General features: G+C 38.8%; 1 pseudogene; it reads right to left on the bottom strand.

Moving 5' to 3' along the window:
* Positions 1-40,815: 40,815 nt before the first annotated feature.
* On the bottom strand, positions 40,816-40,915 carry LOC127109055 (uncharacterized; annotated as a pseudogene).
* Between the last annotated feature and the right edge of the window lie 31,174 nt (positions 40,916-72,089).

Below are 72,089 nucleotides of genomic sequence, written 5' to 3'. Positions count from 1 at the left end.
CAAAAACCACACGTGCACAATTTCAATAAAAATAACCAAAAAATAGTAGAGATTACAAGGATCATGGCACAAAAAATTTCAGTCAATTTGGACTAATGGTTATGAAGTTATGAATTATTGAATGAGGAAAAAAATTAAAAAAATACAATGAAACAAGCATGTGAACTCATGAAGCATATGAAGAAAAAATGGAAAAAGCCAAAAGAGAATTGTCCTAGTGGAGAATCGAAGCATGTAGGTATTTAAAAAACGCGCGCGCTACAGTGCTAACACCACCGGCCAGGCAAAAACGTGAACATGAAGATCAAACATCAAATTCTGGAAACTTTTCAACATTCATACGCGTGTTCTTCCATGTTCATCACTTCAAGAACAAATGTTCACCAAATCACACAAACCTTATATCAATGGAAAGGTCTCACAACGTACATCAACAATATCACATTCATTAAGCCTAATTCATCCTAATTTAAGAGAATCGAATCAAAACATATTTGAGCACAAAACTTCAAATCAACATAACTTGTTCGTTTCTCAACCAAATTTAATGGAACAAAGTGCAGAATGATCTACTAAGAAAGATCTACAAGAAGCATCAAACAATTTCATGAATAGTTAAAGTCGAAATCTGACCTTCTTTGGATGACAATTGTTGAATCGTGCGTTTTACACCTTGTAATGTGAAAACAGAACTTCTATGATGATGTGGAAGATGAATGGAACAAGGTTTGTTGCTCAATTACGCACGATCTAGCTCAAATCTTGAATTGCCATTGATGACCTTCACTTTAACAGTCCACGATTTGGCTTGCAAATGATGATTCCTTGCTTCAATTAGCTTCCAAAATGCATGTAGATGATGAATTGATCGAAGGCAAGGCAAAAAGAATGAAGAAAATTGATGAAGAATGTTGAGAGAAAAATGAAAAAGTTTGAGATCTAGATCTAGAATTCACAATTCTGTTATGGTTAATTAGAAAACAGTTAGGATTATGTTTATATATGTGATGTCAAACATGTTTCTAATCCTAATTAGTGCTAATGCAAGTGATTAGTGAAAATCAAGTTTTCATGCTAAATGCCAATTGACCAATCCACCCTTACTTGTGCAATGCAATGTAACAGTAAAAATTCTGGTTTGAGCAAGTTTTAAAACATGTTTGTGAGCTAATGCAAATGGAATGGAGTGAAAACAATGAATATTTTTCAAAAACACCTTTTTCCCTCCAAAATTCAAATTAAGTCCACTTGAAAAATGGACTTTTTATGTGATGATTTTTCATGAAATGTAATGCTTGTTTTGGATAGAGGGGATCAAAAGAACTTTGCTCAAAAAAAGTCTCACTCCATTTGGCCTTGTGAATCAAAAGTTATGCAACTTTGAAATTCAACTTTTCTTGACAATGATCAATCCATAACTTGCCAACCACAAATGATAAATTCATGTTCTTGGACTTTTTGGAAAGGTGAGAGCAAGATCTACAACTTTAATGTTGAACAAAATTTCATTTGAAGCATTTTTGGACATGTAATTTTGAGGTGAAAACCTTTCCATTTTTGGCAATTTTCAATTACAAGTCACTTTCTATTTTTGGAAAGTTTTCATCTGACTTTATTTTCTTCATTCTTGATGTTTGAAATGTCAAATGAAACTTGTTTGGACATGAATGAAGTGTCTCTAACCCTCTCCCACCTCCAAATCCATCAGTTGACCTTTGGTTGACTTTTTCTGATTGATAGATGAATTGGCTGTGCATTGATCAACTTGAGCTTCAAACTCCTGATGAAATGGCTCAATCATGAAACCCTAGCTTCCATAAGCTCAATATAACCATAAAATGATCCTCATATCCACATAGACCCCATCTCCTTGACAAACCCTGATTGGCACAATACAGATGATTAGGGTTGACCAGAGGTCAAAACCCTAATCCCAAGGTATCTGATCAAGCATTATGAACCTCTTGGTGATGACAAGACCATGATGATGATGATGTACCATTTCAACCAAGATGGAGCTTAATCCCCTTGAGAATCAAGAAACCCTAATTTGAAGCACAAACCCTCAGATGGTTAATGATCAATCCAATGAAACCCTCGGGCTTGAATCTCAACCTTTTTATCTTCTGATCAAGACTTAGGAGGATGACTTGCTCAATTTCCACATGATATGCAAATATGCAATGACTAATGACCTAAGAAAGGAAATGCAAAATGCAAAGCTAGTCCCAAGAGAGGAGGGCAAATTTTGAGGTGTTACAGCTGCCCCTATTCAATCCACTGTGAACCTGTCGATATGAACAACCTCGGCTTTCAGATGATCAGGATGAAGAGTGATTGAATACCAAGAACAGACGAACAATTTGCACTCTGATGGGAGAATAATTAACAATGCCTGTCAGAATCGGCAAAGAAACAATCTTGAAGACAAATCCGTCTGGTACAGAGAAAGTCGGCCTGATCACCGAAATAGAATGTCGACCTGGATACCAAAATAAATGGTAACGCAGGGATAACCATGGCCTGAACACCACATATCCGCTGGGGATTACCATCTCTTTTTAATGCTTTTTCTTGAACCCCGAAAATTTTCTCCTTTTTTTGTTTTCTTGCACCCCGAAATTTTCCTTCGCGCAAATGATCCCGGATCACTGCATTTGAACCCCGACATCTTGTTCGCCAAAATAATGAACCCCATTCTCCATTTGAACCCCAGTCGCCTGACGATAACTTGTGATCGCCCTTGTGAACCCCGTTCTCCAGAAAACACCTTGTGTCTCCTTTTCTCCATTTGAACCCCGCTCTCCAGAAAATGCCTCAACATTTCCCTTTCTCCATTTGAACCCCGTTCTCCACTCTCTCGTGATAATTCCGCTGGCAACGTCGGAAATAACACCAAAACGCCACTCTGATAGTGACATATCAGAAGACACTCGACCAGACATTGACTGATGACTGGGAAGAAACTCGACGTTTACTGGACATCGAACAATGATGTTTACTGACACCAAAGGAAAACTCGACCAGACATTAACTGATGACTGGGAGGAAACTCGACGTTTACTGGACATCGAACAATGATGTTTACCTGACACCAAAGAAAACTCGACCCGACATTAACCAATGACTAGGAGGAACTCGACGTTTACTGGACATCGAACAATGATGTTTACTTGACACCAAAGAAAACTCGACCAGACATTAACTGATGACTGGGAGGAAACTCGACGTTTACTGGACATCGAACAATGATGTTTACTTGACACCAAAGAAAAACTCGACCAGACATTAACTGATGACTGGGAGGAAACTCGACGTTTACTGGACATCGAACAATGATGTTTACTTGACACCAAAGAAGACTCGACCAGACATTAACTGATGACTGGGAGGAAACTCGACGTTTACTGGACATCGAACAATGATGTTTACTTGACACCAAAGAAAAACTCGACCAAACATTAACTGATGACTGGGAGGAAACTCGACGTTTACTGGACATCGAACAATGATGTTTACTTGACACCAAAGAAGACTCGACCAGACATTAACTGATGACTGGGAGGAAACTCGACGTTTACTGGACATCGAACAATGATGTTTACTTGACACCAAAGAAAAACTCGACCAGACATTAACTGATGACTGGGAGGAAACTCGACGTTTACTGGACATCGAACAATGATGTTTACTTGACACCAAAGAAGACTCGACCCGACATTAACCAATGACTAGGAGGAACTCGACATTTACTGGACATCGAACAATGATGTTTACTTGACACCAAAGAAAACTCGACCAGACGAGGATCGACACGACACTTACTGGTATCACAAGGATGACATCCCCATATGTCAAAACCAGGCAGACGCTTGCCGGGGACTAACTGGGAAATATTGTTGCTCCAAAATCACGATGCTGAACTCCTCGGAGTGACACCTTCACCATCCGGCGAAACCAAATCTCAAGCGGTAACCACGACTTGAATCGCGCTGATCGCGTCATGATGTTAAACTTATCCGAGTAACATCTTCACCATCCGGTGAAACCAAATCTCAAGCGGTAACCACGGCTTGAATCGCGTTGATCGCGTCATGATGTTAAACTCATCCGAGTAACATCTTCACCATCCGGTGAAACCAAATCTCAAGCGGTAACCACGGCTTGAATAACTGATACTTGCAATGCTGTTGATCTTCCAACTAACGAAACCACTTCTCAAACGGTAACCACGGCTTGAGTAGCATCTTCACCCACTGGAAAAACCATATCTCAAACGGTAACCACGGCTCGAGACTAGCTTAAGCTTGCAACTATGATGCATGACTTTTTTTTCAGTGTAATGCTCCATAATCATGGAAATGCTACGGGATTTATTATGCAGTATGCTATGCTTATCTACATGATGAATGCATAAAAGTATCCCCCTCAAGGGACTCTTCTGAGAAGCGCGAGGCGCTCTGCTGAGGAACTCGCCGTTGCTTCAACCTCCACCCTGCTGGGGAATAGTGCTGCTGCTGGGAAAAGGCAACCCTTGCTGGGGAAACCCTCCTTTGCACCCGATCCGCTTGGGGGATTGCTGGGGATAGAACCACCAACGCACTCTGTGGGGATACAACAGTCTTTGACTTGCTGGGGATACAACACTCCAGACTCTGCTCGAGGAACCACCGCACACAGATACTTCCGCTGGGGAAATTGCAACCTTCAGGCCTGGCGACTGGGGAAGCATTGATCCAAAACCTGCTGGGGATAACCATCCTGACCCTGCTAGGGAAGCCACAGACCTTGGATCTGCTGGGGAATTAGTCCTCACGACTCTGCTTGGGAAGTTGAGGAAAACCTGGTACTGAACACCCATCGACTCGTCGAACCATGGCATTCACCATCCAAACCCCAATGTCAGCTTTCCACTTTTGAGAACTCCCAGACTCGTCTGGACCTTTTCTGCTCCATCATCTTGTATTCCAAACCGCTTCGTACTCGACGGAGAACGAACTCCTGGGATTTACACATACTTTTCAATCTTCAGACTTTGAAGAGTCTTCTTGATTAACTCTCAAGGATCGTCGTACGTCTCGTCGTCGTCTCTATCCATTCGTCCCTGATTGGACTCCATGGGGACTGTTTTGTCAACAGCTTCCACATCACAACCTGCAAGTGAGTGAAAATACCTAACAGTACCTGCAAAAGAGATCGTTAGATAAAACCATGCCCAAGCGTGTCAAGATTTCAACACTTGGGTCGCTCAACCTTCCGAATAAGATTTCAAATTTTCAATCTTATAAGCATGCATTGGAAGGGACCTGTATGTCTTAAAATGCAAGATTCTTTATCACAATAATTGGATGTTTTTGCAATCAAAGCGGTAATGAAAAACAAAAACAAAATTATTTGACTGAATAGGCATTTTATTGATTGAAAAAGTGTGGCTCAAATTGAGCAATACAAAGGAAGCAATTCCTGAAAAGAGGTAATTGCGCGCAAAAGGAAAAATCTATCCTAATGGCAATGTGAAACCCGTGATCTCATCGAGTTCCAACTCGGTTACACCCCATATGTCCTCAGACTCTCCGTGCTTTCTGCCTTCTGAACAAGACGATTCCAATTGATCCCTACCGGGTATTATCCATGATGCCTTAACCAAAGCGCAAACGATCATGCCAGACGCAGTTGTTCGTTTCAATCCCTCTTTTGCCTGGACCGCCCTTTCGGGTTTTCAGTCCACCGGGATACCCTTTTTTGCCCAAGTCGCCTTTTCAGGTTTTCGACTCGCCGGGTGTACAGTTTTTTCTTTTTATCCCTAATTTTTGCCCGAACCTTTTCTTTCTGTTTTTTGGTTCGCCGGGGTGCCCATTTTTGCCTGGACTATTTTATTCTTTTCGTCCAGCGGGTCTCTTTACACGAAGTATTTTTTAACTGCGTTCGCATTCACAGGGGATGGAAAATCCTCGCCATCCATGGTCGTTAGCAACAAGGCTCCGCCAGAGAAAACCTTCTTGACCACGAATGGACCTTCATAATTGGGTGTCCATTTGCCCCTTCGATCGTTTTGAGGAGGAAGGATCCTTTTCAGCACCATATCACCTACGTGATATACCCGAGGTCGTACCTTTCTGTCAAAAGCACGCTTCATCCGTTGTTGGTACAACTGCCCATGACAGATGGCTGCCAGCCTCTTTTCCTCTATCAGGCTCAACTCTTCATACCGAGTCCTTACCCATTCAGCCTCTTGCAATTTCACGTCCATCAGGACTCTCAAAGAGGGAATCTGAACCTCAACCGATAGCACGACTTCCATTCCATATACCAATGAGAAAGGCGTTGCCCCAGTAGATGTACGCACCGATGTTCGATACCCATGCAATGCAAACGGCAACATCTCATGCCAGTCTTTGTAGGTCACAACCATTTTCTGCACAATCTTCTTTATATTCTTATTGGCTGCCTCAACTGCCCCATTCATCTTCGGACGATAGGGAGAAGAATTGTGATGTTCAATCTTGAATTCCCGGCACAGCTCTGCCATCATCTTGTTATTCAAATTAGAACCATTATCAGTAATGATCCTCTCGGGAACCCCATATCGACAAATGATGTCTCTCTTGAGACACCTAGCAACGACCTGCTTTGTCACATTCGTATAAGAGGCTGCTTCCACCCACTTGGTGAAGTAATCAATAGCCACTAATATGAACCGATGCCCATTCGAAGCCGTAGGCTCAATCTTTCCGATCATATCAATGCCCCACATAGCAAACGGCCATGGGGACGACATCAAACTCAACGGATTTGGAGGCACGTGCACCTTGTCAGCATAAATCTGGCATTTATGACACTTCCGCACGAAATTGAAACATTGGGCCTCCATTATCATCCAGTAATAACCTGCTCTCAGCAGCTTCTTTACCATCGCATTCCCACTGACATGGGTACCGAACGATCCTTCATGAACCTCTTTCATCAATTGGCTTGCTTCTCTATCATCAACGCATCTGAGCAAGACCCAATCAAAATTCCGCTTGTACAAAACCCCATCCTTATTCAAGTAGAACACCATGGCCAACCTCCGCAGAGTCTTTCGGTCCTTCTTAGATGCTCCCTCGGGATATTCTTGAGTCTCTAGATAGCGCTTGATATCATAATACCACGGCTTCTCATCATCAGGCACTGTATCAACAGCAAACACATAAGCCGGTCTATCCAGACGTCCCACCTCAACATTGGGGAACTGATTCCACCATTGTACCTTAATCAAGGCGGCCAGAGTAGCCAAGGCATCTGCCAAAGGGTTCTCCTCTCTAGGCACATGATGCATCTTCACCTTGGTGAAAAACGTCAACAATCTCCTCGTATAGTCCCGGTATGGAATTAAGTGAGACTGATGCGTATACCATTTTCCGTTAACCTGATTTACAACCAGAGCTGAATCTCCATATATGACAAGGTTCTTGATCCTCAGATCAATCGCCTCTTCAATCCCCAATATGCATGCTTCGTATTCAGCCACGTTGTTGGTGCACTCAAATGTTAACCGGGCAGCAAAAGGAATGTGGGATCCTTTCGGCGTAACTAAAACAGCACCAACACCGCTTCCATTCACGTTAACGGCCCCATCAAACATCAGAATCCATTCGGATTCAGGGTCAGGCCCCTCCTCCGGGATCGGTTCCTCGCAATCTTTCGATTTGAGAAACATGATGTCCTCATCAGGGAATTCAAACTTCATCGGTTGATAATCCTCAATGGGTTGCTGAGCGAGGTAATCAGACAATACACTCCCCTTGATTGCTTTCTGAGAGGTATACTGGATGTCATATTCAGTCAAAATCATTTGCCACCTCGCAACCCGTCCGGTCAATGCTGGCTTCTCAAAAATGTACTTGATTGGATCCATCTTGGAAATCAATAAAGTGGTATGAACCAGCATATACTGTCTCAGTCGGCGAGCAGCCCAGACCAAAGCACAACAAGTTTTCTCGAGCAGTGAATATCTTGTTTCACAGTCGGTAAACTTTTTGCTAAGGTAGTATATGGCATGCTCTTTTCGACCAGACTCGTCATGCTGCCCCAATACACACCCCATAGACCCCTCGAGGACCGTCAGGTACAGGATTAACGGTCTTCCCTCCACAGGAGGCATCAGAATCGGAGGCTCCTGCAAATACTCTTTTATCTTTTCAAATGCCGCTTGGCAATCATTATTCCACCTGACCGTTTGATCTTTTCTCAATAACTTGAATATTGGTTCACACGTGGCTGTTAGATGAGATATGAACCGTGAAATGTAGTTCAATCTACCTAAGAAACCACGAACCTCCTTCTCTGTTCTCGGTTCAGGCATTTCTCTTATTGCTTTTACTTTAGCAGGATCAACCTCGATTCCTTTCTCACTTACAATGAACCCCAGCAATTTACCGGACCGCACTCCGAAAGTGCACTTATTCGGATTCAACCTCAGTCTGAACTGTCTCAGCCGGTCGAACAACTTGGCCAGATCTACCAAATTCCCCTCTTCTGTTTGGGACTTTGCTATCATGTCATCAACATAGCATTCAATTTCATGATGAATCATATCATGAAACAAAGTCACCATAGCTCTCTGATAAGTTGCACCGGCGTTCTTGAGACCGAATGGCATCACCTTGTAACAAAAGGTGCCCCACGGTGTAATGAACGTTGTTTTCTCCATATCATCTGGCGACATTTTGATTTGATTATAGCCAGAAAAGCCATCCATGAAGGAAAACACCGAGAATTGAGCTGTATTATCTACCAACACGTCAATGTGAGGTAGCGGAAAATCATCTTTCGGACTAGCTCTATTCAGATCTCGGTAGTCCACACACATTCTCGCTTTACCATCCTTCTTCGGGACTGGCACGATGTTCGCGACCCATGGCGGATAATTAGTGACAGCAAGGAAACCAGCATCCCACTGCTTCTGCACTTCCTCTTTGATTTTCATCGCCATGTCAGGTCGAGTTCTGCGCAACTTCTGCTTTACTGAAGGACAATCTGCTCTTAACGGTAGCTTGTGCATAACAATATCGGTATCCAACCCTGGCATATCTTGATAAGACCAGGCAAAGATGTCGACATACTCTTTCAACAATGCCACCATTCTGCTTTTGACACTTTCCTCCAAAGCAACCCCGATTTTCACTTCTTTCTTGACCTCGTCGGTACCCAGATTCACTATTTCAATCTGCTCTTCATGCGGCTGAATCACCTTCTCCTCTTGTTTTAACAACCTGGCTAATTCCCCTGGCAGTTCACAATCTTCTTCGCCTTCTTCTTCGGCTTGATAGATCGGATTGTCGAAGTCATACGAGGGTGTAACAGGATTGTTATCAATGAGATCCGGAGAATGATCGCATCTGCATGAATGTGGATTCATGCATTGCTTTAGAACCGGAACGAGACAAATTGAAAAGAAAAATGAAAACATTGCCATTTTTATTTTGTTTTTATTTTTAAACTGCAAAAATAAATGAAAAACAAAGAACACCGCTTTTAATTGAAAAACATCCTTTATTGATGATGCAAGAAATTGCAAATTTTAAACATGAGGTGGCCCTTACAATGAACCATTACGTGTCGGGCAACACGTAAGGCTTTCATGCATATAAAATCAAAAACAGAAAAATATTACTCTTCGAGCAGAGTGACCGTGATGATCTTTTCAGCCTTCCAGTTCTGGATTCCTATCCCTGGTGCGCACGGCTTTATCCACCGGTCAATTTCACAGTCGCCGTCAGTTTCATCACCCATCATGCAGATGTGATCCGGATCCAGCATTCCGGCACTAGTGAATGTGACTGACGTACGGCGTCCTCTGCCTTGTCCTGACGAGCCTCTGTTCGGCTGATACCCCACTCCGAAGCGGTCTTTCTTGGCGGAGATATCCATCATCCTACCCCAACCAGGAGCCTCTCCATTCTTCACCACCTCAACGGCCTGCTTGTACGAAGATATGGACGGTTTTTCCTCTTCTTTTGCAAACAGAGCATTCTCTACCTTAACGGTTTCGAATGCCTGACTCGGCGTCTCCCATATTTCGCCGTCCATCTCAACGTACTTGAAAGATGAAAGGTGGTTGACAAAGATGTCTTCTTCTCCGCAGACGGTGACAACCTGTCCTTCCCAGATATACTTCAACTTCTGGTGCAAAGTCGAGGTCACTGCCCCAGCAGCATGGATCCATGGTCGACCCAACAGGCAACTGTATGCCGGTTGAATATCCATGACGTAGAAAACAGACTTAAACACCTCTGGGCCTATCTTCACCGGAAGCTCGACCTCTCCGAATACATCCCGCTTTGACCCATCAAAGGCCCTCACTATCATATCAGTGGGAGTTAGGATCAACCCTTCACAATTCAGCTTTGCCAGAGCTTTCTTCGGCAACACATTCAATGAGGAGCCTATATCAACTAGCACATGCGAAAGCACAACCCCTTTACATTCCATTGCAATGTGTAAAGCCCGGTTGTGATTCCTCCCATCCACAGTCAAATCCATGTCGGTAAAACCCAGCCCATGGCTGGCATGCACATTAGACACTACCGTCTCCAACTGGTTGATTGTTATCTCTTGAGGAACGTAGGCCTTCTTCAGAATTTTCATCAAAGCCTCTCTATGCCCCTCAGAGCTTAACAGCAAAGATAAAATGGATATTTTGGAGGGAGTCTGCTGCAAATGGTCCACAAGCTTGTACTCAGACTTCTTGATGATTCTTAAGAATTCTTCTGCATCATCATCAAGTTTTTCTTCCGACCCCACAGGCGCCGGTGTCACCACTGGAGTACCATCACTAATCACTTGTTTTCCTTTCGCCCTGGCTAAAGCCTCGGCCTTTTCTTTTTTCTCTTTTTCTCCTTCTTCTCTCCTCAACGCATCAGGAGCAAACAGCCTTCCACTGCGAGTGAAACCACTGGTACCGGCATTATCCACCTTTGAAACGGTGGTTTCATCCGCAGTCTGCTCCTCCACTTTCTCCCCGTTGCAATATACCTCCCCACCATAATGCCATGGCACGGCATCATCTTTGTCATACGGAATTGGTCCAGGTACCGTGATGGTAACTGGAGCCGCTTCAGCTAGAGTTGACAAATCCACCGGATCAAAGTAAATTGTTATGGTGGAGACCTCATCTTCACCCATACCAGCCTTCTCAACCCGAATACTTCCATCGTCCATCAGCCTTTGGACATTTTCCCTCAAAAATTCACACCCATTAACAACAATAGTGCACGCAGCACAATCATCATCACAGCCCGGATAAACCCCATGCAACAACAACTGTCGTTTAACCTCAGCCAACGGAGTCTTCAACTGATTAACAGACAACAACCCCACTCTGTTCTCCTCAGAGATAGCATTCACCCCCCTTTGACCATGCGCGGGCATGGGATTAGCATTCACGTTGGGAGACGGAGCGAAGTTGATAGCTTTCGAATCCACCAGGTCTTGAACCACGTGCTTAAAAGCTTTGCAGTTCTCTATGTTATGTCCGGGTGCACCTGAGTGAAATTCACACTTTGCATTCTCATCATAATTGGCTGGCCTTTGATCAGGTCTCAAAGGTGCCAGAGTTCTTAGCTGTACCAACTCCAGGTCTGTTAACTTCTTTAACAAAAAGGAGTAAGTCACAGGTGGCCTGTCGAACTGTCGGTCGTTCATTCTTCCCCTGACCTGGTAGCCAGCCCTCTGAGGCCTCTGCTGAAACGGTTGACGCTGTTGTTGAGGTTGTTGCTGCTGTTGTGCAGGCTGACTGTCAGCAGGAATAGTTACCGCAGCAGTGTGCTGGAAGTAACGATCCCTACTGGGTTCTCTCTGAGCATAGACCGCACTGGTATCACCCTCTTTTTTCCTCTGGCCATTACCGAAGGGCTTCTTCGATCCTGAAGACGAAGCATTACCCTGAATCTTTCCGAGCTTCATCCAGCTCTCTATCCTCTCTCCAGCTACCACAATGTCTGCAAAGTTTGTGACCGGACAGCCCACCATTCTTTCAGCAAACGCCCCTTGCAGGGTACCCATAAAGAGATCAGACATCTCCCTGTCCTCCAATGGAGGTTGCACTCTGGCCGCCAACTCCCTCCATCTTTGAGCGTATTCTTTAAATCCTTCGTTATTCTTCTGAGACATACCCTGCAGCTGGGTACGACTCGGAGCCATATCAGCGTTGAACTGATACTATTTAAAGAATGCGTCACCAAGATCCTGCCAGCTCTTTATATCGGAGGACTTAAGCTTGGTGTACCACTCCAAGGAGCCTCCGAACAGACTGTCCTGGAAGAAGTACATCCACAGCTTTTGGTCCATAGTGTATGCAGAGATCTTGGGAACAAATGCTTGTAGATGAGTTTCCGGGCAGGAACTCCCATTGTATTTATCAAAAGCGGGCGCTTTGAACTTCTGCGGGATCACAATCCCCTCAACTAGCCCCATATTTGACATGTTTACAACCCCGGGAGTGGCATAACTCTCCAAAGCTCTGATCTTTTCAGCCAGCAGCTGAATCTCTTTGTTCTGTGGTTGGGCACCATACTGGCCGAACGGCTCGTTATGCATAGAGAACTGATCAGCTTCTCGGTCTTCCTCTCTGTCATCATCAACCCCAAAGAATGGGGGAAACAGGCTATCCTTCAGATTAGGACCCATCGGACCAGGTTGACCCCCTGTAGCAGCACCAAAGCCGGCAGCATTATTTACTATACCCACGGTCGTTCTTTTTCCACCATCTCTGGAACCACCCAGCCCCTGGTTGGAGACACCATCCAGGTTTACACCACTATTGGGAGCCGAAGCCCGCTCGAGCTTCTCAACCTTGTCAGCCAACGCCTTCTGACCAACTGCAAACCCTTGCATGATGTTGATCAGTTCGCTCATCTTATCTTTCAGCTCGAGGATGTCTGAATTAGGGAGATCCATCAGTCTGGGAGTGTTGCGTCTGGTGAAGTATCTGTGCGGACGTGTTGTGTGCAAAGGTACAACTCTGCGTGCTCGAGCAATGATTCCTGAAACAATCAAGTACGTTAAAACCCGACACCTGCAAAACAACAAACAGGTTAATATGCATGAATGCAACATCTATCCATACGAGGAAGCTTCTATCTTTCGATCCTGGTTTCATCGAGACAGATAAAATTTCGATAATAACATTCTGACATCAGGATGTCTCTCAACCAGAATCTCAATCGAGAATGTATCCTGAGTATGGATAGACGTGAGTTAGATGCCGATGAATGCAAAATGTGGATGATGCTGATGCGTGAATGCAATGCACTGTGCCATCCTCCAAATCATCTGATCATCTGTTGCACTGAAGTCGGACCTCTGAGCTGATCACAACCACCTGAAGGAAGATGTAACCACAAATCCGACTTGGGGTTCCGAAATAAACGGAACTGAAAAGTACATCACCATCATCATCAGACAATCTCTGAACAGATATCCACAACAATCTCTGAATCGGCCCGGGGAATCCTGAAATAAACGGATCCCCACTGATAAATAACACGGACAGCACTCCGGCGTCTCGGAAATAAACCCATAAATCCAACTTATAAATAGGACTCTGATCAACGGAACCAATAGTCACCATCAAATTCACCAACAGAACATGCATCTGTAAGAATCACCCTCCCCTCACAGGTAAACTCTAATCAGGTCATCCTAAGGCGGATAATAGTCTCGACAATCGGGCAAAGATACTCAACGGGTTTGCCCTTTCGGGTGTGCCATTGTAGCTCCCTTAAGATCGTCTAAACCAAAGATCCGGGAAATGATCGGTCACCAGAGTCAATAGCTCAGATGAGGTGACTCAACCAGAGTGGAGTACCCCACAAAGGAAGAGCACCCTCAAAAGAACCTCGTCCGGCTTGTGGTACATCACGTTGCCAAACACATGTTGACCTAACATGAAAGAGGCAACATGAGACCACACTAATCCTAGGTGTATACTCGGGCCTGGGTTTTAGCCCCACTCAGAACACCCATCCCAAATCATAAGAACCACCTGTACAGAGGACAGCAACAATGATAGTATGATGCATGCAAATATTTATGCAAATATATACACAACAGAATAATAAATGCAATAAATAGAACAACACAAGCAACCTAACTATCCTAGAGCGCTAGGAGAGACTCGCTTAGGGAAGATGGACCAGCAATAGGTCAACTTCTTGTTTCCCCAGCAGAGTCGCCAGCTGTCGCATCCGCGAAAAACAACCGGCGGGCTAAAACAAAAACAAACAGAGCCGCCACCGTGCATTATTTATCCCAAAAGAGGGAAAGGAAGTGCTCGAAGTAAACCTGGAAAAAGCATGGTCTCGCGACCAAAGAGAATGGGATCGGGAGTCGGTTATGCGAAGGGAAGGTATTAGCACCCCTACGCATCCGTCGTACTCGACGGGATCCACGCTCAAAAAGATAGAAAAGGTTGCTAAAACAAAACATCACACACACACACCACAGGTGGGAGAAGAGGGGAGAGGGCTCGCTAGGATATCGCATCCTATGCCTACGTATCTCGTCTGGAACGAGAATCAGAGCTACCGTAGTTCGGCTCACGCACGCCAAACAAAACAAAACACAAAAAGGCAAACATGGAACCCGAACGCCAATCGATGGACTTACATCAGCTTCCGAACCAAACAAACCCACACTGGAAACCAGATGCCACTTGACGGACTTATACCGGACTCCAAGCACACAACAAGAGGATACAGAATGCCAATGGCTGGGCTTACATCCGTCTCCTAACACACACAAGAAGAAACAAGCAACAAGTTACTAAGAAGTCGGGAACTTGAGCCTAGCAACTGTCAAGCAAACACACACAAAAGAAAAAGGGTGCCCGGAGAGATCTCGTGCGACCTCCTACCTACGTACCTCATCTGGTATGAGGATCAGGGCAACGTAGTTCCCCTGAACGGGAAAGAAATTCTAACCAGATACAAAGGGAGACACACTACTAGGGAGCTGGACTCGAGCCTAGATGTTATCATGCATATCATCCCTAAGTTATGGTTTCTATCCTAACTTGCACAGGCAGCAAGCTAATCCTAAACAGGTAAAGCAAAGCATACAAGCATAATCAAAACAAAGCAAACATTCACAATTAGCACACACTATATCCAGACAAAGTGGGCTCAAACAAAGGGTTAGGCTGCAAAAGCAAACCAACTGTATCAGGTGATGTTTAGCTCTTAACCCTAACATTGAGAGTTAGGGTGAAGCCAGATGAAATGGAAGTGAAGATAAGACTTCACAGCTCTTATCCCTGGCCAGGGAGAGCTTCAGACAAAGGAAGTGTGGGTCCAGAAAGTGGGAACCCTTCTACACTTATGACACTGACTCAACTGTACAACTGTACCAGGATCTTGGGTTAGTATCCGCAAGGCATCCACATGTAATGTGAGCCAAGGGAAGACACACAGAATAGCAGGAGGTGGACTACACACCTCTTGTGTCTGCCAATTGCCTTAACAAAGGTCTTTTCCTGCTTGGGGACAAAAATAAACAAGCACAAGCATCGCCTCTTAAGGAGGACTTCAGACAGGTGCCTGGCCAAGTAACAGGCCAGGTCTTCCAGACTACATGGAGTTAGTGATTCTACCTCAATTGGTTTACACAACCAAGCAACAGCAACAGCAAGTTCACAATGAACTATAGCAACTAAGGTACCTGAAATCAATCCAACATAATCAGTATACCAGACAAACAAAAGTCAAACAGAAAATTACAAGTCCACAGCACAAACAGATAACAAGCATCAATGCACAAAGGTGCAAGCCACAAGGCCTAAGCATAAGTCTCAATGCCTACAAAACAAACTCAAGTTAGTCATAAACAAGCAATAAACCAATCCCAATTGAGTGCACATCATCAAGTATAAGCAATTGTGCTCTTTGACCTGAAACAAAGCTCAAATGTGAGAACACAAACCACTAGTACAAGACTAGGGTCAAAATAGGATCAATAAGTCAAAACAGAACATGAAACTTATCCAAAATCAAGATCAATCAATTAATAATCAAATCCAATTGGTCTCATGTTCATATCATCAACCATTATCATTTCATGAGGCAAAGAGTACAAAGCATGTAATTTAGAACCTCATAGGACCAAACAGAAAGATCCAATTCAAATCAACTCACAAACAATTCAATAAATTCCCAAAAAATTCATGGTCAAACAGCATTCACAACATGATCTACAAACCAAATTTCAGGCCATTTGGACAAAGGGAAGCAAGTCAATTAAATCCATCAAGTCAAAGCATACTCAAACAAGCTCATACAAGGCATTAAATCATGTATCCACTTCAAGCAAGCATAAAACAGAAACTACACATGATAAATGAACCAAATCAAAGCCATGACAAACTTCCAGATGTCTACAATACACATGCCAAATTTCAAGTCCATCCAATAAACCACAAGAATTTCACAAATCATATGAAATCATGACTCACAAAAGGTCCACAATTAGTCAAACAGAGAGGAAATTCTCAAACAAATAGGAAATGCACTCAAAAATTCCAGAAAAATTCACAAGTGAACCTAACATCCAGGAGTATCAACATGCAAAAATTCAGACCATTTTGAGTTCATCTGGCATGGTAACAAAAATCATGAAGTTGGACATGAAATGGTGTGACACAAATTGTCACACCTCTAATGATCAGGTCATATCTCTCAATCCAGGAATGCAAAAATCACAAACCACATATCAAAATGCTCCTTAAGGTGTCTAGAATATGCATACACAATTTCAGCTCCATCCAGTTAAGCATCATCATTTCATGATCAAAATACCAAGCAATGTGCAAGAAAGAATACATGTGAACAAACCCTAGGTCATTCCAAAAACCACACGTGCACAATTTCAATAAAAATAACCAAAAAATAGTAGAGATTACAAGGATCATGGCACAAAAAATTTCAGTCAATTTGGACTAATGGTTATGAAGTTATGAATTATTGAATGAGGAAAAAAATTAAAAAAATACAATGAAACAAGCATGTGAACTCATGAAGCATATGAAGAAAAAATGGAAAAAGCCAAAAGAGAATTGTCCTAGTGGAGAATCGAAGCATGTAGGTATTTAAAAAACGCGCGCGCTACAGTGCTAACACCACCGGCCAGGCAAAAACGTGAACATGAAGATCAAACATCAAATTCTGGAAACTTTTCAACATTCATACGCGTGTTCTTCCATGTTCATCACTTCAAGAACAAATGTTCACCAAATCACACAAACCTTATATCAATGGAAAGGTCTCACAACGTACATCAACAATATCACATTCATTAAGCCTAATTCATCCTAATTTAAGAGAATCGAATCAAAACATATTTGAGCACAAAACTTCAAATCAACATAACTTGTTCGTTTCTCAACCAAATTTAATGGAACAAAGTGCAGAATGATCTACTAAGAAAGATCTACAAGAAGCATCAAACAATTTCATGAATAGTTAAAGTCGAAATCTGACCTTCTTTGGATGACAATTGTTGAATCGTGCGTTTTACACCTTGTAATGTGAAAACAGAACTTCTATGATGATGTGGAAGATGAATGGAACAAGGTTTGTTGCTCAATTACGCACGATCTAGCTCAAATCTTGAATTGCCATTGATGACCTTCACTTTAACAGTCCACGATTTGGCTTGCAAATGATGATTCCTTGCTTCAATTAGCTTCCAAAATGCATGTAGATGATGAATTGATCGAAGGCAAGGCAAAAAGAATGAAGAAAATTGATGAAGAATGTTGAGAGAAAAATGAAAAAGTTTGAGATCTAGATCTAGAATTCACAATTCTGTTATGGTTAATTAGAAAACAGTTAGGATTATGTTTATATATGTGATGTCAAACATGTTTCTAATCCTAATTAGTGCTAATGCAAGTGATTAGTGAAAATCAAGTTTTCATGCTAAATGCCAATTGACCAATCCACCCTTACTTGTGCAATGCAATGTAACAGTAAAAATTCTGGTTTGAGCAAGTTTTAAAACATGTTTGTGAGCTAATGCAAATGGAATGGAGTGAAAACAATGAATATTTTTCAAAAACACCTTTTTCCCTCCAAAATTCAAATTAAGTCCACTTGAAAAATGGACTTTTTATGTGATGATTTTTCATGAAATGTAATGCTTGTTTTGGATAGAGGGGATCAAAAGAACTTTGCTCAAAAAAAGTCTCACTCCATTTGGCCTTGTGAATCAAAAGTTATGCAACTTTGAAATTCAACTTTTCTTGACAATGATCAATCCATAACTTGCCAACCACAAATGATAAATTCATGTTCTTGGACTTTTTGGAAAGGTGAGAGCAAGATCTACAACTTTAATGTTGAACAAAATTTCATTTGAAGCATTTTTGGACATGTAATTTTGAGGTGAAAACCTTTCCATTTTTGGCAATTTTCAATTACAAGTCACTTTCTATTTTTGGAAAGTTTTCATCTGACTTTATTTTCTTCATTCTTGATGTTTGAAATGTCAAATGAAACTTGTTTGGACATGAATGAAGTGTCTCTAACCCTCTCCCACCACCAAATCCATCAGTTGACCTTTGGTTGACTTTTTCTGACTGATAGATGAATTGGCTGTGCATTGATCAACTTGAGCTTCAAACTCCTGATGAAATGGCTCAATCATGAAAACCTAGCTTCCATAAGCTCAATATAACCATAAAATGATCCTCATATCCACATAGACCCCATCTCCTTGACAAACCCTGATTGGCACAATACAGATGATTAGGGTTGACCAGAGGTCAAAACCCTAATCCCAAGGTATCTGATCAAGCATTATGAACCTCTTGGTGATGACAAGACCATGATGATGATGATGTACCATTTCAACCAAGATGGAGCTCAATCCCCTTGAGGATCAAGAAACCCTAATTTGAAGCACAAACCCTCATATGGTTAATGATCAATCCAATGAAACCCTCAGGCTTGAATCTCAACCTTTTTATCTTCTGATCAAGACTTAGGAGGATGACTTGCTCAATTTCCACATGATATGCAAATATGCAATGACTAATGACCTAAGAAAGGAAATGCAAAATGCAAAGCTAGTCCCAAGAGAGGAGGGCAAATTTTGAGGTGTTACAAGATGTCCCAATTATCCTTTTTTATCATTGTGAATGTTCACTTTGTTTAAAAACAATTTATGAAAACTTTATTTATTTAAAACAATGATATTTATCAACTAAAACATTCAAATATTTGTTGTACAGAAACAAATAAGAGTGCAAAGAATTGGATAAAGGCTCAAATTTATTTGATGGAATGGTAGTCTGCAAATGGCAAGACTCCATGGATCTTTACAAATTTGAAATTGGTGATATATATTGGAAAAGGGCTACATTGAACATAATGACCATTTCTCCACCAACTCTGAACCCAATGTATTTGAAGCTTCAGTTGATGATGATTGAGCGAAATTCTTTGACAGAAGACGGCTTGTAGAACAAAGTCTTGTCAGGATGCAGTTACTTGCCAAATCCCTAATTTTTGCCTAGATTGCCCAAAGGTGAGGTACTCAATCTAGAGGGATATATATTCATTTTTTCTTTATGTCTCTAACTTTTTCCTGGATCGCCGTTTCGGGTTTTCAATCCACCGAGACGCTCATTTTTGCCTAAGCCGCCCTTTCGGGTTTTCAACTTAGCGAGCTATTCTGTTTTTATCTTAGGCAAAGTATTTCTTGACTGCATCTGAATTCACAGGACGAGTGAAATCCTCCCCATCCATAGTTGTAAGTATCAAAGCACCGCCTGAAAAGGCTCTCTTGACAACATATGGACCTTCATAGTTTGGAGTCCACTTGCCCCTAGAACCGGGCGCGAAAGACAAGACTTTCTTGAGCACAAGGTCACCTTCTCGGAACACACGAGGCTGGACCTTCTTATCAAAGGATTTCTTCATCCTTTGTTGATACAACTGACCATGGCACATGGCAATCAATCTCTTCTCTTCTATCAAGTTCAAATGGTCATAGCGAATCTGAACCCATTCAGCCCCAGTCAACTTGGCTTCCATCAAGACTCTCATTGATGGGATCTCCACCTCTACTGGGAGCACAACCTCTATGCCATATACAAGGGAGAAAAGGGTTGCCCCTGTTTGTTGTAAATGTCGAAGTAAATATTCAAGAGATACCAAGTAGCAAACACGAAACCAAGTTGTAGAGATCGAACAAAACCAGAAGGTTGAGTTGGTTCAGTGTTAATGACCAACAACTAATTTATTGTATCATTTGTAATGCTTGTCTCTTGTATAGGAGTTGCCGCATTTTTATTGCAGGAGGATGTGTCTAAGTCCACATACTAGATGACTTGGTCATCTACGTCAACTGCTTCAGCAGGGTTACTCACCCTAATTCGATTCCTTTTCCTTCAATGCTGAAAACCTTGTACCGTTGTGTACTGAACTTTGAACTCTATTTCTGTTGAATCTGTAGGTAAAACTCTCCAAGATTAAAGTTGTTGGTTTTTACTGCATGCCATGGGAGCCAGAGGAGTAATTGCAGACAAGTGGTCTATGAGAGTTCTTTGGGCTTGTGCTATTGGAAGTGTTGTTAGCCTGTATATGGTTGTTGCAGACAGACAAAAACAGAATAGGCAGAAGATGTTGACTGCTCTGTCGCTGCAAAGGGGTTTTCAAGATTACTAGCATGTTGGTCTAGTTCAGGTAACTTGAAGTCCTCTAAATTACTAGTCACCTTGTTCTGATAAGCAGTAGAATCATCAGCCTTTGCATTGCTTTTCTGAAATGGCCACCAACTTTTAATCCAACTAAAGAAAGTTGATCTTTTGATGTATGTTTCAGGATGAACGCCGGGTCTTTTGTCAACCAAAGAGCCATCAACTGCTGAAGAACGTGGGTTGTGATCATCAACCTCCCTTCTAGGTTGATCCTTGTGTTTGTTCTTGAGATTATATCAGAAGAGTAACTTTGAAAAATTCATCAACTCGTCGAAAAAACGCGATAGCATCATCATCAATACTTGATTGAATGAAAACTGAATGATTATGATTCTGCTGAAAATTGTAACCAGAAGATTCTAAATTGACTGTTATGGTTTAGTTTGATTTTTGCAGGGCTACGATTGTTTTGTTGACGGTCACATGATAACACTCGCCGTTGGCGACGGTGGCTTTGGTTGGTCTTGGCATGACTTCCAGGGAATGGCTGAAAGGATAACCAATGGATCTGCAAACTCAGAATATTCTCCGGTGAATCTTGATTTGTTATGATTCTTTTTACTCTTTGCAAGAGAAAAACCTTCATCCTCTAAAGCATTATCGAAATCATCATCGTTTTTGGAAAATGCTGGTTGATCATTGCTACTGCTGTTTTTTCTTTAGGATTTTCTTTGATTATGATTTTCGAAAATGTTTAAACCAATATTAATTTGAATATTTGGTTGTACAGGTTTTACCACATTTGCATTAGAACCTTGACTCAAGATTGCCACAGCAGGCTGAGCCATGGGAGTCGCTGGTGAAAAACTGAGCTTGCAATTGACTCCACTGATTGATGACACCAACTTGATTTTTTTCAGAGAAATACATTGGAGCAACAACAGCAGCAGGAAGAATTTGAACCAACGGTGAAGAAATCAACAATTGAGTCAGATTTTTGAAAGTGCTTTTGAAGCATCAACAACATTTTGTTCGCTCCTGGAGAGTACCAAGCCAGCCTCACAGTCCCTTCCTCACATCCAGTTGCAATCCAGCTTGATTTGGACAATAATGTATGTTTATAGCAACCTCCATGTATGAAGCACAATGAATGTATCCCCCTCTTGTAATAAAGATTCGAGTGCCAACTGTTTTCCTTGTCAATTAAGTATGCTTTGGATAAACTTATGATTTGTAAAGAATATGACATTGTTGTGAATGAAAAAGTTAGCGTCTTTCGTAGCAAGTCAAAAGAAGCCTTTCCTTGTATCTTGTGGACTTCATACATTCGAATGGTGATGTTTAAAGGTTATGAGTTAATCCACTTGCCATGGGAACGACGGTTGTGAGTGAGTGGATGTGGTAAAAATGAATGAAGTAATAAAAATATGAATGAATATGTGTATGGATGAATGGAAGCTTTCCAATGCGAATAAAAGATGTGAATGCAAATTTGAACATGATATATAGAAATATGAGATGGTATATAGATGGAATCTCCTTGAAAGGGAAAATGATGTTCCATGAGACAAACATGGATTGAATTTAGACATGAGAATGACATTCTAACTGATTCTATCAAAATGTATCAAACATCTAAAGCCAAATAGAGAGGTAAAAATCTAATAATCATGGAACGGCAAGTAGTGGCAATGTCTAAACAACCCGCGTAGTTGGATAGCTTTATGACCGGATGAAATGGTCATGAGAAAGAAAGAAAATGAATGATTGATGAAAAAACTTTCAGGACCAAAATCAGGGTATAATAGTTGCCCCTATTTAAACATCCTCCACCAGAGGAAAATGAAACAACACTTTTTCATCGGATCACAGTGGGGGATGGTTAAATACCATGGAGACCCAGATTTTGATCCTGAAAAATGCAAATGCTATGATATGATATGCATGGGTGAATGATTCTTTATTTTTTATTTATCTGTTAGGGACACAGTGAATCCTTAACAGGAGATGCTACAACAGACAAACCAATCTGTGGGGAACTCTGATGGCCCACAGGGAAATAGACAAACAATATACAGCCAACTCGTTGGGGATAACAATCCTGCTGGAGAGTCAGACAAACACTGGGAAGTAATCGAAGTGAAAGTTGACAAACGACACTTAGAACACCAGATATTTTGACAGTAAGTTCACATATGACTTACTATAACTCGAATATTTTGAGAAAAATTCCACAACAAGTTCATACATGACTTGGAAATATTGGCACAATCAAAGAAAAAGATTCCTCAAAACAAGTTCAGACACGACCCGGTAATACTGGAATAAAGGCTCAAAAGCAACGGGTTCATACATGACCTGACAATGCTGGGGAATACCAAGAACGGTTCTGACAGCAGGTTCAGACATGACCTAACAATGTTGGGGGATATCAAAAATGTTCCATAAACAGATTCAAACATGACCTGACAATACTGGAAAACGTACCCGGAAAGTTCCATCAATAGGCTCATACATGACCTAACAGCATTGGAAAATTCAAAGTGTTTCAACAATAGGCTCAAACATGACCTAAGAATATTAGAAAACCAAAGGATTTTTAATTAACAGGTTCATATGTGACCTCAACATTTGGATATTCAAAGAAAGTTTCACTCACAGGTTCAGACATGACCTAACGATTCTGGAGAAAGTCAAAGAATTTAATAACAGGTTCAGACGTGACCTGACAAACTAGAAAACACAAAGAGAACTTCAACCATAGGTTCATACATGACCTGAAAATACTGACAAACAGACATATCAAGTTTCATCAATAGGTTCATACTTGACTTGACACTTTAGAATACTTCTGACAATTCTGGAGATTTCTTATAAGAAATTCATCCAATCAAAGATTTTGGAGATTCCTAATAGGGAATTTGGGCAAAACAAAGATAAGCAGGAGTCTTCTTATAAGTAGATCATCCGTGCAAAAGGCTATGATGATTCTTTACAAAGAAATCAAACAAAACCAACATCATTGGAGTTTTCTAACACGAAAACCTCCAAGCTTCTGGGAATTCCTCAAAAATGATGAGTCATACATGACTTTCACGGAACCATTAGGAAAGACAGGGTAATTAAAATCTCTGTACGTGCCAACAACAATTGGACTTTTAACCGTAAGTAATGGATTACAACCAACTTTTAACGGATAGGTGCCAACAACAATTGGACTTTGACTTTAAGCCATGGATTACAACCTAGCTTTTAACAGATTGGTGCCAACAACAATTGGACTTTTGAAACGATACTAGCGACAACTGGTCTATGGGTCAAGGGATAACAATCAACAACGGGACCGAAGGGGTCAAACACATGGGCATAGAGTACACTTTGAACCATGCATGACTTGATTTTTGTTTTATGCATGATATATGAATGATCATGATATGCAATGCTGACAATAGGCAGACTGGGAGTTTGTATGGACTGTTTACAGGGATTCTGATTCCTCAACACCAATAACTCAAATCCTCGCAAGTAACAGGCGTATCCAGAGGAGAATCTATCAGGATCGACAGTTATAAATAACCAAAGGTCCATCCTTCCAGAAGATTAATAAGTTATGTTCCATGGAGATTTTGGTTGGTGATCCAGGAATATTTATGCAACCTTGAGACTTTCGGGAAAACAAATGATTTTCTCTTGATTTTCACACATATCAAAGTAATTTTGTTCCTTTCACTAAATTTCAAATTCTTTTCGAGTTATTTCATTATTAACAAATAAACGACACTTCGCATAACAAAAGGAAAACATAGAAGAACACAATTAACAATTATTAACAGGCAAAACTTATATTTTATTCAAGAATGGTAGCACACAAATGGCGTAGCTCCATAGAATGTTACAATTTTCGGAAAATGGCAATAAGGAAAGGTTTACGTTGAATTCAGTGACCACTAACATCCCCAATAGATATGATTCCGCCAAAACCTTGCTTCTAAGGGGAGTAACTGGATTGATCTTCCGCCTCAGATTCTTCGGCGTTAATCAGTAACAACTGATGCAATTTATGCCTTGTGCCCCTAACTTTTTCCTGGATCGCCCTTTTGGGTTTTCAATCCACCGAGACGCTCCTTTTTGCCTAAGTCGCCCTTTCAGGTTTTCGACTTAGCGAGTTACCATCCTTTTTATTCATCCCTAACTTTTGCCTAGACCGCCTTTTCGGGTTTTCAGTCCACCGGGATACCCTTTTTTTTGCCTAAATCGCCCTTTCAGGTTTTCGACTTAGCGGGTTTTTATTAAGCATAGTATTTTTTAACTACATCAGAGTTCACGGGGTGTGAGAGCTCTTCATCATCCATAGTTGTGAGAATCAAGGCACCTCCGGAGAAAGCTTTCTTCACAACATATGGGCCTTCATAATTGGGAGTCCACTTCCCACGTGAGTCCTTGTGTATTGGCAAGATCTTCTTGAGCACGAGGTCTCCTTCTCTGAATTCCCGAACACGTACTTTCTTGTCAAAAGCCCTTTTAAGCCGTTTCTGGTATAGCTGTCCATGGCATAAAGAAATCATCTGCTTCTCATTTATGAGGTTTAACTGATCAAATCTATTTTAAATCCATTCAGCCTCTTCTAGCTTGGTCTCCATCAAGATTCTCATTGAAGGTATCTCCACTTCAATTGGGAGAACTGCTTCCATCCCATATACCAAAGAGAACGGGATTGCCCCTGTCGAAGTGCAGATGGAAGTCCGGTATCCATGCAGTGCAAAGGGTAGCATTTCGTGCCAATCCTTATAGGTCTTCACCATTTTCTGCAGGATCTTCTTGATGTTTTTATTAGCGACTTCAACAATGCCATTCATCTTTGGACGATATGGTGAAGAGTTATGGTGTTCAATCTTGAAGCTTTCGCATAATTCTTTCATGGTCTTATTGTTCAGATTCGTCCCATTATCTGTGATGATCCGGCTTGGAACCCCATAACGGCAAATGATCTCTTTCTTGAGGAACCGTGCAACCACTTGTTTTGTCACATTAGCATAAGAGGCGGCTTCCACCCATTTGGTAAAGTAATCAATGGAAATCAGGATGAAGCGGTGACCATTGAAAGCTTTAGGCTCGATGGCGCCAATCATGTCGATGCCCCACATTGAGAAAGGCCAAGGCGACGTCAAAACATTTAGTAGGGTTGGAGGCACGTGTACCTTGTCAGCATAGATTTGGCATTTATGACATTTTCTAGCATAATTGAAGCAATCGGATTCCATGGTCAACCAGTAATAACCGGCTCTCAAAATCTTCTTGGCCATGGCATGCCCATTGGCATGAGTTCCAAAGGATCCTTCATGAATCTCCTTGATCAACAGGTCCGCTTCACGTCCATCCACGCATCTGAGCAGAACCATATCGTGGTTTCTCTTGTATAACACACCATTTCTTAAGAAGAATTTGGATGCTAACTTCCTCAATGTTTTCTTGTCAAGGGCTGTTGCATATGTTGGATATTCTTGATTTTGCAAAAAGCATTCGATGTCGTGAAACCAGGGTTTACCATCGGCTTCTTCTTCAACCGAATGGCAGTAGGCAGGCTCAACTTTCCTCTCGATCTGAATGAGAGGTGCTTCATTATGGAATCTAACTTGGTACATTGAAGCCAACATAGCCAAAGCATCAGCAATTTGATTCTCAGTTCTCGGGATATGACGGAAAGTGATTTCGTCAAAGTATTTTATTAGTTCCATGACATAGGCACGATATGGGATCAACTTGGTATCACGGGTTTCCCATTCGCCCTTGACTTGGTATATCACCAAGGCTGAGTCTCCACATACTTCGAGGATTTTGATTCGGAGGTCAATTGCCGCTTCAATGCCTAGGATGCACGCCTCATATTCTGCTACATTGTTTGTGCAATCGAAACACAACCTTGCTGTGAAAGGAGTGTATCCACCATTCGAATTTAATAGAACAGATCCTACGCCATGCCCCATGTAATTGGAGGAACCATCGAACATGAGCTTCCACTGAGATCCGGGTTCAGGTCCTTCATCGAGTCCTGGGATTTCACAATCTTTTACTACCATAATGTCTTCATCAGGGAAGTCAAATTTCAACGGCTGGTAGTCTTCAACGGGCTGGTTTGCCAGGTAATCAGACAACACACTTCCTTTAATGGCTTTCTAAGATACATATTGGATGTCATACTCAGATAGTAACATCTGCCAACATGCGAGTCTTCCAGTTAAAGCAGGTTTTTCAAAGATATACTTTATTGGATCCATTTTTGAGATCAACAGAGTAGTGTGGCAAATCATGTATTGTCTTAGACGACGAGCGGCCCATGCTAAAGCACAACAAGTTTTCTCCAAGAGTGAATACCGGGTTTGACAATCGATAAATCTCTTACTTAGATAGTAGATGGCATGCTCCTTTCGGCCGGTTTCGTCATGTTGTCCCAGCACACATCCCATTGACTTTTCAAGCACAGTTAAGTACATAAAGAGTGGTTTCCCCTGAACAGGTGGGATTAGAATAGGGGGCTCTTGCAGGTATTGTCTGATCTTCTCAAAAGCCATTTGGCAGTCAGAGTTCCATTCAACTGCTTGATCTTTTCTCAGCAGCTTGAATATAGGTTCACACGTAGCAGTCATATGAGATATAAACCTAGAGATATAGTTCAAACACCCCAGGAATCCTCTAACTTCTTTCTCTGTACATGGAGCCGGCATTTCTTGTATTACCCTAACCTTGTCTGGATCTACCTCAATTCCTTGTTGACTAACAATGAAACCAAGCAATTTTCCAGATCGGACACCGAAGGTGCATTTAGCAGGATTCAGTCGTAGTCGAAATTTCTGAAGACGCTCAAATAGCTTTTGCAAGTGATCTATATGATCCTCTTCACTTTGGGACTTTGCAATCATATCATCCACATAAACCTCAATTTCCTTATGCATCATATCATGGAAAAGAGTGACCATTGCTCTTTGGTAAGTTGCCCCAGCATTTTTGAGACCAAATGGCATTACCTTGTAGCAAAATGTCCCCCAAGGGGTGATGAATGTGGTCTTTTCCATGTCCTCTGGATCCATCTTAATTTGATTGATTATTGATTATTCTGCATGTTTTTTAATGATGGTTTTTTAGAGAAATGGAAATAAAATGCAAAAGAATTAAAAATATTTTTGTAGTTTTTGAAAGGATTGCCATTTTAAGGAAAGAAAAACAAATGAATGAACGATAAGAATTTGAACAAAATGCTCTTTATTTGTCATAATGATTTTGAAATTTAAAGGGGCCCTACAAATGATCCATTAGCCTTGGGCAGAGCTAAGGATTTTCAAAAAACAAAGGAAAACACAATTATTTTGACACAGGAAAAACTTCTGGAATCTCAATTGTTTCCCAATTTGTTAAAGTTGCTTCACACCGGTATATCAGATTTGATGCTTCTCCAACTTCAGTGTCATCTTCAACTGCACCGACCTGATCTCCATGGATAAATCCTGTGCTCAGGAAAACTTCTTGTATGCTTCGCACACGGTCCTTTGCAGGGACCAGGGCTTCTCCCTTAGCAGAAGGCTTGTACCCTAAACCAAAACGATCATTTTTCTCGCTGACATTGATGACTTGCCCCTAACCTGCAGGGCCTCCACTTTCAACTGCTGACCTTGCACTATTCAAATAGGCGAACGACAAACTGGTTTTCTCAATAGGATCCTTAACCTCTTCAAGTGTGGCATTGGATATTTCAAGTGCTTGGGAAGAGGTCTCCAAGGCATCCTCATCAGCCTCGATATAACGGAAAGAGGAGAGTTGACTAATGATAAAATCTTCTTCACCCGAGACAATGACGAGCTTGTCATCGATAAAAAACTTCATTTTTTGATGCAAAGTAGAAGTCACTGCCCCAGCAGCATGTATCCATGGACGTCCCAAAAGGCAGCTGTAAGCGGGATTTATGTCCATGACTTGGAAATTGATGGGGAATACATGCGGTCCGATCTGGATTGGTAGCTCTACCTCCCCAACTACTGTCCTTCGAGAACCATCAAATGCTTTTACCACAAGTGCACTAGGTTTCAATTCCGAACCTTGGTAAGATAATTCGGCAAGTGCCCTCTTTGGCAGAACATTGAGGGACGATCCAGTGTCAACTAAAACCCTGGCCAGAGCATCTTCTTGGCACTTTATGGATACATGTAAGGCGTGATTGTGATTCTTCCCTTCCTTGGGTAGCTCTTCGTTGCTGAAACTTAGAGTGTTGCAGGCTGTGATATTGGCGACCACTCCATCGAATTGGCCGACCGTTATATCTTGGGTAACATGAGCTTGAGCAAGCACTTTCAGTAGAACCTCCCTATGAGCTTCGGAATTTAGAAGCAAAGACAAGATAGATATTTTTGACAGTGTCTGATGTAACTGATCAACTATCTTGTAGTCGCTTTTCTTTATTATTCTTAGAAATTCACTCGCTTCATCTGCTTGTACTATCGGTTGTGTCCCTCCATACTCTGGGGTAGGATTTGCAGTTGCAGCTTCCCTTGTTGGTTCTTGAGGGTTTATATTAATATTGGGAGTATAAATCTGACCGCTGCGGGTCATTTTGCTCGTCCCTACGATGTTAGTGATATTGGTGTCAACATTCTCCAAGCCTTTCTCACTTTCAGCAGCTTTGGGTTTTTCATCTACCATTCCATCTACCACGGTTATGTCATATTTCCAAGGTACCGCTTTGGTGCTTTCAAAAGGAAAGGGGGTAGGCATACAAACTACCAAGGGTGATGGATGAACAACACCTTTTCCGTGATAAGTTATCTCAACAGGTTCTGGTAGATTGAAAAAGGGTTCAATGCCTGAAACTTCCTCGCTAGTTGTAGGACCACAAACTTGCAAAACACCTTGATCCATCAAGTTTTGAATATCAGTTTGTACCACTTTACATCCTCTTGGATGAACGACACATTCTTCACAATTGTCGTGGCGTGTATCAATCAAATTAGCTCCCACCAATCTTGCATGAAGTGCTAGCAACGGAGTTTTAACACTTTCAACATTTTTGATTATACAAACATCAGGAGCATCCTCAATGGCATTAATATCACCATGCGCCGGCAGAGGGTTACTTTTTACGTTGGGTCCGATATCTCGAAATGAAAGAATCTTCTTCTCAACCAGCTCTCTCACAATATGCTTCAAAGCGTAACATCCCTCTAAATCATGTCCAGGGGCACCCTCATGGAAAGGACAATGGGCATCTGGATTGTACCATGGAGGTAAGGGATTTGGTGGAGGACCCAAAGGCCTGGGAGTCACCAACCCTTTTCGCATTAACGATGGGTACAACTCAGTGTACGTCATAGGGATTGAAGCGAACAGAAGTCTACCTCTTTGTACCCTGTTTTGATTTGGAGGATTTTGTGGACGGGGAGCCTGTGCCCTTGGTTGTTGATAAGCAGGTGGTGTGGGTGCTTGCTGTTATACTGGTGCTTGTTGAATAGGTTGATAGACAGGAGCTTGCGACTGGTTGAAATTTGGTGTGACTGCTGCCACATACGGTTGTTGAACATACTGCACCGGATAAGTTGGTTGTTGCTGAGCAAATTGATGTTGCTTCTTCCATGAAAGACTCCTCCTTTGACTGGTTGACACTACATTTGTTTCACCCTCTTTATTTCTTTGAAAACTTCTGGGAAACTTTTTGGCATTATTACCAGATGTTTTAGAGGTGGTTATCATTTTTCCATTCTTCAATCCAAGCTCGACCTTTATGCCCACGACGACCAAGTCAAAGAAGCTTTCCGATACACTACTCACCATTCTTTCATAGAACATAGGTTTTACCGTATCTATGAACCAATCTGCTAACTCCTTCTCAGCAAGGGGTGGTCCAACTTGCGAGGCCACTTCCCTCTATTGTTGTGCATATTCCTTAAAAGACTCGTTATCTTTCTGGGACATGCTGAGCAATTGTCTCCTATCTGGGGCCATATCCATATTATACTTATAATGTTGGATGAAAGCATCAGATAAGTCTTGGAAACAACGAATTCTACTTTGATCAAGGCTTAAGTACCACTTAGAGGGAGAACCCCTCAAGTTGTCTTGGAAGCAATGTATCATAAGTTTATCGTCCTCTACGTGTGCAGCCATTTTTCGATAGTACATAATTAGGTGACTTTTAGGACATGAGTGACCCTCATACCTATCGAAATCTGGGGTCTTGAATTTTGCAGGAATCACAAGACCTGACACTAAGCACATCTCCTTAGTGGCAACACCAAAAACTTGGTCGCCTTCCATAGCCCTTAACCTTTTCTCAAGAATCTGGAAATTCTCTTTCATCCCTCTTATGTCTTCCTTCCTTTCATCATCTTCGTCTGAAAAGTCCGGAGCATGTTGTTGATCCTCAAAATAAGGTTGCACGTGTGCACAGACAAGGGGTGGTGCGAACGTGTGGACCACTGGATGAGTATTGATAGCTGGTAGAGGAACCGTCTGCTGGGTGGATTGTACAAAACCAGGGGTGCCTTCAACTGGAGGTGTGAAACCGGGAGGTAAACCATAGACTGGACAGGTGGTTGGTACCATCCTTGCAGGTTGGGGTTCAATCGTAGGACCGGTGATTTCTGAAACGACCGTCGTTTGGGTGTCCAACTTGGCCCTAATGACTTGTAGTATCTCCATGACTTGACCCATGTTTCCTCGTAGGTCTTCAAGCTCTGAGCTTACTCTCTCCAATTCTTGTTCTTGATCTGCCATTCTTTGACGAGTGTTGGCTCTGGTGTTGTAGTGGTGTTGAGGACTCAGTGTGGAACTGAAGAAGACACAAAAACGAGTTTTTGTTTGAAGAATGTCATGAGTGTATGTTATGGGTGCATTTTGTGCAAAGCTCTTAGTTATCTTTATTATTTATTCCAACAATATTAGAATATATTAAATAAGAATAACACGTAATGATTGAGACCCAAAATGACAACTTCCATTAATTAAAATCAAATTCGAATACAAAAGGATTTAACTTCAAGTACACATGATTCGAATACAAAAAGATTTAAACATCAACAATTCAAATTCAAGTACAAGTAAACTTAAGCTCTGTCTCAGCTCTTATGATCGTAGCAAGATCTGTGGTGAGCTCCTTCATCATTTTCTTGATAAACTTGACGAAATTGAAAACTTGAGGAGGCGTGTTTTCTGGACACATACACCAATCCGCTTCCTTGAGTTTTTCTGGGAGTTCCAACATGTTGAGGTTAACAAACCTAGACAAGTTGCGGAACTTGCCATTCCATTCAACATAGAGCTCTTGGAGTTTCTTGATGACCTGTTGATCTTCATCTAAGGTTGCTCTAGCCTCTCTATACAACCTTTTCCAGTACACACAATCATTCTTTAGGAGCAAGTAGGTTGCATCACCTTCCTGGCTTTCCAAAACTGCAAACCTCATATTAGCTTCTTCCAACTGGTACCTGAGATGGTGACAGTTTCTTTCAGCTTCTTCCTTTTGGAGTATCTCACGAGATAACTTTTCCTTGCATTTCTTCAGAGTGTCCCTCAGTTCACGGATCTGTGCCTCAAAGTCGAGCATAATTTCTTTCTTATCCATAAGGGATTTATCCAACATTCTCCCTAACTCACAGATCCTATACTCAGCTTTCTTGAGCTCTTCCTTCCTGGTTCGGATCACTGATGTGGAACCTATAAAGATATGATCAAGATCATCCTTCTGTTCTTCCAATAGCCTGGATCTCTTGTTACTATCCTCAAGTTCCTGGGCTTTCCCTTTACGTTCCTCCTTCAAATTCTGATTTTCCAAGATAACTCGGTTCATCTGAATCCGTAATTCAGTATTCTTCAATTCAAGCTCCTTAACCTTAGTAGTGAGTTTCTCCATGTCCTCAGGGAGTATGGGTTTGGGCTCAGGAGTTTTGGGAACGGCTGAAGCCTTTAAGATAAATGGCAAATGGATTTCCCCAACTCTTTCTTTCACCCATTGAGTGTAAGGTTCTCTGGCGAGAATGTTTCTTTTTCCAAACTCTTTACCCTTCCTAACAACCTTTAACCAAGCCTTTCGTACTGCTCTTACATCAGGATTGCTTACTTGGATGTCAAAGAGCACAAATGGTTGTAAGTCCTTTGCGTCAGGAGGACCATCCATGGAGTAACCGTGTTGCATTCGAGATAAAATAGGGTTATAGTTGATGCAACCCTTGGTACCCAACAACGGTACATTATGAAATTCCCCACAGCTGACTATAATGTCTGGGGTTTCCCATTCTCGGATATACCATCTGATGGAACTTGCAGTGAGAGAAGCTAATTTTTGAGGAGACTTAAGTTCTTTTGCCAAAAAAGGACCTTCTTCAGGCATGTGTTGCATGAACCAAGTATAAAGCAAAGGAGCACAGCACAACAAAGTTCCACCCCCCTTTTCATGTCGAGCGTGAAGGGCATGGTAAATGTCAGCTAAGAGAAATGGTACCGATTTCCAATGAGAAAGACTTCTATGGCTACCCGATCCACAAATTTTTCAACATTTGGGAAGAGCACAATCCCATGGATCAATATAGCCAACACAACATAGAATGCATTCCAATTTCCACTTTTCTTGAACTTCAGAGCTAAATCTTCCAAAAACAACGCGGCAAAACCTTCGCAACCCCCTTTTTCAACCCAATTGTCTCGAACAGTCGGGACACTGATACTTAGGGCTGAAGCTACCTTCTTTGGTCCCATCTCTTCTTCGAGCTTTGGAAATGGATTGAAATCCTTCAATTTGAGACCCATGATCCTCTCAGCTTCTTCCAAAGTAGGAGCTAGTTGGAAATCAGCGAATGTGAAACAGCGCATGGTGGATCATAATATTGTGCCAAAGAGCCGATAATTCCATAATCAACTTTCTTAGTCAGAAAGACTCAAAATTTTCCCATAGTCTTTTCCGAACTCATCACGTCTACTGAGAGTCAAATCAGAGATCAAACCCTTCAGACTGTCCAGCTTAGGTTCCTTGTACTTAAGTGTGAAAGTGTGTCTCCTTGAAGTTGTCATTTTCAATTTCTCAATTCCTGAAACAAATAAGAGACAACTAAGAGCTTGCTTTTTATGATGTTGATGCCATGTATGTGGATGAATGTGATGCATTTTTTTTGTATAAGTTCAATAGGCTTAAGGCATGGATAAGTCTGATTGCTTCATATAGAACATGGTTCTCACCAGGTATGATCTAAGGTTTCAAAAAAAGTTCCTAGAGTCACGGATCCATTAGACTGTTTGCTACCTGCGGCAACTTACTTGCCGGGCATCAACTTCATCTAAAGAATCTACTCTAAGCTAGGTTCTCGCATCGATCCAACGAGAAATTCATCTCGCAGACCCACACTACGCAACCATCTTCCCTAGTTGGCCAAAGAACTAAGGTTCTACAAATGGTTCTCAGAGTCATGGATCCTAAAGACAATATCGAAGCTTACGGCAACTTACTTGCCGAGCGACAACATCCTCTCAAGAATCTAGTCTAAGTAAGGTTCTCGCACCGACCCAACGAGAAATTCATCTCGCGGACCCGCACTACTCAAACTTGTCATATCTTATGTTTTTACTCGAGACTCGGGTAAAAAGTCTTTCCCACAAGGTTTGCAATCAGAGCATCTCCAAGTCCCAAAGCATATCGAACCAATACAATAGATTTATATCAATAGGACAATAAATATAGCAAAATAATAAAGAAAAAGCCACACAGGTAAACAAACAAAGGCACACAAACGTCCTAACTAGGCTTGACTCACGTTGGGAGATCCGATCTCCCCAGCAGAGTCGCCATCTGTCGCACCTCGAAAAATGAGAACACGACTTTAGCAAAGCGCAATCGCACGCTCGCATGATGGACTGAACAGATTCGCCACCGAACTTTATTTATTCCTAAAAAGGAAAGGGAAAATATCGATAAAACCCAAGACAAAACAACAATGATTATGGTCGTCGCAACCAATATCAGGGTTCGGGAGTCGATTACGCAAGGGGAAGGTATTAGCACCCCTCACGTCCGTTGTACTCAATGGGAACCATTAGGTTAGTTGTGTGCGTTAGTGTTAGTTTAAAATGTTAGGCTTTAAGTTTATTAGGTGGGAAAGAAAGAATAAAAGAGAGGAAAATGTTTTTGGATTTTTGACGAAGGACTAAACCTAAGTTTTTTATTAGTGGGCCTGACAAGATTTACAAATCCTGCTCCTACGTATCTCAATAGAGAAGTTAAGGCTTACGTAGTTCTGGGTAGAAAAATGTTTGTTTGTTGGTCGATTTTAGCGAAAGCCATATTGTATTAATCGACGAAGACATTGTTTTACCCAAAACAGATGAGGAGCGGACGTATACCACACATCAAATGGATTTACAAATCAACATTCGGAAAAACGTCACTTATCTCGACTCAACAATCGTCGCCGAAACATTATTTTGTATCAACTTAAGACAACTTATCTTTCGTTTAGGAAAAGGTTTTTGATTAACCGCACGGCGGCGAGAAAAAAAGAGTTTGATTGGTTGGATGTATTTTGAGTGATGACGAGAACTTGGATGAGCGAGATATCCATCTCGAATCCTAGTCTCAGGAGTGCACAGTATACATCATGGTCCATTTCCATCTTTATTGACAAAAGTGTTTAATGAATATTAAGTGTTTTGAATTTGATTGAGAAAGGATTTGAAGAAACCGCATTGACAATTTTAAATGATGGCGAGAGTTAAGACAGGTGTGGCATCCACCTCGAATCTTAATCTCAGGAGTGCACGGTATACACCATGTTCCATTTCCATCTTTATTGAAAGAGGTTAAGATCGGAATTAAGTATTTTGAAGTTTGAAAGACGAGTACTTGTGACTTGCAAGCTCTTACAACTTGTGTCTAATACTCGGGACTACGTCTGGACATTCCACCCAGGCAGTTTGTTTCTTTCCAATTTTATTAAGAAAATGATTTAAATATTGGAGTGTTTTGAAGAGAAGACGAATATGCAAGGCTTGCAAGCTCTTACAGCTTGAGTCAAATACTCGGGATTATAACTGGATATTCCATCCAGGATAATCTTTTTCTTCACATTTTATTAAGAAGATGGTTTGAGATATTTACAGGTATTCTGGAGAGAAGACGAATATTTATGGCTTGCAAGCTCTTACAGCTTGAGCCTAATATTCGGGATTATAACTGGATATTCCATCCAGGATAATCTTTTTCTTCAAATTTTAATAAAGAAATAAGTTTGAATAGAAGGATTAATGTGAATGTTTGAGGTGTTGGTCAATTAAATTGATATGGCGCATGAGTTCGCGGAGAATATGTCCAAAAGTAAGCCGGACGAAATAAATAAATAAATAAATAAATTATTTACAACACATTAAAAAATTAGATCGAAGAGAATAAAATCAACAAGCGTAAAAAAGGACTAGATAACAAGGTACAAAATGGTAAGATAAATGGTAAGATAAATAGTAAGAAATTATAAATTTTTTAAATAAAATAGTAAGTATAAAAAATAAAACAAATGGAGGTATGCTATTCCCAAGTATCGAACCCATCCCACTAAAGAAAGTGACACTGCTTCATCTCCACTCAGCCACTTGTGTTCATTTGTTACCTTAATAACAACTTGGATATATAAACAAGAATAGATTAAAATAAAAATAAAAATAAAAAAACTAGAACGAGATGGTCTGTTGGACTAACTAAATGTTGGTGTAAGCCCTAGAGGCCAATACTTTTTGGTACTTGTATCGAATTATTTATTAATAATAAAAGGCATTTCCTTTATTATGGTTGTTTAATAAAGTCCCTGGAATAAATAGTCCGTTTAATGTATCAAGTGTGACTTGATCATGAGAGCACATTAAACATAAGGACACTATTCTTAAAGTATCCGTAGTCGAGCTTTAGTGTGAAGTGGGATAACATTAAAGCATTAAGACTATTATGTTTGTAGACTGATGATCACATCTCATGGATCATGGATAAATAGTTATCAAGTCTTAAACATAGGTATGAATATTAGGAGTAATATTTATACCGGATTGACCCGCTATGAGAATACTATATAGAAAGTTATGCAAAGTGTCATAAGTTATTCTCATGGTGATAATGGTGTATACCACTCTTCGACCTGAAACCACTATGGACCCTAGATGTAGAGTCGAGTGCTTTATTGCTGATCAAACGTTGTCCGTAACTGGATAACCATAAAGACAGTTGATGGGTACTCCACGAAGCATGCTGAGGGACATGAGTGACCTGGATGGAATTTGCCCATCCTGCATAACAGGATAAATGTCTATGGGCCCAATATTGAACTGGACAAGGATGACACGGTTTATGCCTTGTGTTCAATATAGACATAAGGGCAAAAGGGTAATTATACACATAAGTATTATCACAGAAGGTTTTGTCAGATCACATGACATTTTCGTGTCTTGGGTAGCAGTGATGTGTTGCCAGATACCGCTCACTGTTTATTATGTTAAATGCGTGATTTAATATAATTGCCAACGTCACGAAAACCTACAGGGTCACACACAAAGGACGGATTGATGAGAGATAGAGTAACTAAGGAATACCGTAAGGTACGATGCCCTTAGGTGAATTATAGAACATCGTAAGGTACGGTGTACTTGAGTAGAATACGAAATATGGTAAGGTACCATGTGCTTAAGTGATTTTGGGCATATTATAAGATATGGGCCAAAATACACTTAAGTGGGCTTTTTAGCTTAAAGCCCACACAAGTGGTTCTATAAATAGAACCCTTGTGCAAAAGCATTCATTGCGGTTGCATTACTTTCGTTTTCTCTCTCTCTCTCTCTCTCTCTCTCTCACTCACTCAAAGCCTTCATTCATACCAGCTAGCACTGAGATTGAAGGAATCCGTTCGTGTGGACTGAGTAGAGACGTTGTCATCGTTCAACGTTCGTGATCGCTCCGTGGATCTGCATCAAAGGTTTTGATTGTCACAAGAGATCTGCACCAAAGGTTTCAATCGTCACAAGAGGTAAATATTCTATCACTGATCATGACCATTTGTAAGGATCTCTAAAGGAGAAAATTTTAATTTCCACTGCGTTTTGGACCACAATTCTCCTTCACTAAATCCCACAAAAAATGGTGAGAGAATCCCAAAGATCAACCCTAGCCGCCTGGCTGTTGGGTGGGAATAACAACATTTTAATCATCATTAATACCAGCAGACGATATGTTAATGAAAGGTTGCAAGGAAAAGCCAACGGTCATTAAGTTCTAAATAGGTTTGAATTGCCTGTTTTAAAAATAAATAAAAGAAAAGGAAATGAAAGAAAGTGTATCAGGTCCAAAATATTTGTTCGTCTTCCTCACGAAGACAGCTTCCACTCTCTCAATCTCTCGACCTCATTCATCCTCTCAACCTCTCGCACCATACCAACCTCTCGCACCATAATCTCTCTCTCAATACTCTACTCTCACTTCACAAACAAACCAATCGAAAATCAATGAAGCAAAGATTTTAAGAGATACCTGATAGGCGTGTCAACGGTAGCAGCGACAGAGTGTTTCTTCAGATGCAGTTGTGGTGGTTCATCGGCCTTTGGGGTTCTGTGGTGGCGATCTAGTGGAGGATGGAGGCTCCCTTTTTTGGTGAAAAATATTAGGGTTTTTTTCGCTACAGTAGCCGTCGAAAATTTTTAGGGTTTTTTGATAACACGAAATTATATCACATTTTAAGACTTAATTCAATTAGATTATATTATCATTTACTTTAATTTATCCCATTTTATCAGATATTATGCAGTATTTCTTTTCTATTTACATCAGGTACCCATTTTGAAGCAAAAGTGAAAAAGGGAAGAAAAGGAGGTGTAAAAAGGAATAAAAAGAAATAAAAAGGGAACAAATGACATAGACCAAGCCCAGCCCAAAGAAAGCGCACGTTGCCCCTGTGACGGGCGTCACAAGGGTTGTGACGAGCGTCACGCGAAGTAGCCTTGTGACGGACGTCACACATGGTGTGACGAGCGTCACACCATTCCACTAGCTTTTTGGCGCAAGTCACGCTCTCAGAAGAATGGAAGTAATGTTGAGGACTTCGTGTCCTATTCCCAAGCCATGTATTTAGCTATGCTGAAGACTCGTGGGAAACGGAATGCAGTTACCAAGGCTATTATAAATAGCCATCTCACAAACCTAAAAAACTCTCAGTTTTTGCACGCTCAGTTTGCCGAAGCTCTGCCAAATTTTCTTTTCACGCCTTTGCTTATTTTTCTTCCTTTCCAGCAACTTAGCATTGTTTATTTTATTTATTTCTTTTGCAAGCTTTACATTTTTTTCCTTGCAAATTTACCTTTCCCGTTTTAGCTTTTAGATATTTTTCGCATAATAGTTTCTACACCGGAAACTACTGTGCAACTTTATACCGGATTTAACCTTACGTTATATTCGAGTTTTATTTCCTTGATTTATTTTACTGCTTAATTGAAGAATCGAAGAACAAATCCTACCGGCTTGTGGAGGAGTGTTCAAGACCATTGTATTACGCATTCAGGTTCTTTAATCGTTATTTAATATTTAATGTTTTATTCTATTGTTTATTTACATTGCCTGCCTGAAATGAGTCTGTATATGCATGATAATAATTCTTATTTAGTTAGCATGTCGGGCTAATTCCCTAGGTATCGGTATGTAAAGTAAGCAGAATAAGGGATCAAGACTGAGTCGGTCTATCTAAACTTAAAATCAAAATCAATCTTTTTACGGTCTCAACTTACAGGTTTAATAACAAGATTTTTTACAAAAGTAAAGGACATAAAGAAGTTTAAAATCAATAGAGCGAGAGTTTGAGATTTTAACTGGACAGTGTAAGTTAGGCATTAATTCTAGATCAGGGCGAGAGCAAGTTTTAGAGTTAATTAAATTCTGACCTTTTCCAAAAAGTATTTTTAAAGATTGAATGTGAGGACGAGAGTTAAGCATTTGGATTTAATTATATAACCTAAGTCAACAGAGCGAGAGTTTGAGATAAGGGTGTTTAAAACGGTCAGTATTTTCTTAAAAGGAGTTTCCGCAACTTTATTGTTTTCAAAATATGGTTTTTGACTTAATTATAAGTGACAGCTACATTAATATAAAATCATGGTTTATTCAACAGAGCGAGAGTTTGAGATAAAACCTTTAACCAATAAAGTTAACCGAAACGATTCATTTTAAAACCAAGAAACCGACAAAGACTCGATTCCCTAGTTTTGACGAACTACATACCGATATCCGTCTTATTAATATTTAATCTAGATATTAGTTTAGCTCTTAGTTTTTCCCCAAACGATCAAACATTTTCACCTTAGATTTACGTAGTAACCTTAGATAACGGTATATCGATTCATAAGTCCCTGTGGGATCGATATCTTTTAAAACTACGCGATAGAACTGTGCACTTGCAGTTTGTATCCCATTCTCGACTCACCCAGTCGAGCGATCAAGTTTTTGGCGCCGTTGCCGGGGACTTTTATTCAATCGATATCGTAACTCTTCCGTTACGCTGTAGAGACTAAGGTTTCTTTTTCTATTTTCTTTCTTTCGTTGATTTGTATGCCACACACTCGCTCTCAAGGCGAACCGCTCTATTTACGAATCAACGATATCGAACTATATCTCCGAGTCTTACGACGAATTCGGGAATATCGTGCTGAAAACAATCTCCCTCCTGTAGACCTTCCTGATTTCAAAAACATTTTTCCTTCGATACCCGAGATGGCAGAACCAGCTCGTGCTCTTAGAGATTACGCCGCTCCATCGCAAGATGAACCGCATTCAAGTATTGCTCCACCCGCAATCGAAGCAAACAACTTTGAACTTAAACCTTCGTTGTTGCAGGCTGTGCAACAGAACCAATTCTCTGGAAATCTTACCGAAGATCCAAACCTTCATTTATCCGTATTTGTCCAATACGCTGATACTGTTAAAGCTAATGGTGTCACTTCAGAGGCAATTCGACTTCGTCTTTTTCCTTTCTCATTAAGAGATAGCGCTAGAAGATGGCTTCAATCTCTTCCTTCCAACTCAGTCACCACATGGAATGAATTGAAGAAAGTTTTTCTTGCCCGATATTTTCCGCCAAGCAAAACAGCTATGTTAAGAGCCCAGATAAACGGATTTAAACAGAAAGACAACGAGTCTCTTTTCGAAGCATGGGAAAGATACAAAGACATGATGAGACTTTGCCCACACCATGGTTTGGAAGACTGGTTAGTCATTCACACATTTTATAATGGTCTCTTATACAATACAAGGTTAACAATAGACGCCGCTGCAGGTGGTGCACTAATGAACAAACCTTACGCTGATGCTTACCAGCTTATCGAGAGCATGGCCCAAAACCACTATCAGTGGGGAACCGAACGAACGAATGTGGAAAAACCTCAACCGAAAACTGGCATGTACGAGATAAGTAACCTTGATCACGTTAATGCAAAAGTGGATGCTTTGGTCCAGAAAATTGAAATTTTAAACGTATCACCTCCAGCCGCCGTGGTTGCTATAACTCAGAATTGCGAGATCTGTGGAATCCAAGGCCACACTCCTGCGGAATGTCAACTCTTGACTGGAATCCAAGCAGAGCAAGTAAACTATGCTCAAGGAAGCCCCTATTCGAATACCTATAACCCAAATTGGAAGAACCATCCAAACTTTTCATATAAGAGTAATAATGCTTTATACGCACCTGGACAGTCTCCAAATCAAACCCCATCTATACCTCCGGGATATCAGAAACAGAATCCTAACAATAATACCCCTAGAAAATCCAACTTGGAAATCATGATGGAAAACTTTATAGCTTCCCAACAACAAACCAATAAAGATTTCTTAAACCAGAACATACACACTGGCGAACAACTTAAACAACTAGCAAGCAAAGTAGATGCCCTGGCTACCCATAACAAAATGCTGGAAACGCAAATATCTCAAGTAGCTCAACAACAAGCACCTACTGCTGCACCAACTGGTACATTCCCTGGACAGCCCCAACCCAATCCGAGAAGCCAAGCTCATGCAATTATATTAAGAAGTGGAACGGAAGTGGAAGGACCGTCTGACCCAAGGATAGAAAACCAAAACCCTAAGAAATCTACTGAGGAAAATGAACCTAAGGAAAAGGAAGAGAGTAATAAGGAAACCCTAGAAAAGAAGGAACCTTATGTACCTCCACCACCTTACAAACCACCCATACCCTACCCTCAAAGGCTTGTTAAAACCAAAGATGTAGGCCAATTTAGAAAATTTGTTGATCTCCTTAAACAATTAAACGTTACAATTCCGTTTACCGAAGCTATTACGCAGATGCCCTCATATGCTAAATTCTTAAAAGAAATTCTTTCTAATAAAAGGAAACTTGAGGATAGCGAAACCGTTACACTCCCTGCCGAATGTAGCGCTATAATCCAAAACATGCCCCCTAAACTCAAGGATCCGGGTAGTTTCTCTATACCCTGTCACATAGGAAAATTTGTCATCGACAAAGCCTTATGCGATTTAGGAGCCGGAATTAGCGTTATGCCTTTATCCATATGTAAGAAACTGGAAATGGGAGAATTAAGACCGACCAAAATGTCTGTGCAACTAGCAGATCGTTCCATCAAATATCCTGTAGGAATCCTTGAAAACGTTCCCGTACGCATAGGTCAGTTTTACATTCCCACTGACTTCACAATTATGGACATTAGAGAAGATGATACGACACCTATTATACTAGGAAGACCATTCTTAGCAACTGCCGGTGCAATCATAGACGTAAAACAAGGACGACTCACCTTCGAAGTAGGTGAAGAGAAAATTGAATTCATTCTTTCCCAATTCTTGAAAGCACCTGCAATAGAAGATACATGTTACTTCATGGATATCATCGATGAATGCATAAAAGAAGCAGAGTCAGGAGAAGACAAATCATCAGACTATCTTTTAGAGGACAAATCTAACCAATGCTTAGCAATAACACCGGATCCTACGCAGTGTCTTAACAAACCAACCCTTGATTTGAAAACACTTCCCAAAAATCTGAGATATGAATCCCTAGACTTAGAACTTGAACGACCTGTGATAGTTAATGCAGATCTAGGAAGACTCGAAACAGAAAAACTCCTACATATCTTAAGAAAATATCCAACCGCACTAGGATACCACATCACCGATCTTAAAGGAATAAGCCCTTCTATTTGTATGCACCGCATCATGTTAGAAGAAGACTGTAAAACCTCTAGGGAACACCAGAGAAGACTAAATCCGATCCTAAGTGAGGTAGTAAAGAAAGAAATAACCAAGTTATTGGAAGCAGGTATTATATATCCTATATCTGATAGCAAATGGGTCAGTCCTGTACACGTTGTACCCAAGAAAGGAGGCATAACCGTTATTGAAAACGAAAAAGGAGAAACTATAACTAAACGAATCGAATCGGGATGGAGAATGTGCATTGATTATAGGAAACTAAACAAAGCAACCCGAAAAGATCATTTCCCTTTACCATTCATTGACCAAATGTTAGAACGATTAGCAAAACATTCACATTTCTGTTATTTAGACGGTTATTCAGGCTTCTTTCAAATACCAATTCACCCTGATGACCAAGAAAAGACAACATTCACATGCCCTTTTGGTACCTTCGCTTATAGACGAATGCCGTTTGGTCTGTGTAATGCCCCTGCAACTTTTCAAAGATGCATGATGGCGATTTTTGCCGACTTTCTCGAAAACATCATGGAAGTATTCATGGATGACTTTTCTGTATACGGACAAAATTTCGAAGAATGCCTTGAAAACCTGGAAAGAATTCTGGAGCGATGTGTAAAAGTAAACTTAGTACTTAATTGGGAAAAGTGCCACTTTATGGTACAAGAAGGAATTGTTTTAGGACACATCATCTCGAACAGAGGAATTGAAGTAGACAAAGCCAAGATAGAGGTAATCGAGAATCTTCAACCCCCAAGAACTGTGAGAGAAGTACGAAGCTTTTTAGGACACACATCAAAGACTTCTCTAAGATAACTAAACCCTTAACCGGATTGTTGATGAAAGATGCTGAATTCATATTCGACGATAACTGTTTAAAAGCATTTCAAACTCTTAAACAAGCATTGATCTCCGCACCCATTATGCAGACACCAGACTGGAATGAACCATTCGAAATAATGTGCGATGCCAGTGACTATGCTGTAGGTGCTGTTCTAGGACAAAGAAAGGATAAAAAGCTTCACGTTATATATTACGCTAGCAGAACCCTGGATGAAGCACAGATGAATTATGCCACAACCGAGAAAGAACTCCTAGCAGTGGTATTTGCGCTAGATAAATTTCGTTCTTACCTGGTAGGAGCCAAAATAATAGTCTACACTGATCACGCTGCTATCAGGTACCTTTTAACAAAAAAGGATGCTAAACCTAGACTCCTAAGATGGATCTTGTTACTACAAGAATTCGACTTAGAAATCAAGGACAAGAAAGGAACTGAAAACGTAGTAGCAGACCACCTCTCTAGACTTGAGAACCTTGAACCGGAAAGAACATCCATTAATGATGATTTCTCGTATGACAAACTTATAGCTACTTTGGAAGAGAACAACTCCAACGTGCAAGTAGAAACCACCTTAGCTATATCTGTCACACCATGGTACGCTGATCTAGTCAATTATTTAGCTGCCGGAATAGTTCCACCTACTTTATCTTACCAACAGAAGAAACGATTCTTCCACGACATAAAACACTATTACTGGGATGATCCCTTACTTTTCAAAAGAGGCCCCGATGGTATTTTCCGTCGATGTATACCCGAAGAAGAGGTAGAAAATATAATCCAACACTGTCACTCCGCTCCTTATGGTGGACACACAAGTACATCCAAGACCTGCTCTAAAATCCTACAAGCTGGCTTTTATTGGCCAACTATTTGGAAGGACGTGCATACGGCTATTAAGGAGTGTGACAGATGTCAACGCACGGGAAACATATCTAGACGTGACGAGATGCCACAAAAAGGTATTTTGGAAGTAGAGATTTTTGACGTGTGGGGGATAGACTTCATGGGACCTTTCCCATCCTCTTTCGGTAACAAATACATACTCGTGGCAGTTGACTACGTATCAAAATGGATCGAAGCTATAGCTTCTCCAACAAATGACACCCGAGTAGTAACTAGACTCTTTAAAAATATAATATTTCCGAGATTTGGCATCCCAAGAATAGTAGTCAGTGATGGTGGATCACACTTTATATCCAAGGTACTCGAAAAACTACTACTTAAATATGGAGTGAGACATAGGATAGCAACACCTTACCACCCTCAAACCAGTGGACAAGTGGAAGTATCTAACAGAGAAATCAAGCAAATACTAGAAAAAACGGTCGCCACTTCAAGGAAAGATTGGTCATTGAAATTACCAGAAGCTTTATGGGCATACCGAACTGCTTATAAAACTCCCATAGGGACGACCCCATTTAAGCTCATTTATGGAAAATCCTGTCACCTCCCGGTAGAATTAGAACATAAAGCCTATTGGGCTATTAGAAATTTAAATTTGAATTATAAAGCCGCCGGTGAAAAGAGAATCCTTGACATAAACGAATTAGAGGAACTCAGAAGAGACGCCTATGAAAATGCCAAAATCTATAAAGAAAGAACAAAACAATGGCATGACAAGCGTATATCGAGGAAAATCTTCAAGCAAGGCGACGCAGTACTTTTATTTAACTCTAGACTAAAATTATTCCCGGGAAAACTACGATCCAGATGGTCAGGACCTTTTCATATCACTAAAATCTTTCCCAGTGGAGCGGTAGAAATAAAAGGACAATCTACAGAACCGTTCACCGTAAACGGGCAACGTCTGAAACATTATCACTATGCGGAAACCAACGAGGATTCGCAAATTCTACACTTAGACGAAACGCCCCCAGTACCCATCAATGATATTTAACAGTTTCTTTGTCGAGCTTGCGACATTTAAACAAAGCGCTTAGTGGGAGACAACCCACAAATTATTTTGTTATTTTATTATTCTATTATTATTATCATTTCCCTATTTTTCTCTTAATTATTCTTTTAATTTCTATTTAGTATTCATTATTGATTTATTCAAAAAGAAAAAAAAAATATATATATATATATATATAAATAATAATAATAATAATTCTTTTCTTCTTTCGGCATTTGGCCAAATCCTGACTTAAACTCATGTTTCTTTTCTCTAGCTAACACTAACCAGATGGGACATTCTGATCGTATGGGTATCCAGTTCAGAGGAATGGCTCAGAAACGAAAGTTTGAAGAACTAGCCGCTAGAGAGATGCTACCTAGTTTATATGCTGATGATTGGGCGATGACTGCCCTTGGACTGAGACAGAGTGTCCTGTTTTTGCTGAATCAGATAGGATGGGAGACCTCCTCTATCCTGAGACATTTCACCACCTACCGGAGACTCACACTAGAATTCCTTAGTTCATTAATCTATCTACCCAGCCATGGAAAAGGAATTAGCAGAGGTTTTATCCAGTTCAGAATGTTCAATATGGAGTACCAATTTAATATTAGAGACTTCACCAACCTTTTGGGTTTTCCTACCTCCTTTGATACATTCACTGGAAGCCAGGAAGAACTTTTTGAATATAGAGAGCTTGAACACTTTTGGGGTAAGCTGACTGGAAATGATGAGCCCGAAGAACATGAGTTTCTCTCTGGAAACATACATAACCCGGCTTTTCGCTATTTCCATAAGATCCTGACCCACACTTTATTTGGGAAAAAGCCAAATAGTACTTCAGTTTCACGTGATGAACTCTTCATCATATTTTGTGCTTCCCAGAACCGTCCAGTAAACGGTGCTACTTTTATGTTAGCTAATTTGGACCACCTTATCCAGGATGAGCGAGCACCCATTAGAATAGGCGGTTTGATCACTATGATAGGTAATGCTATTGGATTACGTCAGCCTATGCTTGACCTTAGCCCTTTTTGCGGCATTACTACTATGAGTATACCCTTCCTCTTCAACACTATGTTTATAGCAAACCTAGGGTCTGATGAGTTTGAGCTTATTATTGATAACCAGGTTCTCTGCCTATTCACCATGCCCGATCCTAGAACTAGTGTTCATAACCAAAGGAACTGGCTCTATAATCTGAATGAAACCCCAACTCCTGCTGGATCCACTGAATCCATCCAGGATTATGAGATTTGTGATGACTATGAGCACTATGTTGACCATATCTCTCATGCTGAATCTGACCCTCAGACACCTTCCGGCTACTATGATATTGATCCTCCTCCTCAGCCTGTCCTGACCGAAGAATCAGCCATGCCTGATCTCCGACATCATATGCCAGGAACAGATATTAAAACCGTCATTGAAGCCTTGATGTCAGAACAAGATGCCCTCAGGGAAGATTTCCATAACTTGAGACTTGAAATCCTAGAATACATGAGCAGCACGGCAAGTCAGTTACGTATGTTACGGCATCATGTTAACTCTTTTGCTCCTCCGGCCAGAGATCCGAAGATAGATGGAATTTAGTTATTTTTCTTTCTAAGTTATTTAGTTTTAGGCTAGATTTTTCATTAATGTTGTTTGAATTCATGTTTATTTCTATTTCATTTCATTGTTTTCCTTCCCTGTAATACATTATGATCATTCTTATTGAAGCTGTTTAGTTAATTTTATTATGCAATGGCTATTATGCTCTACTGTTGTTACCTATTATTATTATTATACAAAGCAAGTAAGCGTGCACAATACATTAAAACTGCAGACTAAAAATGATCATAAGCAAAATGAAACATTAAAATACGCTACCAAAGTAATTCTGTGAAGCGCTACTGAAACCTTGCCAAAAAGGACTGTGTGACGAGCGTCACACACTCCATGACGAACGGCACGCTTAGTGCCTGTTACGAGTGTCACATCCCTGTGACGAGCGTAACACTCCTCAGACATGTGAACGTTAGGGAGCCGTTGGAGACGAACGTTACACCCCTTACCTTTTTACATTCCCCATTCATTTTTCATTAACCACACTTAATTACTTTTCAACCACTTTTTCTTTTCCCCTTCCAACCCTTCTCCTATAAATACCTACCAAAACCTCCTTCATTCACCACAAAACAATTCTCTCATATCAAATATACAATTCTTTTCCTTTCCAAATCATCCCTTCAAAAATTCATCACAATGGCGGGAAATCAAAATTTCGGAAATATCATCTTCCGATCCGGAGATGACAACTATCAGCAAGAGCAATTCGAGCGCTTCCAACAGCGAGGCGTCGCTTCCACCAGGTACCCCGATTTAACTTGTTTACAACAATTAGGCTTACTCCAAGGTATCGAGTGGATGCTCCGTAAAGCCGATTTAACCTTCCTTTGCACTCATAACCAACCCACCTACCCATCCCTAACCTTAGAATTCTTAAGTTCATATGACTACACCACTCCCGCCGGTGAGGGTGAATTTCTGACCGGTACCGCAACCTTCCGCATGTTTAACACCGAGTACTCCTTAACCCAAAACCAATTGAGTACCATGCTACATTTTCCCACAGAAGGTCTGCTTCATGCCAGAATCCCTCCCGACCTAAACTGGAACACAGTTGGCGTTTTTGACCTTTTTAAGAAAATTTCCGGTATAGAGACCTACAACTGGGAAGAACTCCTTCTCTCCCACATCCATAACCCCACCATCCGTTATTTTCTCCGCATCTTACAGAACACAGTTTTTGGTAGACCAAACAACAGTAAGGTCAACTCAAAGGAGTTATTTTTCCTCCAGTGCGTCTTCGAACCGCAAGCCCAGGTAAATGCCGCCTCTTTTCTCTTTCATCATATCCGCACCTTATGTGCTAGAGGCCGGCAACCCTTTATCATTGGTGGATTAATAACATCCATAGCACTTGGCCTGAACCTAGGGGACAAACTCCAAACTTTAGAATCCCTACCTCCCCTGTCTATGGATATCAGCTATTGCCGCTCCAGCCGCCTGATTAAAAACAGAGTAGGCGGAGGATATTATCTTATGGTGAACAACCAGGCTGTCCCAAGCGTTGTTCTACCAAATATCGCCCTAACTGATGTCACAAACCCCGACCGCCACCTCTATGATCTAAACGCTCCTGAAACCACCGAGCCTTTACAAACAAACCCACAAACAGATGAGTTTGAAGAAATGGAACAAGGTGATCATCCTCCTACACAACATTCAGCCCCGCTCAACCCTTCCAGAAATGCAGCCGGCCCATCCTCCCAACGTCGTCGACGAAGAAGGCCTGCGACCAACGACGACATTATGGATGCTATCGATGGTATGCAGACACAGAATGCAGAGATGATGCAGATGATGCGTCAAATGCAACAGCAACAGGATGCTCGGAATGCCATAACCGACCAGCGGTTTACTGAATTGTTTAGCAGGTTCGACAACTTAGACATACGTCAAAGATCACCAGGTCCAAGAACCAGAGGCGGAAGGCAGCCTTAGTTGTTATTTTCTTTGAATTTCCCTTTTGTATTTCTTTCCCTTAAAGCATTGAGGACAATGTCTAGTTTAAGTATGGGGGGGGGGGGGGGGGAAACCTTGTTCTTTCAACCTTTCCTTTTCAAGTATGTTATTTTCCCTTTCTTTGTTATTTCCCTTTCTTATTATAAAAAAAAAAAAAAAAAAATTCTCATTATCTATTCCTCTCAATTTTCTTGAGCCATAACAAAAAAAAAATTTTAACACACCCAATAAGTATAAAGGTTGCTTACTTTAAAAAAAAATTTTTTGAGTGAAATCAAAACAAAATCATTACCATAACAACACTCCGAGAACCTCAATATGTTAAAGCAGGATAAGTACCTATTATACCGATTCCTTGAACTTTTAGTTTTATGGTAACCCCAAGTAGTTTATACAGAAGTCAGCACCATCTTAATAGCAAACTACGTGGAGAGCCGATGAATATAAGCGAATGATCCCCAAAGTAACATAAAATATACGAATATATCAAGAAATGCACTAATTAAATTAGGTGATCCTTACCAGATCATTTAATCTAAAGGTTGCAGATCAAGCAAAAACACAATATGAAAGATCCATTATGAGTTGGTTCAGTAGGTATCTGGTACTGAACTCGGTAGGGCGGACTACGGTTCGATCCCCCGCAATTTGCAATGGGCTGAATGATGAAGTTATCCGACTTATGTACCAGAACTTCTAGCTAAAAGCGGATCATAATCACTAACCGGTTACTCCACTATGTGCGCGAAAGGATAAAGGGCTTAATGTGATTTCGCTAGAATGAAAGCGGGTGAAATAAGACTAAAGGAACCAGGATAGCTATCACAAGGTACTTGAACTGATTTGCATAAGGTAGGTTTATCTAAGTTGTAACGGTAGGTTTTGATGTCGAGATTAAACTCAAGTCGTTCCTAAACAAAAACCCATTTGCAACCTAGTACGAATTGATGTGTGCTTTGAAATTTCATCTGGCTAAAACTTTTAACAAGTTCTATACTGAATTTTGCTTGAGGACAAGCAAAGATTTAAGTATGGGGGAGTTTGATAACACGAAATTATATCACATTTTAAGACTTAATTCAATTAGATTATATTATCATTTACTTTAATTTATCCCATTTTATCAGATATTATGCAGTATTTCTTTTCTATTTACATCAGGTACCCATTTTGAAGCAAAAGTGAAAAAGGGAAGAAAAGGAGGTGTAAAAAGGAATAAAAAGAAATAAAAAGGGAACAAATGACATAGACCAAGCCCAGCCCAAAGAAAGCGCACGTTGCCCCTGTGACGGGCGTCACAAGGGTTGTGACGAGCGTCACGCGAAGTAGCCTTGTGACGGACGTCACACATGGTGTGACGAGTGTCACACCATTCCACTAGCTTTTTGGCGCAAGTCACGCTCTCAGAAGAATGGAAGTAACGTTGAGGACTTCGTGTCCTATTCCCAAGCCATGTATTTAGCTATGCTGAAGACTCGTGGGAAACGGAATGCAGTTACCAAGGCTATTATAAATAGCCATCTCACAAACCTAAAAAACTCTCAGTTTTTGCACGCTCAGTTTGCCGAAGCTCTGCCAAATTTTCTTTTCACGCCTTTGCTTATTTTTCTTCCTTTCCAGCAACTTAGCATTGTTTATTTTATTTATTTCTTTTGCAAGCTTTACATTTTTTTCCTTGCAAACTTACCTTTCCCGTTTTAGCTTTTAGATATTTTTCGCATAATAGTTTCTACACCGGAAACTACTGTGCAACTTTATACCGGATTTAACCTTACGTTATATTCGAGTTTTATTTCCTTGATTTATTTTACTGCTTAATTGAAGAATCGAAGAACAAATCCTACCGGCTTGTGGAGGAGTGTTCAAGACCATTGTATTACGCATTCAGGTTCTTTAATCGTTATTTAATATTTAATGTTTTATTCTATTGTTTATTTACATTGCCTGCCTGAAATGAGTCTGTATATGCATGATAATAATTCTTATTTAGTTAGCATGTCGGGCTAATTCCCTAGGTATCGGTATGTAAAGTAAGCAGAATAAGGGATCAAGACTGAGTCGGTCTATCTAAACTTAAAATCAAAATCAATCTTTTTACGGTCTCAACTTACAGGTTTAATAACAAGATTTTTTACAAAAGTAAAGGACATAAAGAAGTTTAAAATCAATAGAGCGAGAGTTTGAGATTTTAACTGGACAGTGTAAGTTAGGCATTAATTCTAGATCAGGGCGAGAGCAAGTTTTAGAGTTAATTAAATTCTGACCTTTTCCAAAAAGTATTTTTAAAGATTGAATGTGAGGACGAGAGTTAAGCATTTGGATTTAATTATATAACCTAAGTCAACAGAGCGAGAGTTTGAGATAAGGCTGTTTAAAACGGTCAGTATTTTCTTAAAAGGAGTTTCCGCAACTTTATTGTTTTCAAAATATGGTTTTTGACTTAATTATAAGTGACAGCTACATTAATATAAAATCATGGTTTATTCAACAGAGCGAGAGTTTGAGATAAAACCTTTAACCAATAAAGTTAACCGAAACGATTCATTTTAAAACCAAGAAACCGACAAAGACTCGATTCCCTAGTTTTGACGAACTACATACCGATATCCGTCTTATTAATATTTAATCTAGATATTAGTTTAGCTCTTAGTTTTTCCCCAAACGATCAAACATTTTCACCTTAGATTTACGTAGTAACCTTAGATAACGGTATATCGATTCATAAGTCCCTGTGGGATCGATATCTTTTAAAACTACGCGATAGAACTGTGCACTTGCAGTTTGTATCCCATTCTCGACTCACCCAGTCGAGCGATCATTTTTTCGTCGTCCCTCAACAGTATCCGCCCCTCTCCTTTTATACTCACCATGTTAGGGTTTCAGATTCGGCTTATGGAGATCAAAAGGGTATCCCTTGGAAGTGCTTTAAGGAGCTTCAGCTTTGTCTGCCTTATTTGACACTTAATCTGGAAAAGGTAATACTATCCAATACTTTCTTCTTGAATTTGTCTTAATTCCTCTTTTGGGTTGTTTGTGGAATCTTAACGCCTCACTAAATTAATTCGTTTTTACTGCAGTGAAAATTGGTGAAAGTTAAAACTTCAATTATCACAGAGATTTTCGATCGTGATTTGGGTTGAGTGAACTGAAACAAGGTCTTTCATTATGCAGGGTAGCTTTAATTTCTGTTTTCTCTAAAACATGCTTTAAAATTTCTCTACTTGCTCAGGCTTGGTTTCACGGTGCGTCGGCTAGTGAATAAGCTGTTTTACCAGGTTAGTATTGGTCTGAGTTTTAACTCGCTTCAATGGCCTGAAAACAACATGGTTGGACCAACATTTAATGAATTTCAGCGTACAATGCAGGCTTGCTCTCATCGTCAACCAAATCCACACCAAAAACCTGAGATTGAATTCATCAAAGCGATGAAATGTACTCTTGTCTGTGTGAACATCCAAAAGATCAACATTGAGGTTGTATCCGGTCAAATCCAAACTCTCAACAATTTCTTTCAAGGTCAGATAAGTCCCATCTCGAAATATTACGACCTCATCAGGTTCTTTCCTCAGTTTAGATTTTATAAACCTTTACAAGATGTTTCTGGTTCATGCAGGCTAAGTGGTGGACATGAGTATTAACCCTCCTAAAACTGTAGAAACCAGTGGAAGAATTGCTGCAAACTGTGATCTTTTAATGTTTGGCCTTGGATGTAGATTCAAAATCCAGATCAAATTAATCACCAATGGAGCCAAGCCAAATTGAAATGTTGTAACTGTTGCCGGAAATGGATAGACTTTAAGAACCTGTTTGTTGTAAATGTCGAAGTAAATATTCAAGAGATACCAAGTAGCAAACACGAAACCAAGTTGTAGAGATCGAACAAAACCAGAAGGTTGAGTTGGTTCAGTGTTAATGACCAACAACTAATTTATTGTATCATTTGTAATGCTTGTCTCTTGTATAGGAGTTGTCACATTGTTATTGCAGGAGGATGTGTCTAAGTCCACATACTAGATGACTTGGTCATCTACGTCAACTGCTTCAGCAGGGTTACTCACCCTAATTCGATTCCTTTTCCTTCAATGTTGAAAACCTTGTACCGTTGTGTACTGAACTTTGAACTCTATTTCTGTTGAATCTGTAGGTAAAGCTCTCCAAGATTAAAGTTGCTGGTTTTTACTGCATGCCATGGGAGCCAGAGGAGTAATTGCAGACAAGTGGTCTATGAGAGTTCTTTGGGCTTGTGCTATTGGAAGTGTTGTTAGCCTATATATGGTTGTTGTAGACAGACAAAAACAGAATAGGCAGAAGATGTTGACTGCTCTGCCACTGCAAAGGGGTTTTCAAGATTACTAGCATGTTGGTCTAGTTCAGGTAACTTGAAGTCCTCTAAATTACTAGTCACCTTGTTCTGATAAGCAGTAGAATCATCAGCCTTTGCATTGCTTTTCTGAAATGGCCACCAACTTTTAATCCAACTAAAGAAAGTTAATCTTTTGCTGTATGTTTCAGGATGAACGTCGGGTCTTTTGTCAACCAAAGAGCCATCAACTACTGAAGAACGTGGGCTGTGATCATCAACCTCCATTCTAGGTTGATCCTTGTGTTTGTTCTTGAGATTATATCAGAAGAGTAACTTTGAAAAATTCATCAACTCGTCGAAAAAACGCGATAGCATCATCATCAATACTTGATTGAATGAAAACTGAATGATTATGATTCTGCTGCAAATTATAACCAGAAGATTCTAAATTGACTGTTATGGTTTGGTTTGATTTTTGCAGGGCTACGATTGTTTTGTTGACGGTCACATGATAACACTCGCCGTTGGCGACGGTGGCTTTGGTTGGTCTTGGCATGACTTCTAGGGAATGGCTGAAAGGATAACCAATGGATCTGCAAACTCAGAATATTCTCCGGTGAATCTTGACTTGTTATGATTCTTTTTACTCTTTGCAAGAGAAAAACCTTCATCCTCTAAAGCATCATTGAAATCATCATCATTTTTGGAAAATGCTGGTTGATCATTGCTACTGCTGTTTTTTCTTTAGGATTTTATTTGATTGTGATTTTCGAAAATGTTTAAACCAGGCTTAATTTGAATATTTGGTTGTACAGGTTTTACCACATTTGCATTAGAACCTTGACTCAAGATTGCCACAGCAGGCTGAGCCATGGGAGTCGCTGGTGAAAAACTGAGCTTGCAATTGACTCCACTGATTGATGACACCAACTTGATTTTTTTCAGAGAAATACATTGGAGCAACAACAGCAGCAGGAAGAATTTGAACCAACGGTGAAGAAATCAACAATTGAGTCAGATTTTTGAAAGTGCTTTTGAAGCATCAGCAACATTTTGTTCGCTTCTGGAGAGTACCAGGCCAGCGTCACAGTCCCTTCTTCACATCCAGTTGCAATCCAGCTTGATTTGGACAATAATGTATGTTTATAGCCATCTCCATGTATGAAGCACAATGAATGTATCCCCTCTTGTAATAAAGATTCGAGTGCCAACTGTTTTCCTTGTAAATTAAGTATGCTTTGGACAAACTTATGATTTGTAAAGAATATGACATTGTTGTGAATGAAAAAGTTAGCGTCTTTCGTAGCAAGTCAAAAGAAGCCTTTCCTTGTATGTTGTGGACTTCATGCATTCGAATGGTGATGTTTAAAGGTTATGAGTTAATCCACTTGCCATGGGAACGACGGTTGTGAGTGAGTGGATGTGGTAAAAATGAACGAAGTAATAAAAATATGAATGAATATGTGTATGGATGAATGGAAGCTTTCCAATGCGAATAAAAAAATGTGAATGCAAATTTGAACATGATATATAGAAATATGAGATGGTATATAAATGGAATCTCCTTGAAAGGGAAAATGATGTTCCATGAGACAAAACATGGATTGAATTTAGACATGAGAATGACATTCTAATTAATTCTATCAAAATGTATCAAACATCTAAAGCCAAATAGAGAGGTAAAAATCTAATAATCATGGAACGGCAAGTAGTGGCAATGTCTAAACAACCCGCGTTGTTGGATAGATTTATGACCGGATGAAATGGTCATGAGGAGGAAAGAAAATGAATGATTGATGAAAAAACTTTCAGGACCAAAATCAGGGTATAACACTTGTGCTTGATCTCACTCCACTTGCTTGCAGAAGAAGGATTGGATGCTTAAAAGGTTGTGGATTCCTGGAGATTTGAATTTCAAAATAGTGGAAGTTCAACATCAAATTCAAAATAATTTCTCAGGCTTATCCTTTGCAAAGTGAGGGTTTGAGATGGGGGATCAAAGCTGGCGCGAATGTCTGTGAAATTCTGAGCAATTGAGGCTCTATTTATAGCTGAAATCATTGCTATTTGAACACTTGAAATCACTTTCCAAATTTGGTCATTGATGATGCATGGGTCATAAGTCCACAAATGAATGTTGGATAGTCTAAATTGAGCTTGGATTGCAAGGCAAGTGTGCATTTGGATTTGAAGTTTGATCCTTGCCAAGTGATGTCACCATGTTCATGCCATGCGCATCCTATGCATTCCTTGTCCAAAATGAATGAATTTGAGCTATTTGGAAAGGTGAGATCAAGAGGAACAACTTTCATGTTCAACACTTTTTCATTTGGAGCTTGGAAATTGATTAAATCTGAGGTGGAAGTTTGGAAATTTTTGACATATCAAAATTTTTCTAAGTGTCAAGCCATATGTCTCAATATTCCACCTTGCTTAACTTTTTATATGAGCTTCAAATGAGAAACGTGTATTCATAAAAGTTGTAGATCTCTAAAAGATCTTCAAAATGGTCACCAATTTCATGTCATTTAGATTTGAAATGATAGAGTTATGCATTTTTGAAGTTTGGAAAAATCACTTGATCAATGGTATAGGTCAAAAGTGACCTATAATGTAACCTCATATCACATGCTCAAAAAAGTTGAATTAGCTCCCACTCCAAACATAAAAGTTGAATTAGACACATTGAATTTGATTTTGAAACTTGGAAATATTTCATCTCATAAAAATTGAGAAAGTTATGGCCTTGGGAAGTTGACTTTCAAATTAGGGTTTAGACAAAATGACCTATAATGTTTCAACATAGAAAATGATTTTCCAAGCGAAACTAGATCTAGGTCTCAACATGAAAGTTGTTTGGAATGTCATTTAGAGTAAGTTGTCTCTTGGAATCATTTTCATATGGTGACAATTGTAGGAGATAGGGTCTAGGGAGACCCATTCTTGATTAGATGGACCCATCTGGCCAACCACCATCAACCAACTTGGTAAACTTCCAATTCTATTGACTTTATTGGCTCATGGTAGATCATATGTGCATAATATGATGAATTTTTAAGTTTACCTTGAGATATTTGATCAAATGGTTAGATAGCTTGTTGGAGAAGTTACTCAAGATACCCAGTCAAACTAGGGGTTCCAAAACAAATCACCCTCAAACTCTTGAAGAGAACTTGATCAATATAATGTGTAGAGAACATTGAGACTCATATATGATGTTCATAACCATTATTGAATCAATTCTTGGTTGTGCTCTTTGTTCATGAGGGTCTTCAAGTAGCTCAATAAGCGCATCTTTGTCCTTAGACTCCAACTGCAACTCTTCATGCTTCTTGCTCAAAGAACGGAAACGCTCTTCCCAAAAATCCTTCTCTTGCTTCATCTTGGCGAGCACGTCTTCCAACTCCTCTACATCTTGGTTAGGGAGAGTTAATGGCTCAACCACAACCATAGACACAGGTCTTTCGCAAGGATAAGGCATCTTCAACTCCATAGCTCTCTTCTTCACCTAAAGAGTGTAAGCTTCCAAAGCTACACAATTGCACGGACCAAGCTTGGATCTCCCTTTCCTATGCACATTATGCCAAGCATGCACAATCTTCTGCTTCAAATGTTGGGGATCTTTACCCTCTTGATAGAAAAGACCTTCTAACAACATGTTATTAGGTTTGTCTCTCAAGGGGAACCCAAGTTGACGACGAGCCAAAGCAGGGTTGTAGTTAACTCCTCCTTGTGTACCAATGAGAGGCACATTAGAGAAGTCACTACAACTATCAATAATCTCCAAACTGCTTAAAGACGGATCATACCAAACTATATCATCATTAGTGAGAGAGATAAGTCTCTGAGACCACCTTAGACATTGTTTGTTCTCCATAAAAAGCAGGTGTCTAAGAAAAATGCAAAATAAACCACTTGTACAGAAGAGGGATGCAACAGACAATCGTTCCACTACCCTTAGAATTCCTTAGATGCAAAGAGAAATACATATCACCCAACAAAGTAGGAACAGGATTCCCAATCAAGAAAAGTCTAATGGCATTAACATCAACAAAACTGCCAATGTTAGGGAACAAATCCAATCCATAGATGAGCAACACAAAGATAGCTTCAAAAGCGTCCACACTACCAGCTTGAGCAAGAGTAGTAGCTTCCTTGATGAGGAAAACAGATGGCAACCCAAATAATCCTCCTTTCTTCATCCAATGAGCCTCTATCTCATACTTCTTCAAGTGAAGAGCTTCAGCAATAATACTAGATCGGGGAATCTCCTCCAATCCACTAAAAGGCACTCTACTAGAAACAGGTATCCCCAAAAGATGAGAATACTCCTCCAAGGTAGGCACAAGCTGAAAATATGGGAAAGTGAAACAATGGTAGAGAGGATCATAGAACTGCACTAGCACACTCAAAAGTCCTTCAACCACATCAGCAGACAAGATGGACAAAAGCTTCCCATGACGTTGTTTGAAGTCCAAGGGATCTAATACAAAAGATGCTAGCTTCCTTAACTCTTTCAAGTCGGGGCATCTGAAACTATACTTCTTAGTGTTCCTTCGTCCACAATCCATGGTCTGAAAATATTTGCAAATGATACCTTAGTTCCTTGAAATTTCATGTAATGAATGTTATGATGCGCATGAATGCAATAATCACAAATAAGGGATCACACATGGGGCAAACAAAGGTCAAGGGATGAATCAAGTCATTGTCAAGATCAATCATCCATTTTGGTGGATTATAGTTTACACCTTATCAAAACCCAAGTTCCATTGATATTGACAAGACTTGATTGGATCAACCAAGAATCAAGGGTTTGTTGTGAGTCACGAGCATGGAGTCTGGGTAAGAACCATCCCAAAGGAGTGAACTAAGGATAAAAACCTGTAGATCATGTTCTAAAAAGTTCCCAGAGTCTTAATTCCATCTATCAGATATTACAGGTTAAGATGACTGACTCATCGACCCATAATATTCTCAAGAGAAACTCGTCTGAGTGTAGTATCACGTAACAACTGTTATCAAGTCTACACTTGAAAAGTTTCCGAACTACGTCCTAAATAGGCCAAGATGGGTTAAATGTTCTAAGGTCCTCAGCTTCTCAGACCCAATTAGAAATAGTAATGCCTAACCACAAATACTTGTGTGACATTTCCAAATCCAAAGGAGTCTCCACTGAGCAGATGGATCTCAAGCCAACTTGTTAAGGACTACTCCATATAAGTCAAACATGACTATACCATCCTCCTATCTTAATTGCACTCAAGTTCGGGTTAGAACTTATCTCACCACTCAGAGATCACCAAGCACAACAAGCAGATTATATCACACATACATACATACAAACATCACATATATACAAATATATATACACACAAAAAGTAGGCTAAACCCACTGGAGACTACTCCCCAGCAGAGTCACCACTTAATTTCTATAGCGGTAAATTCATGATCATTAAGCTATTAACAAGCTAGAGATCAAATAACAAGAGTCGCCACCGCGCTTTTATTGTTTCCAAGGGAAAGGGAAAAAGTACGAACAAAACCCAAAAGTAAGAAGTTTTTAAATCAAAACTAATAAAAAGTCAGAGATCACAGGTAAGGGGGTTGGTTACACAGAGGGAAGGTGTTACCACACAAAGTGTCCTAGGTACTCCTAGGGAGCCCTTTTTGTGTGCATATGTACTTGGTATAAAGTGATGTTTACAAACAAATAGAATGGGGGATGAGAAAAGAATTCATTAATTATATTTTTGTGTTTGACAAGACCTTCGGTCTTGTGCCTACGTACCAACATAAAAATGAGGGATCAAAACCTCGTAGTTCGTGATACAAATTTCAAAGTGGGTGCATTACTTTTAACAAAAATTAAGTTTGAAAGGCACAAAGGCCTAAAATGGTTTGAATGAGTTAGTTCTTTTTGGCTTTTTTAAAGTTTAAGTCAAGTATAAGTCTATTTACAAGTTTTATTTAAGAAAAGAAGTTTGAGAATGCAATCACATAAGGCCAAAGTTTCTATCTTTTTGCAAAAAGTGGTCAAAGTTTAGAAAAGAAGTAGTCCACACAAAGAAGATTTTGAAAAATGGAGGGAGAGATTTTGAAATTAAAGAAATGGGGAGAAGATGAAGAGACTATCCTATGTACAAAATTAAAAGTTTAGAGTTGAAAAGATCTGACCAAATGGGTAGAAATCCAATAGATAAGAATGTCAACAGAAACCCATAATTCCCTTGGACTTTTAGAATTAAGCAACACACAAATGCACAATTATATTATCTTGAAGAGCAAGGCATCAAATAAAGATGGCCACATCCAAGCTTATCCATTTCATGATCTTCTCCAAAATAGCCCATGTAATAGATGAATTCCACAAGTCACAGGTTCAAAATAACAGCTTCACAATGATCATGTTGCAGATGAATCTTAGAGAGGTCTTCAAAGATGTATCAGATAAAGTTCAAAATTGCAAGCACTTGATTTCTTCAACAAGTTGGGATTGGCCAAGTCCATTAGCATATGAAGGTTTCCTAGATTCTAAGTCCATTTGTCCAAGATCAAGCCAACAGTCCACTCAAAAGTTTTTTAGGGTTTTTTGTTGTTATTATGTACATTGATGGCAAAAGACCATACAAACAAGCAAAGTATACACAAACAAAATATATCACACAATATGGTCCAAGTGGACAAAGAGAAAATTGCATTAACACAAACAATTAGAATGATATGAACAATGGAAAACGAAATATAGTGCTAAAAGTAAATTGCATTAAAGTAAAAGCTTGAAATTAAAAGTTAGTAGTTAATTGGTTAGAAGTTAGTATTGCTTTGCTTTTGTTTTTCATCTTAAGACATTCTTTGGAGAACACTCAACCCACTTATCACAAGCATGAATCCTTGAACCAAAACATCTTCCAAAGGAAGGAAAGAAGGCCAAGTTTCCACACAATACCATGAAAGAGGGGAGACTTACAGTCTCACTAACTAGAATGCTTATGCCTTTTATGTCACAAATTTAGCGCTATGTTAAGCAATCATAATTGGACTTATGTAGAAGTCACAACTATTTGAGGTCGGACAATAGGATTTTGGTGTTAATTCATGTTAGAGACATAGTATAATGGACTATGCTCATGAAATATACCACACACAAAAAGAATATGCAAAAGGTGTGGCCTAATCTCATCCATACTCATGTCAATTTTTTAATCAACTAGCATTAGGACTTTGAGATGTCATAGGCAAAATGGAATGAATGAATGAAGAAAGGGAATGAGATGAAGTGGGAGGAGAATGGATCAAAACACAAATTGGTCAAAGGAGGACTTTTACCAAATTAATATCATCCATTCATTTTGGGAGATGGAATGTACATTCCACCAATCCCCTAAATCCAACGATATTAATTTGACAAAGTCAAATCAACCTTGACCAAGGTCCAACAACAAGAGTTAAACATAAACAAGTCATCACAATTGGTCAACAAATTTATTTGACATTTATTCAAATTAAAAATACTAAAATAGTGCATTTAAATTAAATATGGTTTGTCCAATTCCTAAAATCTCATCAAAACACCAAAGAAATGACCATGAGATTCATCATAGGTCAAACAAGGTCAAAGGACCTTGGAGAAAAATTTTCTTAATTTTTGGACATTAAAAAATATTTTTAAACAATTAAAAACAAATGCAAAATTAATTAATTCATGAAAAATATTAATAATGATCCAAAAAATGATTTTAATTCAGAATATGAAAGAGAAAAATATTTGAATTTTTTTGGTGAAAGTCCCATATTTTTTGGGTCAATATTGAATTTAATATGAATTATTGAAAATAATGCAATTAAAATGAAAATTAAAATATCAGAAAAAACGTGTGACTCTTATGCGAGCCCTCGTCATACTCCAACTATGAAGGATCACGATGCACATCACTCTCTTGACCCTTTCTGCTCTTCTTAACTCTCATCTTTGGTTTGTACTTCACCTATGATGGAAACATAGAAGTTGTGGATGAATGTGTTAGTTCCCGATCCTTTTTTTTCAACACCCTCTGGCCTACAATATCTAAAGTACTAGCATTTGTCTTCAACTCTTCATACCCTGCTTCTAAATTCAATTGTGTACCACTTTCTTCATGACTGACATCATGCTCTTCAATGTGTAATTTTTTCCAAAAAAACATGAATTGGTTCTAAAGAAACAAGATTTCCTTATAACACCAATCGAAAACGTCAACTTTGTTGATGTAACACCAACAATCTCAAGCAGTGGTAGCTGGTACCTGTATGATCACGATGCACATAATCAAAAATCTGATAAATCAAAATATGTCTAATAGATATCAAATATCAACATCTAACCATTACCTATTTGTCTTGTATGTACAATCAAAAATCAACACAAAATGAAACATATTCAACAACTTCACTGAATCAGGATGTGTCCAAAAGATATCAGCAACAATATTTTAGTCTTCCCTATTTCTAGTCCTACACATCTATTTCTCTTTATGAATAAGACTCAACAATATTTTTATTTCCGCCAATGAACCTCTCTTGCCCGCATTGTATGTAGCTCTAACACTCCTGCATCCTGGGTAACACTGGTGAGGTTTTATGGATCTTTGTCTTTCAAAGCCGCAACTATGTACCTTGAGCCATATTATACTTCGTCATGTCATTCACAAACTATCTTTCATGATCTTTTAGACGTCCTAATATTTCATGGCCTTCTAAATTCTTAGATAGTTTATGATTGTGCAACCCGCACATAACCATCACCTTTCAACCGCTACCACTTGTCATAGATCTCAGCATAAAAGGATATTTAACTTTCATATTATAGATGTCTTTTGAGGATCTATTCTTCCTTTTGTAGTTTTCTCTTCTCTCATAATCCATAATTAATTTATCTTTCCTCCCTCGCTTCCCATTTGCAGTATCAAAACAAACAGTCACAACAATAATACCATGTTGTTTACCAATAGTTAGTGCCCATACTAATACTTCAGACCGAGACTCAAATAGTTGTCATTTACAACATATAAAAAGTAAACTATCAATATAATAGAGACGGTAAAACCTTTAAATTAAACTTGTTATATATAAAATATACCGCGTCAGTGATAACTCATCATAACTAAATTTGTTATATATAAAAGGGTAATGCTAACTTGTGCCCCAAGGGCACATGTTAAGAAACCCACAAATAGAAAATTTATTTTGGAAAAATAAATAAAATTATTAATGATTAGTTTTTAATAAATTCAGTACACATTTTCAAAAAATTTGTTTCTATATTCATCTCTTAACTTGTGTCCTTGGGGCACAAGTTAGCATTACCCTATATAAAATATATCACGTCAGTGATAACTCATCATAACTCTATCTGGGTTAAAACAAAGGAGGTTGTGAATCTGAAATAAATTTTTGATTGGGAAAAAATATTATTTTACAGAAGCCAAAAGTAGGAACCCATTAAAACACTATTTGCACCCTCCAATAAAGTATTTGATATTAATTTTAAATGTGGTACAGATCCAATGAGATATCGTTAATCAAGAACCAATGATCCATTAGAGAAAATTATGTTTTTTAGACATAAACATTGTTCACTCTATTTTCCAATGCTTCCCTACATATAGGACAAGTTAATTTTCTCCTAACCATGATAATATACATTTCATGTGAAATGTATGTTCACATTTTAGTTTGTACGATGGTTCATTATTTACAAACTCCAATAAATATAGTGTACAAGTCATTTGAGTAAATAATATATGAGAAGGTTGACCGTTTAAAATTGTATTTAATTGTTGGTTAACTTTGTGTTATGGGAGGAGTAATTTGATGCATTCTATAGGAGTACTTTTTAATATTTTTAATAATATATTATAAAAATATAGATAATAAAACGAAATTATAAATATTATAAATAATATTAATATTAGATATTTAATTGCAGTCCAATGTTGTAAACTATCCATATTTCCTGGGAAAAAAACAAATCAAATAAGAGGGATTAGTACTTTTAATATAACTATCATATAATATAAAACTATATATTTAATATTCTTTTAATAAACTACATTCAGATATTTTGTATAGCAAAAAAGAGTATTGAAAAAAAAATCTCAAACATGTAGAATATATTTTTTAATAAATTTATCAAGTTAAATAAAAAATAAAATAAATTTTGGAAAAAAGAATGGGCTAAACCCACACGTTATAATATTCTAACCAGATATTTACAATTTTAGATTTATGAATGCAATTACAAAATGTGATTTTACATTCAAGAATATACGATTTTACAAGTTTATGTAAAATATGTTACATATGAAGTAAAAAGACATTAATAGATTAGTAACTAATAAAAAAAATAAAAACAAACATAAAACTCATAATAACTATAAAAAAAAGTATATTACCAAGAATAGTAAATATCTATAATTTAATATTAAAGTGAAAGAAACAATGAATAAAAAGTGATATAAACAAACACAAAATTCATAACAAAATAAAAAAATTATTATATTAAAAAAACAATAACAATAAATATTTAAAATTTAATATTGAAGTAAAAGAAACAACTAAAAAAAGCAAGTATACTAAAGAAACAATAATGGTAAATATTCCTAATTTTATATTATAAGCTAAATTTTTATATTACTATGTAAAGTATTTAACTTCATAAAGGGATGAATGAGTTTGGCTAAACCAACCTTCAAACGGGCTTCCTTTTCCCCAAATCAATGAAGAAGGGAGAAGTCAGTTGATTCTTTCGAAAATTCCCTGAAGTGAAGCGCTATGCTGGGGTGGGGGACGGGAAAAGAAACGGCTCCGAAGAAAGAAATGGAAGTTCTGCGGGTGGATGAATGCAATGTTGATTTTGTGTTGATTTATACATTTAATTACCGACATAAAGGAAAGAAGAGTGAATGGTTGGAAAAAATGGAAAAAAGAAAGAAAGAGGAAACACGAAGAGTGCATGGATATGGTGAATGAGAAGTGGAGGAATGTTTAAGAGTGCACGGATATGATGAATGAAAAGTGGAGGGATGTTATGTTTTCCACTAAACATATTGTACAAATCATTTGAGTAAATAATATATGAGAAGGTTGATCGTTTAAAACCTTAGTCAATACCACTTTAATTGTTGGTTGACTTTGTGTCATGGAAGGAGTAATTTAATGTATTCTATGATAATACTCTTTAATATTTTTAATGATATAATATAAAAATATAGAAAATAAAATCAAAATTATAAATATTATAAATAATATTAATATTAAATATTTAATTGCAGCCCAATGTTGTAAACTATCCATATTTCCTCGAATAAAACTAAACAAATCAAATAAGAGGGATTAGTATACTTCTTACTTTTAATATTACTATCATATAATATAAATTTATATTTTTAATATTCTTTTAGTAAACTACATTAAGATATTTTTGTATAGCAAAAAGAGTATTGAAAAAAATCTCAAACATGTAGAATATATTTTTTAATAAATTTATCAAGTTCAAATAAAAAATAAAACAAGTTTTTGAAAAAAAAATATATGTATTTTAAATCAATTTCGTAGGTAGAATAAAATTTAATTTGTACAATGGTTCATTATGTTTGTGTGTGATTACACACACGCACGCGCACGCACGCACGCGTGCGCACACACTCACTCATACACACACTCACGCACATACATATAGAATGTGTGTGTGTATATGTGTGTGTGCGCACGCGCACACAAACATAATGAACCATTGTACAAACATGTAGAATATGTAGAATGTATTTTAAATCAATTTTATCCTCCAAACCTCAAGGTATAAATAAAAAGGGAAAAATTAATCAAATAAAATTTTCCAAGTCTTATAAGCATGGTTGAATTTTGACATTTTACAAAAGTAGTTTAAATCAATTTCGTAGGACTTAACATGTCACATCTAAAAATTATATATGTATTAATTAATTTTTATCAACCTTTGAAAAAACACAATGAATAAGAGAATCTTAATATTGTTTTTATATTAGTGTTTTATTAATGGTCGTGACAAACAAACTCGGAAAAATAAAAGATAAAGAACTATGTATTACTCTTATTTTTCTAATAAATTTCAATTATTTAAACAAATTCAAAGATAAATGTTTGATAGCAGGAATGAAAGACTTGACTCTTTCATTTTAGATTTCACATAATTGATATAATTATTTATAATTTTTAATTTATTTTGGCAGCCATCCTATATATTTTGGTCTGACTCCGTCATTATTCAGTTAAAATATTATTCTATAGCTTCAGTTCAGACCCAGGAATGAGAAATAAGATTGTACGTAAGGCGTGTGTGATTGATTCTGCTCATTCAATTCACAGTGAATTGAAGATTTGAATCAAAACAAAGTTAAATTTCTTAATTCTGAGGGATTGGGAAACACCGATGTTAGTGAGTTTTGAGTGAATCTGCACAAGAACGAATATGAATGACAACATCTCTTTAATAAAATGTTAAATAATTTAATATTGAAGTGAATGAAACCATCTCTTTGAGAATTGCCATTAAAGAGCAAGTGTTTTGTACAGGAACTGCACTCATTATTTTCTCTATTGCACTGATTCTGCTATTTAGGTTCTTTGCTCTCAGAACTGTTAAAATTACTAGTTTCTCACTTGCTTCAATTAAAATTACTAGTTTTTCACTTGCTTATAAGGTGTTTGTCAAAATGGCTCAATCAAATTGACTTCTGCTTTCAAAATTTATTCTAAACTTTATGTGACTTACAATCACACGACTTTTGCTAAACACACTTGCTTTGTCTTTCATGTTTTTTGTTTAAACATTCTTCCTACAAGTTTCTACTACTTAATTTCTGGTACTGACTAAAATTACAAGAATCCAACATCACAGTTAAATTATTCAATTTACAATTAAAAAAAATCCACATATATATTTTACACTTAGCTTGTGTTGCATTGCTCAAAAAGTTTTTATTGAATACAGTTTTTACAAACCTTACTCTTGGATTAAATTTTTTAAACATTTTAGACTTTTTTTGCGTTATTTTGTTTTACCATCTACTTAGTGTTTTGCTTAAGGTACAAATTCAAACTTTAACAATTCTAAAGATTTAGTTTAGTTTAGCGTAAAAAAATATTAGTGTTTTATAATTGTCCCTTGCATATTACTTTCAATTTTTTTCTTCACATTTTGCGAAGAACCCATTTTAAAGAATCCAACTCTAATTGGGAAATCACAGGTATACAAAACAAACATTAAAAATAATAAAAGTTAAATAATTGGAAATTAATTTATCTTATATTAATTTATTTGAATTTTTTATAAAGATGAAGATATCTAAAGAAGTATTTGGTGTTGATAATATATTATTAGTATTAATGGATCATCAAAATTTAAAGGTGTGAAATTTATTAAATGATGAAACATTAATATTAAAAAAAAATCTATGGAGGACAATCAACCGTATTAACTCACATAATATATTTAATTACCTCGACAACATGGAAGGCGACTCATGACATGTCGACGCCGTAGATGGAGGGGAGGTAAGTGAGTTTTTAAAGCGCGATGAATTTTGTTTGTGGATCGGTAGATTTAATTTCGCGACGAATATCTTCGAATGATTTAGAGATAAAAGATGATTCGTTGAGAAGTTGAAGACACATGGATTAGATAATATTGTTAAGGGTTCGTTGGAAGAGATTGTCCATGATGAAGAACCCATCGTTAGGGTCTAACGAGGAAGAAGAAGATGAAATAATATTGGTTTGGAAGGGAGGGAGAGTGGTAAAACGATTGTCTGAACCGATGAATCGATGGTGATTTCTAAAGCATTTAAGTTGCCGCCCTAGTTGTACCCGACACCCCGTATTTATAGAAATTTTACTGTTATACCCTTCATTAAATACCGAAATTTTAGAAAAATGCATTTAAGACTTGTGTTATTTTATCAAAAATTGTGAAAATTTCAGTATTTACTACAAAATTTCGGAAATTGTGAAATTTGAGATATACAATGATTAAAAATTGTTCATTTTTTTCCTGCATTAATTTTTCTGATATACTATGAATTCAATTTCTAGAATAATTGAAGATAAATATACACATATAATAAAAATTATGCTACGCACAAGAATACAAAATAAATTTTGATGACTTCCTAACTTCATCCTCCCCGTGCCTAATGTGTCTCGTTGATTCAAAACTAGGTCTCCCTAGACCCTATCTCCTACAATTTTTACCATATAAAAATAATTCCAAGATAAAAGTTACTCTAAATTACATTCCAAACAACTTTTATGTTGAGGTTTAGCGCTAATTTTGCTTGGAAAGTCATTTTCTATGTTGAAACATTATAGGTCATTTTGTCTAAACCCTAATTTGAAAGTCAACTTTCCAAGGCCATAACTTGCTCAATTTTTATGAGATGAAATATTTCCAAGTTGCAAAATCAAATTCGAGATGTCTACTTAAACTTTTATGTTAGGAGTGAGAGCTAAATCAACTTTTATGAGCATGTGATATAAGGATACATTATAGGTCATTTTAGACCAATACCATTGAACAAGTGATTTTCCTCAACTTCAAAAATGCATAATTCTCTCATTATAAATCCAAATAATGTCAAATTGGTAACAATTTTGAAGATATTTGAAAGATCTACAACTTTGATGAAGACACTTCTCTCATTTGGAGCTCACATAAAAAGTTTAGTAAGGTGGAACATTGAGGTATATGGCATGACACTTAGAAAAATTTTCAACATGTTGAAATTTCCAAACTCCCACCTCAAAATTCACCATGATACAAGTTCCATTTGGAAAAGTGTTCAGCACAAGAGTTGTTCCTCTTGACCTAAGCTTTCCAAAGAGTCCTATTTCATTCACTTTGGATAAGGTTTGTTAGGGCTGCGCATGGTTTTAACAGGCCTGCATCAAGTGGAAAAATCAAAAGTGCAAATGACCATTTCACATTGCCTTGCCATTCAAGCTTCATTTCAATCTCATTTCAGATGCATTTTGACCTAATTGGATTGCTTCATGAGCATGTACACGCCCATGCAAGCATGTGCATGACATTACCAAATTTGGAGGAAACTTGAAGTGTGCAAATAACATTCTCAATTGCTATAAATACAAGCCCTCTGAGCTCATTTGAAAGGATCCTTGCGTGCCAGCTTTGCCCCCTCTCTTCAAACCCTCACAATTTAAAGGAAAACCCGATAATTTTCACTTGAAAATTGAGTTTGAATCTCACTGTTTGGAGATTCAAAAACTCTAGGATCCAAAGCTTTGTTCCATTTCCAAACCACTTCCGCAAGCTCCCTGAGTGTGATCAAGCAAGAATTGAAGCAAGCAAGAAGTTCTGCACAACATTGAAGGTATTTTCCAGAATTTTTCTTCTCTTCGATTCTCACTCAATTCTCATAAATTCTCTTGGATCTTTGGTTGTCTGAAGTCCTATCAATGTAGGCAAGAAGATTGAGTTGCTTTGAGGTCAAATTGAAGCAACTCAGTTGACACACCTCAAAATTCAATTCCTCATATCTTTATATATATTTGGAGTTAGTTAAAATTGAGGTCAGATTCATGCTCTATGCCATTTTTTCTTTCATATGATATTCTCCTTTTTCATTTATGTGATGGTGATGATTGAACCAGTCCGAGGAGGTTCGCCTGAGAAGGTGACCAGAGGTTTAGCGTCGGTGATGTGTTGGACAGGTTCTGAGCCACATGATCAATTCAAAATGTTTTAATCTCACGCGTTGCTTTTGATTACCATCCGTGTGACGCATTGACTTAAGTCCATGGTGGAAAGCGCGTCGATGACCACTTGATCTGCCACCTCAATTAATGAGGGAGATCAAGTGGTCCACGTTTTTTTGCATTTTTTGATTTTCATTAATTCATATTAATTTTATTATTGATCCAAAAAATATGAGAGTTTCACCAAAAAAAAAAAATCCTCTTTCATATTTTGAACTAAAATTATTTTTTGGATCATTCTTAATATTTTCATGATTTAATTGATTTTGTGAATATTTTTAATTGTTTAAAAATACTTTTAAGTTTCCAAAAATTCTAAAAAAAATTCTCCAAGGTCCTTTGACCTTGTTTGACCTATGATAAATTTCATGGACATTTCTTTGGTGTTTTGATGAGGTTTTAGGAATTTGACAAACCATATTTAATTTAATGCATTATTTTTTAGTATTTTTAAATTGAATAAATGCCAAATAATTATGTTGAGCCATTTTGATTGTTTGTATGAGTTTGACTTGTGTTGTTGGGCCTTGGTCAATGTTGATTTGACTTTGTTAGGATAAGATCATTGGATTTAGGGGATTGATGGAATGTACATTCCATCTCCCAATATGAATGAGTGATCTTAATTTGGTAAAAGTCATCCTTTGTCGAATTTGAGTTTTGATCCATTCCCCTCCCTCTTCATCTTATTCCCCTTCTTTATGCATACATTCAAGGAGAATTGCCATCCAAGGCGCAGCGGAATTTAAAATTTTCTCCATTTAGTGATCCTTACGAATGGGCATGATCAGTGATAGAATCGTTACCTCTTGTGGCGATCACGAACGTTGAACGACGACAACGTCTCTACTCAGTCCACACGAACGAATTCCTTCAATCTGAGTGCTAGATGGTACGAATGAAGACTTTGAGTGAGAGAGAGAGATACGAAATTCCAACTCTTCAGTTGTATTGTATTCCCATACAATGCTTCTGCACAAGAGTTCTATTTATAGAACTACTTGTGTGGGCTGCAAGCTAAAAAGTCCACTTAAGTGTATTTTGGCCCATATCTCATAATATGTCAAAATCACTTAAGTATTTGGTACCTTACCATATTTCGTACTCTACTTAAGTACATTGTACCTTACGATGTTCCTTAGTTACTCTATCTCTCATAAATCCGTCCTTTATGTGTGACCATGTAGGTTTTCGCGACGTTGGCAATTATATTAAATCACGCATTTAACATAATAAACAGTGAGCGGTATCTAGCAACACATCACTGCTACCCAAGACACGAAAATGTCATGTGATCTGACAAAACCTCCTGTGATAATAATTATGTGTATAATTACCCCTTTGCCCTTATGTCTATATTGAACACAAGGTATAGACCGTGCCATCCTTGTCCAGTTCAATATTGGGCCCATAGACATTTATCATGTTACGCAGGATGGGAAAATTCCATCTAGGTCACTCATGTCCCTCAGCATGCTTTGTGGAGTACCCATCAACTGTCTTTATGGTCATCCAGTTACGGACAATGTTGGATCAGCAACAAAGCACTCGACTCTACATCTAGGGTCCATAGTGGTTTCAGGTCGAAGAGTGGTATACACTATTATCACCATGAGAATAACTTATGACACTTTGCATAACTTTCTATATAGTATTCTCATAACGGGTCAATCCGGTATAAATATTACTCTTAATATTCATACCTATGTTTAAGACTTGATAACTCTTTATCCATGATCCATGAGATGTGATCATCAGTCTACAAATATAATAGTCTCAATGCTTTAATGTTATCCCACTTCACAATAAAGCTCAACTACGGATACTTTAAGAATAGTGTCCTTATGTTTAATGTGGTGTCATGATCAAGTCACACTTGATGCATTAAACGGACTAACTATTCTAGGGACTTTATTAAACAAACGTAATAAATAAAAAGCATTTTATTACTAATAAATAATTCGATACAAGTACCAAAAGTATTGGCCTCTAGGGCTTTTACCAACAATATCCCACTAGCACTAGAGCCAATCAGGCATACCCCTTATGCCCATTGATCTAGTATGGCCATCATGCTTCTGTTGCGCAAGAGGCTTTGTCAGTGGGTCAACAATATTGTCAAGTGTAGGTACTTTACATATTTTCACATCTCCTCTATCTATTATCTCTCGAATGAGATGATAATGCCTAAGTATGTGTTTGGATCGTTGGTGAGATCTAGGCTCCTTAGCTTGTGCGATAGCACCATTGTTATCACAATAGAGACCAATGGGATCCACAATGCTAGGGACTATGCCAAGTTCACTAATAAACCTTTTGATCCAAACAGCTTCCTTTATTGCACTTGAGGCAGCAATATACTCGGCCTCGATTGTAGAATCAACAACTGTATCTTGCTTTGAACTTTTCCAGCTCACAGCGCCACCGTTTAAGCAAAACACATAACCAGATTGCGATCTAAAGTCATCCTTATCTGTCTGGAAGCTAGCATCGGTGTAACCAATTACAACCAACTCTTCCTGACCTCCATATATCAAGAATGAGTCCTTAGTCCTTCTCAAGTACTTAAGGATATTCTTGACAGGTACCCAATGGGCATCACCAGGATTAGATTGGTACCTACTCGTTGCACTTAAAGCATACGAGACATCTGGTCGAGTACATAACATGGCATACATGATAGATCCTATTGCAGATGCATATGGAATCTTATTCATGCGATCCCTTTCTTCCTTAGTTGAAGGGGATTGTGTTTTTGACAGACACATGCCATGTTGCATA

The sequence above is a fragment of the Lathyrus oleraceus genome, chromosome 7 (genome assembly GCF_024323335.1).
Source record: "Lathyrus oleraceus cultivar Zhongwan6 chromosome 7, CAAS_Psat_ZW6_1.0, whole genome shotgun sequence".
NCBI classification, from domain to species: Eukaryota; Viridiplantae; Streptophyta; class Magnoliopsida; order Fabales; family Fabaceae; genus Lathyrus; species Lathyrus oleraceus.
This window is presented reverse-complemented; position numbering and strand designations above follow the sequence as displayed.